The 72,089-nt window shown below is 38.8% G+C and overlaps 2 protein-coding genes and 3 long non-coding RNA genes across 9 annotated transcripts in view; 2 read left to right on the top strand and 3 right to left on the bottom strand.

Annotated features, from left to right (window-relative positions):
* Window positions 1–10,317: 10,317 nt before the first annotated feature.
* Window positions 10,318–11,747, bottom strand: LOC133728646 (uncharacterized). The gene is made up of 3 exons (XR_009855942.1): window positions 11,109–11,747; window positions 10,811–10,860; window positions 10,318–10,673 (listed from the first exon to the last, which is right to left on the bottom strand). It is a non-coding gene; the product is annotated as an uncharacterized LOC133728646 (long non-coding RNA).
* An 852-nt stretch (window positions 11,748–12,599) lies between these two features.
* LOC133731094 (1-(5-phosphoribosyl)-5-[(5-phosphoribosylamino)methylideneamino] imidazole-4-carboxamide isomerase, chloroplastic-like) lies at window positions 12,600–24,582 on the bottom strand. The gene is made up of 7 exons (XM_062158553.1): window positions 24,528–24,582; window positions 24,336–24,428; window positions 14,154–14,221; window positions 13,851–14,058; window positions 13,334–13,419; window positions 13,125–13,226; window positions 12,600–12,757 (listed from the first exon to the last, which is right to left on the bottom strand). The coding sequence occupies exons 1-7, from the start codon at window positions 24,580–24,582 to the stop codon at window positions 12,620–12,622; spliced, it is 750 nt and encodes a 249-aa protein (XP_062014537.1). The 3' UTR covers window positions 12,600–12,619.
* A 3,743-nt stretch (window positions 24,583–28,325) lies between these two features.
* LOC133728645 (uncharacterized) lies at window positions 28,326–31,982 on the top strand. Its single transcript, XR_009855941.1, has 3 exons — window positions 28,326–29,406; window positions 29,508–29,666; window positions 31,738–31,982. It is a non-coding gene; the product is annotated as an uncharacterized LOC133728645 (long non-coding RNA).
* A 21,234-nt stretch (window positions 31,983–53,216) lies between these two features.
* LOC133728642 (G-type lectin S-receptor-like serine/threonine-protein kinase CES101) lies at window positions 53,217–57,377 on the bottom strand. Of its 2 annotated transcripts, none has more exons than XM_062156065.1 (8): window positions 56,997–57,377; window positions 55,305–56,441; window positions 54,925–55,065; window positions 54,604–54,806; window positions 54,319–54,529; window positions 53,974–54,211; window positions 53,743–53,893; window positions 53,217–53,666 (listed from the first exon to the last, which is right to left on the bottom strand). In XM_062156065.1, the coding sequence occupies exons 2-8, from the start codon at window positions 56,188–56,190 to the stop codon at window positions 53,358–53,360; spliced, it is 2,139 nt and encodes a 712-aa protein (XP_062012049.1). In that variant the 5' UTR covers window positions 56,191–56,441; window positions 56,997–57,377; the 3' UTR covers window positions 53,217–53,357. The 2 variants fall into 2 exon arrangements, with proteins under 2 accessions (XP_062012049.1, XP_062012048.1); XM_062156064.1 differs by having other exon boundaries at window positions 55,305–56,494; window positions 56,997–57,374.
* Window positions 57,378–69,903: 12,526 nt separating this feature from the next.
* LOC133733065 (uncharacterized) overlaps window positions 69,904–72,089 on the top strand; it is a 4,163-nt gene continuing 1,977 nt past the window's right edge. For all 4 annotated transcript variants that reach the window (XR_009857471.1, XR_009857473.1, XR_009857474.1 and 1 more), the window contains exons 1-2: window positions 69,904–70,154; window positions 70,234–70,418. This is a non-coding gene — a long non-coding RNA (uncharacterized LOC133733065). The remainder of the gene's footprint in view (window positions 70,155–70,233; window positions 70,419–72,089) is intronic.

Raw genomic sequence — 72,089 nt, forward strand, 5'->3', positions numbered from 1 at the left:
GATTCGAGTGGTTGATTGGGAGGGGTTGAAGGTGAGGCTTCCAGTTTGGCTCTTAATTGATGTTGATGATTTCGAGTGTTTTTGGGTGTTTTCTTTGTTCTCGAGTGGTGATAATTGTTTGGTCCTATGTCATCTTTTATCAATACTCGCTGTGGACAATATGGTTTACTTCTAGGCCTTGTTTGGTTGTCGGAAAGGAAACTGGTTCCTTGGTCTTTCCCATGAGCATGAGAAAGTAAATTTCTCACTAGTTTCTCTGCCAATGTTTGGAAGCACCGGGAAAGTAATCGCAAAATGTATTTTACTTTCCTTTCCGATGTTTGGTTTGTGCATGAATAGGAAAGTAGGTAACATCAATTTTCCAATAATATCCTTATTATCAAAACATAAACAATTCAAGATTCAAAAATTTCATGGATAAATTGGTGATAACAACCATTAAAATTATATTTAGAGTAGGTAATTAATGGCAATTAATGCAGGGAAAGTATGAGGGAAAATGAATCCCATGGGGTGTGGGAGGATCCATTTTCCCCCCTATTTTCCCTTCATGTAGGAAAGTTGTTCCTTTCCTTGGGTGTGCCAAACACAGTACTTTCCTTTCCCAACCTTTCTATTCCGCGAACCAAACGAGGCCCTAATGTAAATAACTTCAGAGTAAATCATCAATTTCATGATCAAAATAAAAAGTGCTAAATAACCAATATAAACACAGCGGGGAAGAGTAATCTAGCTGCTAGAACTTCTGCTATGGATTGAAATATGGGTTGAAATTTAACGGGATTCAAGCTAGACTTTTTAGTTTCATTGCGATGGTTGTACAGTTTGACTGTGCAGTTATCATGTGGGTGGGTTGGTTAGAGTATGTTTTGAAAGATGATTATTTTCTAATGCAGGTTCTGTTGTGTGTCTTGGACTGTTTGGTTTTGGTCAAAGGAGTTTTGTGATAAGCAAATTGTAATTTGAAAACAGGTGAGAACATTGCTCTATTTGTCATATTTGTAGATCAATTTTTTTTTTGGTTACAATCGGGGCCTTTTTTGGTTACAATCGGGGCCTAAAAGACCCAAACAAAAACAACAAAAAGGCTAAGAATTAGAGCAGGAGCTCCTCCTTGCTCTAGAAACAGCAGAGATGTCGTCAAGATAGGCCTGAGCAGCATGAATGGGGGGGGGGGGGGGGGTACTCAAAGATGATGGTACCAAGCTCATGATTGATGTTGTCCTTAGCCAAGCAGTCAGCAGTCATATTGCACTCTCTGAAGATGTGAGAAAGGTGAGCATTTTCCATAGCATCAATTTTAATCGTTAAGTAATTTTTTATTTCTTTTGATTGACTGATAGTAAAGTTTGTAATAAATTGGTATTTAGCTTTCTGTCAGTTTTTGAGTTCAAGTTAAAAATTTTAACAATATGATATAATGGTTTGAGTTTCATAAATTAATTGTTTCAGTTGTCTTTATTGAATTTTTGCCCTTTGATAATATATTAAGAATGCAGCAACAATCATAGCAGTAATCGAATTGAGATTCAACTCTCAAATGTTCTTATTCTTTGTCTGAATAATTTTCTCTTTTCTTCTTTTATATATTCTTTGAAAAAATAGTTACATGATCTTTTGGAGTAAAACAGAGCCAGCTAAGCCCTTAACACAGTTAATAGAACTTTGTTTTGAAGTTGGAGAAAACTTCAGGAAGCTTGAAGTTAACAGTGATGCAATCAATGTCATCAAAGTAATTGAGAATCATAATTAGGATCTAAGTCAACAAGTCCAATCTTTGATAACATCTAATTAACAGCAACCAAAAAGGCCATACATAGTAAAGATTTAGTATTTTATAAAGAAACTCACGTAGCATAGCAGCCTAGATCCACTTATCAGTAGTTAATTGATTCAGTATTTTATAAAGGCCATACAAAAATATCAAGCTATGGTAGTATTTTAGATTGGAACTGTCCTCCAATTAGTCATTGGTGTGTGCCACATGATTATTATTTTATCACATAATGAGTCAATGAAAGCTATGGCAGCTTGGAGGTGGTATATATGACTATTTAGAAATAATTGAAGGAAGTTTCATTGTGATCTGCTATTGGGTTTCTCAGTAAAACAAGTTGAATAATTCAACACACAGAATGAATTGGAGGTTTCAGGGTTTATGAAAAGAGATTAATAGCCAATCATGAGGTTGCTGTTTATAGCAGAAAAGCATCATTGGTAACCTTTATTTCCTACATGAATTATAGCAGAAAAGCATCATTGGTAACCTTTCTTTCCTACATGAATTATAGCAGAAAAGCATCATTGGTAACCTTTCTTTCCTACATGAATACTTTTTAAACTTTGATTTGTTTTTCGTTGTATGGCATGCAAGGTATGTGGTTTGTTACATAACATCGTGAAGTCTGGAAATAAAGACAGACTGCACCTTCAAACTTCCCAACTCTCTTAACATATAGAATATGAACTGTCACCATTAAGCACATCACACTACAACAATACTGGGGCAACAGCCACTGACCCATTGCCACATAATGAATGAACTGTGGGAATTGGGGTCATACCCACTGCTCTTCAACATGTTGGCATGCCCATATCTCTCATGTACATGCATGAAGTGTGGCTGATGTATTATTTTATACTAGCAACAGCGCCCGCGCTTTACTGCGGGATGTGAATGATAACCATAATGTCTTTTTTTACTCCTAAAACTTAAAGGGTGATCTTATCATAGTAGTGTTCAAAAAATAGACCATCTAAGTTTGAAGTTTACTTATCCCTTGACCCTTGCTTCAACGTTTTGCTGTATACATAATAGCATTCATCTTCGGCAGCTGCAAACTTCTTTTTCCATGATAAAAGAAAGTTGTTTATCAATGAAATTAACTTGTCAGGAATTTGATGAGTTGATGAACATTATCATGGAACAAATTGCAACAAATTGAAACAAAGGAAATAAACAGATACATGTCAATAAACAATTGCCAGCTAGGAAGAGCTAGATACATATATGCGTTAGCCGTTGAAACCCAACACACTGATGAAAAAAACTAACAGCTATGCAGAAGATTGGATAACTGCACAAACTGTAAAGTGGAATCCCTGCTCTTAATCAAGTTTTCTGAACATTTGCCATCATTACTGCACAAACTTCTTTGGTTGTTTGATGGCTTAAATCTGGTTTGATCGAAAGTCTTTTGATGTAGCGTGTGTTGAGAATCTCCTTTGTTGAAGCTTGATGTATCACCATGTTTTGCTTGACTAATACCATGGTTTTGTACTATTTTAGGCCTATATTCAAGAACAGAAATCATTATGACCAGTAGACTTTCTTCTACTCCAGTGGATGGGTCAACAACCTGTTATTGACAATTTTGATATCAGTACGTAATTTGAAAACACAGGACAATTGTGACTAATAGATTCAAAACAGAAGGGAAAAAGAGGAGCTAAGACTACCACACTATGTCTGCAAGAGGTGTTATAATTTGCGAACTCTTCTGAACTCTTTTGACTGTACCTTCTCAGCATCAACCTATTCACCGTCACTTTCCTTCTTACTAAATCCCTCCAAACCCTCTCTTTCCCTCTGTTTAAACCAACGAAATCCTGAGTCAAAAACTTGAAGACAAAACATATTCAGACCCTCAATGAAGCTCTAAGCTCTAATCTTTCCCTTTCTGTAAAACCCAAATTTCAAACTTTCTCTTACCAAAACACGCAGTTCAGATCCTGAAGTATTCTGACAATGAATCTACTCACACGCAGCAATCAAACCCAAAACAGACCAATTGAATCAAAACTCGGGGAGTTTTGCTCACCTGGGTTTTGGTCAAACCCCGGAAATCTACAGCCTCATGGGGATTTCCACTTTCCCAACTCCTTCCCACTTGAGGAGGCAAAGAATACTACAAACAAAACAAAACAAATTGAAGCTTTAAACAATTAATCTAAAGTGAAAAACGAATCACCTAAAAACAGAGGAAAAAGGCAAAAATTTGCCTCGGTTTCTGTACATGAAGGCATTTACCTCACTACCATTGATAATGAAATACCCACCTTGGTCATAAAGACACTTGTCCGTCAAGTATCTCTGCGACGATAACTCGAATGAAGCATAACTGGAACCTGATACGAATGCATTACAAATCAATAAAGCCCCAACTTTTAGCAAAACCCAGCCAGGGGTATGAGAAGCACGATGATTATCAAGCACCACATACCCAGTTGTAAAATGCAAACAAATACACATCTTCGTACCTCAATCAATTCGTTTCAATACTGCGTTCTTCTTCCTTCAACTCCTGGTTCTAAATGCTATCATGTTACACCGGTAACAGAATATGAAAAATGTGTAAATCAGCAGTAGATGACTATACCATATGAGAATGGTACATTCCAATTCCTTTTTGCATTGATAAGTAAACGTAATATAAAAGTTCAAAGAATGCCAGAGGGGTGGTTTTTCCGTTAAATGATATAGGAAGAACAGTACACATACAAAGAGCTTGCACATAAATTCCAATTCAAACTGCATACCAAGTGATGTTTCTGAACATCGTACTTCAGGACACGAAAACACTCCAGGCGTTCTTCGAGATATGATGCATATAAACGAAGCCAGGTAGAATAAAAGCGTCACAGAATGTATCATCAAGTTCCCTCAGAGCACGGTGTATAACCATCATGGTTTTCAGTGCTACCTAGGCATACATTGTAAGATCTGAGATTGTTTATGTGTATATACTAAACGAATAAGGGTACAGATTATCATAAAGAAGAATCATAAGGGTACAGATTGTATCAAACCATTCTATGACAATCTAATTCAGATTTCCATTTGATCCTAGGCGTACAAAACTTCATGGTTTGTAGGGAAAACTTGATTATGTCCCCAGGGTCGTTGATGGATTATGATCAGTAGTACTGAACTCCATACTGCTACCTTCAACATTAGGTTGAGTATAGTATGTAACCTTTGAATGATTTAAATTTTCACAAAGACATGCTAATATTTCATATAGGACCACAAAGAGTGAATTCTGTTGAAGGAAAATCGACTTAGTGTGCCTTATCAAACTAGGAATAGTTTCATGGTTGTAATAGGAGAGAAGGTTCTAGAATTCCTAGTCCTACTCGGATTAGTTTTCGTTGTAATATTAGAACATGTACTTTGTAATCCCTATATATAGGGCTCCTATTCTCAATAATGAAACACAATTCTCTCTTCAATTTCTCTCAAATTCTCTCATACTTAAACACGTTATCAGCACGAGTTCTAACTACAAACCAAAAACCCGAAAATCTTCTTCATCACCGCAGCTCCTAGCCCACGCTAGCCTCACCTGTGCACCTGCCCCTGCAGCACCTACGCGTCCCTGCGCACGCATCCCTGCTACCCCTGCAGCACCGCTGCACGTCTGCTGCCCCTGCAGCACCAACGCTCACCAACTGCATCCTTCTCCTTTCCTGTGCACGTCCGTCTGCTTGCAAGCCCCGAAACATCTAGTTCAGAACCTCAGATAAAAATCCTTTATTCATCAAAGTTGTTCGTCTCTGTCTCTTCCATCTGACCTCCGAATTTCAGCCTTATCGGAGTTATTTTGAGACATGTACAACAATCGAAGTGAAAGCTGTTCAGAAGAGAATCTGCTCCTAATTTCAACAAGTAAGTTTTTAAATTAAAGTTCCTGCTTTCCGAAATTTAAATTTCTCCTTCTTTTTCTCGGGGACTTGCAACCTCCCTTCTTCTACATCCCACCTTTCTTATAACGTGGGTTCAATTCTTGAAAAGCGGAATCGTGGGGATTCACGCTATTAACGAACTAAGAGCGTTCGTAAGACTTCGGACTAAGAGCGTCCGTAAGCATCGATTTATGATCATATAAACATCATCGTTTCGGTCTAATCTAATTATTCTTGGAAATCGATTTCTTGGTAGCATAGCTCGAAAATCTTATTATTTAGTTTTCGTGGAAGCATTGACTCCGAAACTAACTTGTTCTTGTTTCACCATTCAGGATGTCAAACATGAACAAACTCGATTTTGTTCCTTTGGATTATGCAGGCAAATGATATTTAGACTGGGCCATTGACATTGAGACCCATCTTACTGCCCAAGATTTATTGCATACAATCCAAGAGCTTTGTCCTATAGAAACAGCTCCAGACCCTCAAACTGAGAAAGATAATTCCAAGGCACTTGCCTTCATGAAACGTCACATGGATAGTGACCTACAGTTTGAGTTCATAAATGAGGATAAGCGCCATAAAGCTTTGGCAAGCGCTTCGCGAACGATATGGCAATGTTCGTGGCTCCATCCTTCCGAATTTAGAAGCAGAATGGAATGATCTTCGCTTCTCTGAATTTGACACTGTCATGCAATTTTATTCGGAAGCCCACCGCATCAAAACAACGATGCGTCTCTATGGAAAAACAATCACAGAAGACCAATTGATTGAGAAAACCCTCAATACATTCCCCGTCCATGCTATGAGGTCCTTTAATTTATTCGGACTCATGTAAATGCTAGACGGATCACAAGTTTTCAACAGCTTATTGAAGCTATGGCCACTGCTGAAAGACATGGCAACGAGCTTGTGAAAAGAGAAATTGATAGACTTCAAGATAGCCATCAAGAGCATTGTCCTATGGCTAGAGAAAGTCGCCATCGACGTCATGATTCATACGATCGAAATGCTCAAGAAGGTAATCGTTTAAGGCGACAATCACACGATTGTAGGAGGAGTGATTTTGAGGGACGAAGGGTTGGAAACCATGGAGCCAACGTTGGCCATGGTCATCACTTTCCAACGCCACCAGTCCTAGGGACTATGCATATTGCACCAATGCGCCTCAATCAAGGGAGAATCCTCTTTATGGTGTCTATTTCTGATATGGAACGTCTGATCGATGGACCTGAATTTGCAATGTACCTACGAAGGTAGTCACATCATGGTGATCAAGACATCGAGTTCACAAAGACTTTAAATTTGGCGATGAAGACAAAATGCCGCAGATTTTTATTTAGAATAGTATTTTATTTTTTCCAAGAATTATGTAATGGCAATATGCCTTAATCAATAAATGACAATTGTATTAACTCTATCTCATGTGGCGCACCTAATTAAGTATGATGTCTAGGAAAGTAATTGAGATTAGTGGTATTTAAGAGAGCCTTGCTCCACCGACATCTCTCTCTACTTCGCTGGTCATATTTGATTGGAGTTACCAAAGGATAGAGTGACTACGATTTGTCTACATTTGATTTTTATTTTGGATTAGACAAATGGTCACGAAACTTTGATGTAATCATTGGCTATTATTAATAAAGTATCGATTTATTTTTCAATGTCTTGGACATATTTTAATTTCGAACTTTATTATTTTTTCAGTATGTTTCCCGGAGAGCTAGAATGCCTCGTGGATAGTGCAACTACACATACCATCCTTCGAAATAGGCAACTATTTCTATGGATGACGCCTTCTCGATCTTCCATGACTACGATGGCTGGATCATCTCAATTGATTCATGGTAGAGGACCAGGCCAATTTATGTTGCCAAATGGCACAACTTTAAATGTCACCGAAGCTCTTTGTGCTCCTAGGGCAGAAAGAACCCTATTGAGCTTCAAAGATATAAGAGCCAATGGTTTTCATGTGGAAACACATTGTGAGAATGGACAAGAGTTCCTTTGCATCACCTCTAATGACTACGGACATAAAAGAGTCTTAGAGAAACTTATGTGTCGATCTAGTGGGTTGTATGCAACCACTATTCGCATAATTGAATCCAATCATGTTATGAGAGATGATTTACGGGATTCTGACACATATAGGCTTTGGCATGACCGTTTGGGACACCCAGGTCGTGATATGATGATCCGTATATTAAAGACTTCACACGGACATCCATTTTTCAGAACGAAAAGAAGTAAAAATCGGATTTTGGACACCGAAAGAGCACCTGCGCCTCACGGCGCCGTTCACCCCCAAAACCGGCCATCCTTGGCCGGCGCCGCCATCCCCCTGCGGCCTCAGGGTGGCATTGACGCCACCACTGCTCTTTCTACTCCAAATTTTGCTTCTAAAGTCAATTGTGACTTCATGGCTCAACCAAAATCCTCATTGGTTGTTTCTAAAGCCCATCATTCGTTCTGCAAAGCCTACTCTTTAGCAAAATTAGGATCGAGACCATCCTATGCAAAGGACACTAAAAAAAAATATACCATTCTTACAAAGAATCCAAGGTGATATTTGTGGACCTATTCAACCACCATGCGGACCATTTCAATATTTTATGGTGTTGGTTGATGCATCGACACGCTGGTCACATGTCATGCTATTGTCTACAAGGAACGCTGCATTTGCTAAACTCCTAGCACAAATTATTAAGTTAAGGGCTTACCACCCTGATCATCCTATTAAGTCTATAAGATTAGACAATGCTGGGGAGTTTACATAAAAAACTTTTGATGATTATTGCATGTCCATTGGGATTGATGTTGAACATCCAGTTCCTCATGTTCACACCCAAAATGGTCTCGCAGAAGCCGCCATTAAACGACTACAAATGGTCGCTAGGGCATTGGTAATGCGCTCCAATCTCCCTATATCTGCTTGGGGCTATGCAATATTGCATGCAGCTGTGCTCATTTGTCTGAGGCCTACTGCCACTCAACCATTTTCTGCGTCCCAGATGGTGACGTATGAGCCTAATGTCTCACACTTACGCATATTTGGGTGTGCAGTTTATGTGCCTATTGCGCCGCCACAGCGCACCAAAATGGGTCCTCAAAGACGATTAGGCATTTATGTTGGATATGATTCTCCAACGATTGTCCGCTACTTAGAACTCTTGACAGGCGATCTCTTTACCGCTAGATTTTCAGATTGTCACTTCGATGAGACAGTCTTCCCGTCGTTAGGGGGAGATAAAAACACAAATGTTCAATAGGAATGACAGGAATTGTCGTGGTCTGTCCCCACTCTCTCTCATCTTGATCCCAGAACCGCACAATCCGAAATTGAAGTGCGGAGAATTCTCGATCTTTAGAACGTAGCAGGACCGATGCCTGATGCGTTTTCTGATATCGCTAAAGTGACGAGATCACACATACCTGCTGCAAACGTGCCTGCAAGGATTGATGTCCCTAAAATTAGAGGACATGACGCCATCTCAAGGGCAACTGAGCATGGTGCCAATGTCCCCTCTCACAGTGATGGTGACGTTGTGGCTAGGCCCATGGCTCCTGCTAGGAAGCGCGGGAGGCCCATAGGTTCGATGGATTCTCGTCCAAGATTGAAAGCGAGTTTGGCACAGAATAATCCATTAATCATCGATGTAAATAATCCATCTCATGAGAATATTCCGGATTATGGTTATGTCCAAGAGACATCATTGGGGGACGCTCCAATGTCAGAACCAACTCTAGAGAATGGAGAGATCTCCATGAATTACACTAGTGTACATGAGATGATGGATAGAAATTCTATGGCTATTGATGATGCATTTGCATATCATGTTGCAAAAGGAATTATAGAATATGATGATATCGAACCTCGCTCTGTCGAAGAATGTCAACGAAGAGCGGATTGACCTAAATGGAAATATGCGATTCAGGCTGAATTGGATTCACTAGCGAAGAGACAGGTATTTGGGCCTATAACGCAGACACCCCCAGATGTAAAACCTGTTGGCCATAAATGGGTCCACTACTAGAATTTTGTTCATAGACATCGGTTCTGGACCGATGTTAAACTAATTTTCGACCGATGTCTTAGTGGGTGTAGAGAAAAGTATAGACATCAGTATAAGCGCGTTTTCAACCGATGTCCCAGACAACAACCAACATCGATTCTAAAAAATAAATCGATGTATAATCGTTATAATCATCATATTTTTGTATGTTAGGTATGTCTAATTCTTCATATTTTCACATTTTATGCTTAAAAAAGTATATGTCGAACAATACCTACTTGAACATTTGCATCGATTTCTATTCCAGAAGCGATGTCCAGTACACTTGTAGACATCATTTCCCATGAGTATTGTTTGTTCGTAAAACCGATGTTCACATTTTGACCACACATCGGTTTGCTCCATGCATGGTAGGTGATTTGTATGTTCATAATAGATTACGGTTTGGTGATTAGAAATCGATGTGCAGTAGTTTTGATTACATCGGTTTTGAGTTACAATTCGATATATTGATAATCATAGGACATCGATTTCATTTTTGATACTGATTTCTAATCTCTCAACTGACTTCGTTTTCCTTGGCATTACTGTTTTATTATGTTTTAATATACTTCACTTCATTTTGACAAGCATGATGTGAAAAGTTTGCATTTAGCTATTGCTGGGAAAAAAATTGCATTTCTCATCATCCAAAATTAGGGGCTTTCCATTAATTTTCTTTCCAAATTCATGATTCAACATAATTCAGAAAATAAACCCCTAAACTTACAAAAGCTAGCTTGGAAACATATGAGCAACAATGTACAAAAGTTCCACACCAAGATTTGCTTCAAAGCCAAAACTAGCTAGCCTTACTCAAAAAACATCTTGGCAGTCACAGTCCTACATCAAACTCTGTATATAATCAGCCACTTCAATGCGCACCTCGTCAATTTGATTTTGGCTATATGATTTCCGCGTCTTTACCGCCCACTAGAAATATATAAACATGCAACACACAAGGCACAATGATTGGGTAAACAAGCTAATGAAGATAATTAGTTGCAAGGTGTACGATCTTTTGGATTTGATCACTTACATATCAGACTAAGATAAGAGTACGTACTGACCTCTTCTTTTGTCCAAGGTATTGATTGTTTGATTATACCAGTGATTCATCCTGTATAGCAAAAGACATAATTGATCCAAATATCAAACAAAGGATTTCATCCACCAAGTAAAAATAGAAGGTAATTAATTAGCTATAAGGAGTGTTGGATTGATTTATAATAGAACCTACAACCTCTCTGTGTACTAACTTTAACTTTTCTTGATATCAAACAAGGGATGTCATCCATCAAACAAAACACTACAATGCTCATAAGCTAAAAAGAGGTTCAACCATATCCTAGGTAGGGAAAATAGTACCTGCCACTCTTTAAGGCCTTGAAAGTCTTCTGGGTTCCATTTCTTGAAGGCCTTGAAAATTCTTAGTAGCAGTCTTCAGCTCTCTGTAACTGAAAACTCTTGAGTTGGATGTCTCGGAAATATGGCCCTGAGGCTGTGCCTCTCAAAATGGATTTCGGCCTGCGGTTCTGCTCATGCTTGAGACTTTGTTCCTGCTCTCATTTCTCCACCTTCCTAAACATTGGAACAGCATATCCATAATCATATATGACTTTGATGTTAAGAGGAAAGGAAAGAAAGATGCTCAATTGAAACTGCAAGAATATGGAGTCTTATAATAGTATAATGAAAACTTTTGAGTAAACAAAAGCACATCAATAAAAGCTTATAGCCCGTAACCAAAACGTTTTGGGTTGGATTTCTAGGTGAATGCCAATATAATAGTTTGCCAAGAAACTTCCCTGAATGTGACCTTTGTGAGGACGAAGTAACGTTCAATTAGCCTGACCAACATATTTATTTTCCTTGCCAAAGTCAAGGTCTCCTTCTCATCCCTTGCCGATTCAATAAGTTGGTCACCATTCTTCCAAAGTCTCCATTCCATCCCTCACTCCTTGTTGCACCTTTAATACGTCAAGCAGTCTTCTCAAAGACTCATCTAGTTCCACAAGTTGGTCCGTGTAGTAAAACTTCATGCAATTTCACTTACCATAACCATTCTCTTGGCTGCATGAAAAACAAGAAGATGAAGAAGAAGAAGAAGAAGTTAGAGCAGTTGGAGACTACTGAACTTGAAATCGATCCAATAACTCAAGTGTTAGGAACATGGGCCTATTTCTTATGGATTACAGAAGCAAAAATAATCACATACAGAAACTTAGCTGCTCCAAAGGGTTTACTTGGGGAAGTTCTTAGTTCTTACTATAGAAGAAGAAGAAGAAGAAGCATATACGTACAAAGATATATTAGTTTTTCTCCCTTTCTATATATCTGATTCTTGCTATGCTATGATTAGTCCAAGTCTATGCACTGACTGATCAACAAATAGAAGAAAGGGATCAGAGAAAATGATAATTAGAGCATGTCAGTCTCCGGGAAGCTTTCATGCATGGTAAGGAAATAAAGTAACAAAAAAATAGCACCTACGACATTGAAAAAGGGTTCTTTTGTGAGACAAATTCAAATAATCCAACTATATAGTATGCTTTTGAAGAAGATCAACAAAGAAAGACTTTGATATAGAAATTGGTACCTAGCTAGCTAGCTAATTCATGTTGACTAGCTCTATAATGCCACAGGTGGCAGCTTATTGGAGTTATGTGATTTCCTAGAAAATTAACCAAACTGGTGGCAGGGTTCAAAACAAAACGAACCAAACACAAGCCTTGATAGCCCCCACTTGGAATTAGAAAGCAAGTTTTAAATGAAACAACAAAATAGAATCCCAATTATCATGACCCCTGTGTCTGCATAGTGCTCAGAGTGTAAGAGATCAGATAAGCTAATGAAAACTGTATGGCAATAAAAATGACTTACTTTTTCCCTTCCACATCGACACCATGTACCAGAAACTCGTCTGCATACTTGGCAAGGAAGTCTAATATTTCCTTGTCAAGATACATGTCACTAAACTTTTGCCATCTATCTGTGATAATTGCATATTTACCTTCCTGCACATAAAAGACCAGATACACATTAAGGCCAACGAATAAAAGAGGGCCTTGAATACATTAATGAGATGGCGAATGTGTGACAGTTGCTTATTAGGCTAAAGCACAAAAGCCTATTATATACTAAACATGGTACTTGAAAATGCTTAAAGAAAAAAAAAATACAATAGTTCCAGTAGCTTGCTGCAAAACTCGTCCACTGTGTTCTAGCATTCATAATATGATCTGAGTTTTAATAAACTGATATTTCAAAGGCAATAATTAAAACTGCTCAAGAATACTACGTAGTCTAATAAGACTGCTTAGCCTCGTAAAGAAAGTGAACAAATGAAGGACATAAGAGGTATAATTCTGGATAACTCCATACCCTCTTTCTACAACTAAGGTCTAAAACAAGCCATTCTTTTCCAACAACACAAACAAGATCTTTAAGCCTTTCAAGGTCCATTTGCCCATTATTAAATACATACTGCAAGAAAACCAAGACAAGTTTTAGAAAATGTTTTCCTGATATCAATTGTTCTAACAAATATACATGGTTTTTCAATTTTAGAAGAGGAGAAAAACAGAACTCACAGAAGTGACAATGACGTGGCTAGCCCCTTCTTCTATGTATTGCAAAGAATTATCTGAATTGATCCCACCTCCTACCTGCAAACCACCTAGATTATACCAGTCCTTGCAGCAAGTTCAGCAGAGGAAAATCTGTAAGTTTAAACATATCATCAATCATAGAGAACAAAGTGAAATAGCACACTCACAAGGTTTATACTAATCTCAGCATGTGCAATGAATAATGAGAAATCTGATCCTTTTGCAAAAGTTGGCACCTCTTTGATATCAGTTTCCCTAAACCTCGCAATCCTAACTGATGCAAGTTAGAATCTTTAATCTAATTCAACTATTATATCCAGCCATATTACTACCAACCAAAGACAAAAGTGTATTTTCGTATACAAGAACGACTATCTCTGCTTACTAAAGGAATACTTACTACAAAGACTATTACATCAATGGAATCCGAGAATCAATTTAAAAGTATAAAAGACCAAAAGAATCACAATAACAAGAAGGCACCTAGCAATTAACCCACCAGGATAGGCATGCAGAGCTTCAATGGCCGCAGCTCTACTCAAAGGATCTGCCCCCAACATTATCACATGGCCACCTGTAAGCCCATCTTCCTTATACATCTTTGCATACTCCCCCACCGACTTATCCGACTCGAAATTGGTAACCAGAGCCGGCCCATATTCCTTCCAATCCAAAAGCGTCGACCCAACAATCTGTTTTACTTGCCCCTACAAACAAAAACCCACAAAACAATCACACAAATGTAACAATACACAAACAGAGTTTTAAGTCCCAAAAGATTTGAACTTTGAATCTCCAATACCTTGTGTATATCAATACAGGGTCGGAAACGAACAGCACAGCTTATGGGTACTCGCCTTAACCCGATAACTAAATAACAACAAAAATAGGTTCTATGTTATTACTACATACAAAAAGTTACAGACCAAAAATGGAAGCAGAAACTTACTGAACATTGCAGATGGCCTAGACCCATCAAACTTCTTTTTACCGAGACCGTTCAATCTCAAAAGCATAACAAAATCAATAGTTCAAACTCAAGGTGACCATACAATTTCATAGATCACAATTTCAATTGGAACAAAGATTGGAAGGAAGCAAGAGAAAACATACCCAAGCTAGACTTGACAAATTAGCTAATATTGAAGCCAACCACAAACTCTCGCTTCGTAAACTCTAAAGAAAAACAATCATACTTCAACAATAGCCCACAAATGAAAACAATAGTCCACAGAAACAATTATACGTACAGATTTGGCGTACAGAGAACGACATACCCAAGCTGGACTTCGTCTCCGACCGGCGTCGTAATTGAATCCTTCCTCCCAAACTCCAAGCTTCAATTCGAGAGAGTAAGACGGAACGGTGCCATTTAGAACTGCCTGGATGATGTCCTCGTCGACGAATTTGGTGAGGCGAGTGAGATGAAGGACTGGACGAAGTCGATGCTGAAGAAGCCAAGGAGGTGATGAGTTCGAGGGAGGAGGACAAGGAGGAGGAGCTCGGGTCTGGGTTCAAAATGGAGGTCGAGAGTGGAGACTGAGGTTAGGGTTTCTAGTTCAGTTTTGGTAGAGTCGAGAGCGCTCTTTTTCTCTAAGTGTGAAAGTTTTAAGTTTTAGTACCCGCTTCCTATAATTCACTTAAACACTTAGCGCTTTCAGGAAAATGAGGTTCCCGCAAATTTTCAAACGAAACATTTAACACCGGTCATTTTAGGAACCGATGTTAATGATACACATTTAAATCGGTTTCTTTCGAAAACGATGTTAGCTTGATTTTTTACATCGTGTGCAAGTCTGACCGATTTAAATGATGTGATGTAAATGAACAGATTTCTAGTAGTGGTCTTTGTTAGAAAGAGTAATGAGAAAAATGAGGTGGTTTGATATAAAGCCCGCCTCGTGGCGCAAGGTTTCTCACAACGCCCTGGAATCGACTACGAGGAGACATATTCTCCCGTAATGGACGTTATAACGTTCCGCTACCTTGTCAGTTTGGTAGTTTCCGAAAAACTTGACATGCAGCTTATGGATGTGGTTACAACATATCTCTATGGGGATCTAGATTCAGAGATATATATGAAGGTTCCAGATGGACTTCAATTACCCAAATCAAGTGGCTCTAAACCACGGAGCGTGTTTTCAATAAGATTAAAACGCTCACTATATGGATTAAAACAATCCGGACCGATGTGGTATAACCGTCTAAGTGACTTCTTGATTGGGAAGGGATATATTAATAATGAAATATGCCCATGCGTGTTCATTAAAAGAACAAGTTCCGGATTTGCAATCGTAGCAGTTTATATATGTCGATGACATGAACCTAATTGGAACTCTAGATGAGTTGAAGGAAACTGCTAAATACTTGAAATCCGAATTTGAGATGAAAGATCTTGGGAAAAAACGGTTTTGTCTCGGTTTAGAACTCGAGCACCGTAGTGATGGGATTTTGATCCATCAGTCTGCATATACTCAGAAAATCTTAAGGCGCTTTAATGAAGATAAAGCAAAGCCTGTGAGTACTCTCATGATCGGCCGTAGTCTTGAGCCCGGAAAAGATCCGTTTCGTCCAAAGGATGAGGACGAAGAATCATTAGAGGCCGAAGTGCCCTATTTAAGTGCAATAGGCTCATTATTGTACTTAGCTCAATGCACAAGACCGGACATCTCATTCGCAGTGAACTTGTTAGCTCGACATAGCTCTGCGCCAACACGCCGTCATTGGATTGGTGTAAAGACAATCTTTCGATACCTAAGAGGTACGATTGATATGGGCCTATTTTATCCCTACAGAGAGAAAAGGAATGACGAAAATTTGGGATCGGACCCCAAGTGGCAAAAAGCCACCCTCCAAGAGTTGGTCGCCGGCCATGTTGCTGCCGCCGCCGTCCATGGTGGCCGGCGTCCTCCTACTCCCCTCCATCAAAACGACAATGATATTTTGATGCGTTTTGCTGATGCAGGGTACCTCTCTGACCCTCACAAATGTCGCTCCCAAATGGGTTATGTCTTTACCATGGGAAGCACTGCGATATCTTGGAGGTCTACAAAACAGACCCTTGTTACTACTTCCTCAAATCATGCAGAGATTATTGCTCTACATGAAGCCGTGCGTGAATGTATATGGCTAAGGTCTGTAATCAGACATATTCAAGGAAGTTGTGGTTTGAAGTCTACCACGGATGAACCTACATGCATTTATGAGGATAATGCAGCTTGTATTGAGCAAATGAAGTTAGGTTTCATCAAGGGCGACAACACCAAGCATATATCGCCTAAGTTCTTTTACAATCAGCAACAACAATCACTTCTAAAGATTGAAGTGAATCAAATCCGATCAGAGGATAATGTAGCGGACTTATTCACTAAGTTGTTACCTAAATCCATCTTCGAGAAACATGTGAAGAGCATCGGATTGAGAAAGTTATCCGAACTCCCACGATTGTAGCAATCAAGGGGAGTTATGATGTCTACATGTTCGATCTCAAAGAGTAGAGGACGTGTTGTACTCTTTTTCATCCTCCTCGAGCGTGTTTTTGTCCCACAGTGTTTTTCACTCGAGCAAGGTTTTTAACGAGGCAACAGATGAAGCGTCACCACCAAGTTTGAGCGGCACAAGGGGGAGTGTTGAAGGAAAATCGACTTAGTGTGCCTTATCAAACTAGGAATAGTTTCATGGTTGTAATAGGAGAGAATGTTCTAGAATTCCTAGTCCTACTCGGATTAGTTTTCCTTGTAATATTAGAACATGTACTTGTAATCCCTATATATAGGGCTCCTATTCTCAATAATGAAACACAATTCTCTCTTCAATTTCTCTCAAATTCTCTCATTCTTCAACAAATTCAAGTAAACTACTAAGAAATTATTATTCTGTTGAATTCTAGATTCGCCAATAATTCAACTGGCCCTGTTCATTGAAACAATTAGGTTTCACATGCAGATAGAAAAGGCTTTGGCTTAAAGTTCTACAGATAAGGCTTTGAGCTACTCACAAACCAACTATATACCCGTAAGTATATCTAGCAAAGAATGCATATGTCAATAGCAGAACATAAACTAAAGTACTATATGACAAGACCCACCCCGAATCCCACCCTGGAATCCGAAGTGGCCCTGCGGGACCCACCTTTAAAGGAGATTTACCAAAAATTTCGGCATAACCTCCCTTAAAAATGGATAACCCAAAACCCTGCGGAAAACAAAATTCACTTCTAATAGTCCAACCACAACTCCTGGAGCCGCCTTGCTCCCAAATTCAACAAATCCCATCACAAGCTAACAACGTCAAACATATTATCCAAAATGGGTACAAGTTACTACAATCACCAAAGTTAGGTCATAGACCTCAAATATAATTCATACAAGTTTGGGTCACATATCCCTTAGTAATCAGAGCATTCTAGGAATAAAGTTTAACATAGAGTACCGTAGGCTAAATAAATAACCTACAAAATATGATGACGGAAGCGGATGCGGTCACTATGGCTCACTCCTGAACGCCGAGCAGCAACACTGTAAACTGGGCATTTGAAACCGAAGGGCCCAGGGGAAAAGTATATAAAAATGTTAGCGTGAGTGGACAAAAATAAACAATTTTTAAACAAAATGGATTTTTATACTTTCCCACAATTATTTCATTAAAAACTTTCGATGCATGCAATAATTATGAAAACAAGCCACGAGAAGCTCCTCTCAAGAAATGGGGCTAGTCACAAATAACCACGAAGAAGAATATAAATTCCGATGCTCGAGAAATAGGACCAGCCCCGCTGGTTAAACAGAAATCGGACTAGCCCCGCTAGTCAAGAACAACAATAAAAGGATACGGGGAAGAGAGTTCACCATACGGGAATGGAGCCTCTCAGGCTCTACCTACCCTCGACTGCCACTCACACATAGATTGTGCGAGGAGGAGAACTAATAACCTCGACTGCCACCCACGTGAGGAAGAGAATAAGCTACCTCAACTGCCACTCACAAACACAAAGTAAGTGAGGAGGAGACCTAATCGAATGACCCGAGTATGGTGAGGAAAAACATTCAAAAACCAGTAAATCCATAAGGCTTCCCCATATTCTCACGAGATAAAATGTAATCCAACGACGTGACCCCGCACGCCAAAACTTAAAATATATAAGTGAGAAAATAATAACGAAACGACGGCGTGTCCCACACGCCAAAAATATTCTCTAAAACATAATTGAAGAAGCAATGAATAATATATAATAATTCCCTCGAGAAATCTCAATTCCAATGATATTCCAGAAAAAAAATCTTAAAATCGACGAATAAAATTATACTTTTAAATTCCGGAAATACTTCGGAAGATAATTCGTCGAAAATCGCATGAATCATAAATTCAAATAATGATCATATATCGGATATAAACACCAAAAGCTTAGTATCCACGAAATATATCACAAATCCATTTCTTAAATCATAATTGAGAATAACTCATAATTAATCTTCAAAAATTTAATCGTATTCCCGAAAACAAGTAAATCAAACTCCGAGCATAATAAATTCGTATCCGAAATTTATATGGAAAAACAATCTCAAAATTATAATCCAAGACAAAATATTATGCTCGATAATAAAATGATAAATAAATTATGGGCTAAATACTGTTTAGCACCCTGTGGTTTGGGTCGAACATCAATTCAGTCCCTCGACTTTCAATTTCATCAAAAACACCCCTACACTAACCATTTCTCGTCCAATTGATCATTCCGTCGTGATTCCGTTATATTCAACCGTTAAGTGCCATGTCAGCATTTCCAACTCAGTAAAAGTGGGTCCCACATGGAAGGAAAATTCCAAAAATAACCCTGACTCCATAGTTTTCAAACGGATAAGATGCAAAAACCAATGCTCACATCCCTCACTCCATTCAACCTAACCTTCTTCCTCTGCTCCCCAAAATCTTCATACCTCTTCCCCAAACCCACCGCCAGTGCCGCCTCTGCCGTCACTAACTTCTCCCTCGCCCATTCCTTCCAATCTGAAACCCTTGAAATCCTCGAATGGCCCTCCGTCTGCAACCACCTCTCCGCTCTCGCCTCCACCTCCATGGGCTTCTCCGCCGAGCAGAAGGCCCAAATTCCCTTCGGAAAATCCAAGTCCGAGAGCCAGAAGCTTCTGGATCAAACCGCCGCGGTCTCCGCCATCGCAGCGATCGGTTCTCCGCCGTCTGATTTCCACTCCATCGAGGACGTCTCCGAGATCGTAAACGCCGCCATTTCATTCCAACCCGCCATGATGGAGAATGGGAAGGAACCGCCATAATCAAAGATTGAAAGATCGGGTCCAGTTGATGATGTTCTGCAATTTGGTATTCTTTGTGTATCTGGATCAAGGCTCTTTGATTTTGTTTAGTTTCTTCACTTCCCATGCTAGTTGGTTTGGTTGAATTGCTGTTAGTAGTCTAATGCTCTCCAGCAAGTTGATGATGTCGTAGTTCAGGCGGCGGACGACGCTGAAGAGAAAGGCGGCGGCGTAGAGGCCGATCACGGCGGTGGACGTAGTCGTGATTGCAGAGGCTCAGGGACCTTTGCTTTCGTCTGTAGGAGGCGTCACGGCGAGTAGTGGTCGATGGAAGAAGATCGACGACGATGGCCGAGTAGGCCATGGAAAGGATTGAGGGAAATCGGGTTGGGTTTGAAGTTTGAAATTTTTGGACCGGTTCTGCGCTTGTTGAAGAGGAGAATAGCCGGTTGCCGAACCGGAAAATACAGTTGCGTAGCAGCATCGACTTGTCGTTTCCAAAGTACCAGTTCAAGGTGATGCTCTCAGTGCTGACTCCAATTGAGTCAGCCGGTTAGGTTGGGGACTGGGTGGTGGCGGCGGCGGCGGTGGTAGTGGCAGTGGTGATGGTGGGTGAGAGGGAGGGAGAGAACCGCAAAATTTGGTGTTTTATTAAAAAAAGAATAATAATAATAATAATAATTAAAGTATTAAATTAATAAGTTTTTTATTTTATTTTTATTATAGTCAACCATAAACCATAGTTAATCCCTGTTCAGTCAGGGTTATTTTTGGAATTTTCCTTCCATGTGGGACCCACTTTTACTGAGTTGGAAATGCTGACATGGCACTTAACGGTTGACTATAACGGAATCACGACGGAATGATCAATTGGACGAGAAATGGTTAGTGTAGGGGTGTTTTTGATGAAATTGAAAGTCGAGGGACTGAATTGATGTTCGACCCAAACCACAGGGTGTTAAACAGTATTTAGCCCATAAATTATTATTTCATGAAAATAAATGCATGCATCATTCTTAAAAATAAAAGTCCACTCACAGTATGCGGTCAATCCTGACATCGCTCATGATTTTCCTCGTATGGAGACTCCTCTCGTCCTGTACGAATAGCATTCATAAATATATATATATTTCACAGGACGGAAATTAACTTTACGATACTTAGAAATGGAAATTCAAAACATCCCCCTTCCAAAAATCCAACTCCTCAACTCTCCACAATATCCATCCTTAATACTCCAACATTAATCATTCATCGATGTAAGATCTAAAGTGAATTCGAAAGAAATTCGGCGATCGAATTCACGTAAATCGATAATAAACCATTTATACTCAATTCGTAATTCCTCCGATTTCCACCAAACTTCATGTATCAAATTCTACAATCAACATAGGATTTATGGAACTAAAACCATAATTAAAACGCTGCTCTACGCGCCACCTACAGTGGCGGCACGTGGGGTCCACGCGCCGGCGACCACTACCTCCGATGACTACCAAATTCCGGCAATAGCATCTACACAACAAGCCCAATCAACTTCCCAACTACAACATTAACCAATTTTACCTCGAAGTGGTCGAATCAAGCCGGTGAAGGAAAGCCCCGAAGCTTCAAGAACCCTAGAAATGCAAATCGTTAATTCGACCTCTACAATGCAAATTGGAATGAAATACTTTAGGGGAAATGATCTCCATCAAAAACCGAACCTTCGACGTTAACTTGGTGGCCGGAGGTGGCCGGAATTGCCGGAAATCGGCGAAACCCCAAACTGCAGCCGGAGCGAACTTTGCTTCGATCTGGAATTTCTCGGCCAAATCTCCAAAATCCCAGGTCACTAGGGTCTAGAGAGGGAAGAGGCGCTCCTGTGGTGGCCGGCTGCACGCCGGTTGGTGGCCGGAAAGTGTGGAATCGAAGGGAGGACGAGAAAACCCGAAGGGAAGGGAGAAGAGTCGGGGGAGAGGAGAGAGAAAAAGGGGTGGGTTTCCGGTTTTGGAAACCTACCCGGTAACTTTCCTTATTTGTCTTAATTTTACCATGAATAGTAACTTCCGTATTTCACTCATAACTTTTGCATACGAACTCCGATTTTTACGTACCACATATGCACGCGCTCGGTTTAACGTCCTCTACAACTTTCATGAAGGAAATTTACTCAAATTGTTAACCCATAAAAAGTCAACTTTTAGCCACCCCCCTAAAAGATAAAACTATAACCACGAATGGTAAAACATAAAGTGATTCGTGCAACTCAGTAAAAGGGGTAAATCGGATGTGGGGTGTAACACTATATATTCATTTATTCTCACCTACACAACACTTTGATGAGAAGATCTTGAGCATTTCTTGCGATCCGTACAATTAGAGGCAACATCTCCTTAATGATCTTGGTCATGGTTGCTATGAAGAAATAGTAAGTTTGCAGCTTCTTGCTTTTGGAGTTTTGATAGTAACTTTCTTTTATGTCGACCAAGATGGTAAAACCCAACCAAATATGTGGTGACCTGAAAGGGGGGTCCCACAGCGCCGCGACCCCAAGCCAATGAGAAACCGACATGTCACGAATAACATCCCGATAACTCATAAACCTGAAATCGCAAGGCCTTTTGGGTTTAGATTGTTGGTTTACAAAACACTTTCTTGGACAAATCATTCTAGCAACCGAACAACATACTTTCAAAGCGGAATTTAAAGTGGGCTAAGGATTTGAGCTTACAATAGGATCCCAATTTGGAAAACAAAACACTAACTACAAGTATGGGAGACGCGCCCCAGAGTTACGGGTCTCCCGGAATTTTGGTAAACGAGTAGGAAATAAATAAATAAATAAAAAGTAACCAAACAAGTGATTCCAAAATCCAACAAGGGACCAAAACCTTCTTTTGATAAAGTCAAGAAGAATATGCCAAGCCGAGCCATGTGCCTCCCATATATGCTTCCCAACCACGTGCTCAAACCTGCACACTATTGTAGGGGTGAGCTTTCGTCCTCGCATGCCCAGTAGGGGCCGACCCAACCATGCTAGGTTTAAAATTAATAATAATAATCAAAAATATTTACTACATAATATTGAGCACGTTTATCGGAAATACTTTTAAAAGAGGCAACCACAAACATGAATTTCTTTTATAAAACATAAGCAGTATGCTTCACACAATTTGGAGCTCCGAGATACTTACCTGCCTGCTAAACTCAAATAAATCGGTGACCGACCTGGTTCGTCATCCTTCGAGAACCGGCCAACTACTCTGTAGTACTTCCGACTACAAGTAGCGAAAGTGTCCATTTCCTGGCCCTGAGTCTCCTATGACTGGTTCACTGTCTGTACTCACTCTTCCTTGACAAACATAGGAGCACGGCCCCCTCCGGAGGTTCACGATTATCGACACCGTGGGATCCCTAGGAATCTACGCGTCTAGGTCCCATTCACTTTCAGGTCACAAGTACAAACATACAAAGGGTACAGTATCTCAATATGCAAGTCTAGCCTCGGTTTTCGTAATAAGCAATTATCATTTATGGAAACACGGATATCACGAGGCATCGACTAATGAACAACCAAAAGCATACTTGCAAGCAACATATTATTATACTAGAGCATTCCACATATAGAAAAGCCTCTAACAAGGAAGGAACAGCTCACCCTACCTGGATATGGAGTGCTCGTCCACATTCGGGTTCGTTCCCGACTTTCAATCATTTGTCCAAATCCAAGTGCACACGCTCGAGTCCTTTAACAAAAACTAAATCCGATAAGTACTCAATTCATAACTCATTTGCTTAATTTCTTAATGAGTTACCAAATTAACTTGAATCGATATTTAATGGTAACCATTCCCGAACAATTTACTTAACGTAGTAAGCTCATTCGGGAGATGGTGATCACACTTCTTTCCATGTTAAAATTTCGGTCAACCAATTTGACCTCAATTTATTTAGCTTCTAAATCTTAAGCAATTAAATAATAATTACCATTCCCGAATGATTTCGCCTTTCAAACTCCTTTCGGGATATGGTGATTATACTTATTTTCTTAATGTATTCCAAGTCAACCGGTTTGACCCTTTTTACTCAATCGTTAAATAATAGCAAATAAATAGTAATTACCATTCCCGAATGATCACATTCTTACGATAACTTCGGGATATGGCGACACTAGAATACTCCGATTTTTAACCTTATTTCATGAACATTAATCCAACATCCTAATCTAGTTCAATCAAATACAATCCACCGTTTTCATTTCCGAACCCCAATCAACATTGATGATTACTCAAGCTCCTCATTTTCTTTTACAGCAACCATTTATTTTACAATATGGCAATTCAAACTCCGTCATCGTTTTAACTAACAACACTAATCTTCTCCACACATCTAGCCATTTCATGCTTGTCCACATTATACTTTATTGTAATCGATAACTTTAAGAGGCATTAATCAATCAAGCAATTAACCGGGTTCCCACCATTTAATCAACAACAATTCAAACTCAATGCTTTCAATCTATAAGCCACAATTACAACCATTTGAACATCATCACACCAACAGTACTCGGTAACTAGAGACCCAGACCCTTACCAATTCTTCTTCTCCAAACTAAGGGCTAATTCCAATTGCTGCAATCTACCATCAACAGTCGTGTAACACCTAATAAATACCAGACCATCAGTAACCAACCATTTCGGCATCCAAAAACAGAACATGTACATGGTTCTTACCTTTTCCAGTTTCAACTGAAATTAACCCAGCAGCTTCCTCTCCTCCAACACTCCAAAAACGCAGAATTCCACATCCATTAACCATCTGAATTCCTAGCAGACAATACACGATCAATGAACAACCCTCAACCAATATTCCATCCAAACACAGGTCGAGATTCTTACCTTATTTCGACTTCAGTCGAAACTGACCCAGTAGCTCCTTTCTTCTCCAAAGCTTCAATTTTCCAGATTCCACAAACCTCATATTCCAAATCAGAGAGCAGTGAATTAGGCTTTTCGATTCACAATGACTCATGGCATTATCCAAAGGGAGAGGACGAAATATAGCTTACCAGACGAAAAAGGTAAGCCGGTGGCTCTCACGGCGGTGCTGGGTGGCTCCAGTCGAAATCGGAGGTCTAGGTTATGGGCTATTGGTGGGTAGTGAGGCGCTGATTCCATTTATGGAGGTGGTTTAGCTCGATTTGGACTGGAGGTTGGAGAACGAAGGCATGCAGATTCGATGCCATCGGCGGTGGTGTGTACGGCGATTTTCCGGCGTCGGTTGGGGTAGTTGCCTTTGGGTTTTGATCGAAATTGGGAGCTGGTTCGAAGGATGGTGGCGGTGACGTGAGGTGGTAACCGGAAGTTGGGTTTCCCGGTGATGGCAGAGAGAAGGAGAGCGGAAGAGAGAGGTCGGGTCGATGCACGGCTTCGATTTCTCTTGGGTTTAGGTCGCATTTTGGTGTTGCGTTGATGGGTGGTGGCGGTTTTGCGAGATAGTGGCCGGAGATGGTGTTTTCCGGCGTTGGCAGTGGGAGGACGAGAGAGAGGTCGGGGAGAGACAGAGAAGGGAGGACGCGGCTGCAAAGTAGAGGGAGGAGAAAATGATGCTAGGGTTTTCTCACTTTCCTATTTACACCCATGTCCGTGAAATACCCATTTTGCCCTTGCGACAAATTACGGAACAATCCTTGCTTACTGCTTTCGGTTTTGGGCTCGTAACATTTCGTTAATTCGTTTTCCTTTCAAATTTGCTTCGACGATCTTTTGCTTCAATGAACTTTAGTAGCCTTCTCGGCCCAAAACGAAGGACTCTGGCCGAAACTTAAATTATAAGGCCCAAATCGAAGTCTCGACACCGAATTAATCTCCAAGGTCAATTTCTTCACTTGAATCACCTTGCGGAAAAATCTTATTGGAGAAAATTACCTTTGAAAATTAAACAAAATTTTTGGGGGCTCACAAAATAAGTGTGTGTATTCATATGTAATGTTTTATTTAGGTGCCAGCCGTTCTTTAGCTTTCATGACAAAGTTAATCTCTTTTTCTTTTATGTACAAGATTGCTGTGATATTATACTTGGTCTGACTATTCTTTCTCTTAGTCACTTTTGTTGTTGTTTTCATCCTTTGGTTTTGTGATTCTGCAGCCCTTCTTGTTCCTAAATCTCATACACCTTAATAGTACTTTCAATTAGCTCACCTGGATGTGGATTATTCTGATTGAAAATAGTGGTCGGCATGGTTTGAAATTCAAGAAGCTTAGTCATTTCATCCTATTATTACTTTGATGCGATGTACAATAAGGTACATTAGCGAAGGTGTTTGTTTTCGTTAGGATTTTTCATTTGGAATTAATGTCGATTTGCTGTGATTGGTGTTTGCATTTATACGATTTGAGCTAGATTTATTGGTATTGTACAGCTGAAATGAAAGGGTGTGACCATGATTGCCTTGCCTGCCAAGGCGGTTGCTATGGCACTTGCTCAGCACCCAGTTGTAAATGCCAGATGCAGATATGGAAAAAGCTTTTATTACAACAGTAGCATAAACATCGCCATTGCTGCAGATAAGGTGTGATATTTGTGAATTATAAGAATTAATATTATATAGTATCGTAATAGTTTGTATTATACTTACTGAGTGGTAATTTGCTTTTGTTGGCACAGTTGGATTTGTATTTGTTATCTCAGAAGTGGAAAGAGCTGATGGAGAAGGCTCGCTCAAACCAACTTCAGCCCCATAAGTACCAACTCAAGTCTTCTTCATTGAAACTCTTTGTCCACGTTGTAATATCTCATTGCATTCTGCTGTACAATGTACTCATTAGATTATACTGAATCCCCCAAAATCTCACAATCAAAACAAATCTGCAAATTTCTCCATCACAATCAAAATTTTCAAATCAAACCAAATCTACGAATCACAATCAACAGTATAATTGTCTATACAAGCAATTACTCTCTTGAACAGTCTGCAAATTCAATGATAACTCTGGAATTAAATGCTGGTTTTGGCCTTGGCTTTTTCTCACAATTTCGGGTGCCAAAGAAAGTCGGCTAATTGTTCTGGCTGGGCGTGTCTCAGCTTTGTTTTCTTCTTTTGCCCTCCTCCACTCTCTCAAATTCAGAAGAATCAGAAACGACTCCTACTTTGTTTTCGCAATCCAAAAGAAAGAAAGAAAATCCAATTCCAAACAACTCCGATCGTCTTCTACAGCTTACAAGGTACGCCGATCTGTTTCTCTCTCCTCGAAATTGGTGACCCAAATCAAGAACAGGCTAGCAACTCTTCTTCTTCTTCCTCCCATTTTGAGACCAATCTCCGCACAAGTTTGCTCATCTTCGATTCTCCTCAAAGCGTAAGTATCTATTTCAGTTCTCTCTTTCAATTGGATACAGTTTGGGGAAAATTTTAGGGTTAAATATGTTACATTATATCTTTTTTTGAAGAAGGGCCGGTGTGGCTGCCCTTAAGCCTTGATTAATGAAATCATAGAATACAAGGGGAGGACATAGAGCCTTAACCCCATATTACAATAAGTAATGTATTCTAACTATAAATATGTTACATTATAACTTTGTGAACCTATAAATATGTTTGCTAGAATAAACAATGTTTGACTTTAGCGGTGGTCGTTGTATGCTGGGTCGTGCCAGCGCGGCTGGGAGTTGTCGGCGCGGCGAGTTACGGCGGACAGTCAGGCAGGTGGTGGGAGCTGACGGCGTTGCACAGACACATGGGGAGATAAAGTTTTGGGCCTGCTTTCTGCTGGGCCATGTGGTTTTTGGGCTTCTCCTGTTTGGGCTATATTTGGGCTGTAATGGGCTAGGGCTTTTGCTCTTGGCCCAACTCTATGTTTTTGGCTTTGTCTAATTACAATAATTTCCTTGTATTAGGAACCTAGATCTTTTAGCGCCTCTGGCGTAGTACCAATGGAGGATCTCCGCTACCTCTACGTATTTGATGTCTAATGAGTGGGTCTATTTCTATGTACCATTGTGGGTACTACCGCTATCTTCTTGTCTGCCTATGTCCTTAAATGGCAGCGGAAGGGTATGTAACGGTCTATTCTGGTTTGTGATGAATGATATTATTGCCCCTCGGGCCGATTCAAAAAAAAAAAAAAAAACAATGTTTGACTTTGCTATTATCTTTTTTCTCATTTTCAATATTTATAAATAAAATACGAACAAGACGACTTTTAACCCTTAAAAGTACAAACTGTACAATCACAATTGAAGTGAGATCGAGCATTGTCTAAAAACTGACGGAATTGATGCCAAACAAAGAATTCAACCTACAAGTTTACTGCTATTATTTTGTCAATTGAATTATTTACTCTTCTTCCTTTTAAAACAATATTAATTTTCATGTTGTACAGACTTTCTTTGTTGTATGCTTTCAAATCTGGGTGATAAACTGTAACAACTTCAAGGTAATAGAAATACCTTCTTTGTTTGTTATATCGTTGATAAATCTGCATCTTTTCTTTCAGATAGATATTTTGCTTGATTTACATCAATACAATTGGGCTTTATTGCATTGTTTTGGTAATCAGTATGCAATTTTTAGATATTTTATATTTCTGTATTAATCTGTTCTGATGAACAAGAAATTTTTACTGATTTTGTTTGTTTCTTAAGAGTGGTCGAACTAACCAATTCGTATAATGCAGGCTAGATGTTGCAGATGGCAAAGAAATAAATCTCGAGAAATGCTCGAGGACAGTTCTACAGAGCCAATGCATCAAGTACCTTGGACTGGTTAGTTCCAAACCTTCTCCTAACTCCATTCATATTCACTGCATAATCAAATTTATACATATATCTGATTGTGATATATTTAATGTGTTTGAATATTTCAGAAAGAAAGAAAAGCCTATGAAGTAGTAGTCAAATATCTATGTAGTAGTAGTCAAAGATGGGAAGCTAATATTTAAGTTAATATATACTGATTCATTTCTGAAATTCTGCAATCTATCAAAACAAAAACCTCTGTTCTTTCTTTCTTTTGTTAATTAAACATCATCAGAGTTAAATTCTGCATATTACTTTGGGCTCAGTTTCTCCAGAGTTTGGGAATTAGCACAATTTTTTTGTTTTCTGGAATAGAGGCTGTATTAGTTTTACCTACGTCGTTTGTTTCTTTGTTTTGTGTGTTTTGCTGGTTGTTTGTTAAAAAATTGTTGGGCTATTGGAATGTATGCTAGGGACACTTAACCACAGCTTTGTACAGTTATAAGTTCCTTAATCGAATCAAATGAAAGACAGATGGTGAGGCACTTTAAAGCACAAAAAACAATTGATTCGATTAAGGACAACCTCTATAAGATGTTAAGGCACAGCCTCTATAAAATGAGAGACAGATGGTAAAGTTGTTATAAGTTCCTTAATCAAATCAATTTTTCTGTACTTTGAACACTCATTCCATCGTTGTGGTTTTTGTCTACAAAGTCATTGACTAGAAATTCAAAGGACAAGCCATTTCTAAGGGGAGCTCTGAGAGGAATTTCGACAGCAAGCATGCTCTATACATTATACACAGATCGCAATTCACCAACTTTATATCACTCTACCTTTCATATTCTTAGATTATAATTTTGCTATCAGCGTAATATTGTAATCTATATCTACTGTTGCAAAGCCATTTAGTGTCTTAGTTGTCGCAATCTTTTTGTCATCATACTTCTTTTGAAATTGAAACCTTAAAAATATCTTTTGAATATTATTTCTTTTGTCAGGAAGGTTTCTTATCTACTATTGGGACCTTGAAATGGGTAAACCATATCATTTCTCTTATCTCAGGTACCTCTCTCTCCCTCTCAGTGTTAGAAACATCACCACTGTAAGAAAGGAAATCTTTTTTTACTGTCATTAATAAGGTTAGCAGTTAACTGTTTACAAAGGTGCTGGTGGCATTCAAGCTCTCATGAAAAGCAATCAGAGAAAATTAGCCGAAGAAGATGAGTCAATACCGATGGCCTTGGAAATCCCTTGCACCATCATCAGGGATGGTTTTGTTACAAAACTCTCAACGTGAAATTCAAGGCTTTAACTTTGAAAAGGTTGGTTAATACCAAAGTTTTCTCCTTTTTTTTTTCTCTAATATGTGGATCAATTATGCATAGTTTCTTTATGTCCTTTGTGAAATTGAAATCAGACTGTTCTCTTTACATTGCTGTAATCTAATATACATGGGGAAAAAATATGTACTGTTCACATTTTGTAAAGGAGGCAATCCTAGACGATGTCTGAATAGATCATTATGTAAAGTTCACTCATATGATACAAAAATGCATTGGTCGTAGGAGATTCTAGGTGTATTGCAATAGTCCTTTTTCAAATGAAAGAGAAACAGTCCACAAACAAGTAGCTGCTGAAACATCCTATGCAGAATGCATACTTGGTCATATTCCCAAATTTTGGTTTGGTATTATATGTTTAATAGATTTGCTTATATTTACCATGTGATCATTGGTTTCTTATGAATTACTATGATTTTTTTTCTATTGGTTTAGGCTGATCTTTATTTCAGCAAGAGTTTATATATAACTAAGGGAAAATCGTCCAAACAGTGTCTGAACTTTTCCAGACTATTAATTTTCATACCTATACTTCAAAAAATATCAAAATGGTACCTGAGTGTTTGAGCCCGACCCAATTTTCATACCTAGTAACAGTAAAATCGTTAATGGAGTTAACTTTTAAAGGATATTTTCATCATTTTACTATTCATCATCTCCAACCTCTTCTTCTCCTCCACCCCATCACCGACACCTCTCTTATTGAGTAGCTTTCGACCTCAGTAGAGTATAGTCCATACTCAACTCAAACATGCTAAAGAGGGAGGAGCATGTAGCCAAAAGATCGAAAGGAAAGAGAAGCAACGAAAAGTTGGAATGGATAAAAACAGAGAACAAAAGTTGGAATGGATGCCGTACCAAAATTATGAGCCATGTAATCCCCAAATACATGGAATCACAAACCCCGAAATGAAAGCACCCACATTCAAACTCAAATAAGGTTACCAATTTTTCCTTCAATTAATGATCTTCAAACTCAATCCAACAAAATTCAGATCAATTCCGATGTATCACAAGATCTGCAAAATTGATAGTAACCCACAAACAAGAATATGTAAAAGCTCAAAACTTTACCCTGATTCATTGATTTCATTCACAAACAATACCCAACTCAATAATCAAATCTATAAGCAAAGCTCCTCAAATCATAAAACCGAGACAAGAAACAAAAGATTGAATCTAAGCAGAAGATTAAGAGGGCATAAATTACCTAAAACTTCCCCTATAATCTGACCAACACTTTGAAGGACTTCAAATGATCTTCAGTTTACCCAGCAAATTCCTTCTTTGCTCCTCACAAGTTTTCTCTCACTGCAATTCCGAAACAAGCAATTCAGACCCAAACAAATTCCTCATACCATCTAAATTTCTGAATCAAAACAAAGAATCCCAAAATGCATTAGCAGTCATGTCATGTTCATCATCCAAGTGATTCACTGAGCAGTAATATTTCAAAACGCTAAAATCTTCCAACATCACAAGTACACAGCAAATCAATACATAACCCAGAACCATCAAAGACCTTATCTTTATAATCTATTAAACCAAAAAAACCCATCAATATAAACAATTCCTGAGAAAAACCCATATATGAAAAGAAGGGAGCTTGGGCAGTAGCACGTTGTGGGCATGTGAGATGAAGAGGAAGTCTTGGGCAGTAGCACGTTGTGGGCATCGTCCAATATCAAATGACAACTTGAGAGATGGAAAGATTACACAGGTTTCATGCCCTCCAATTGATAAACCCTCAACTGGGTACCCTTCAATGGGTTTCGGTGGAGGAGAAGAAGAGGATGGAGATGATGAATAGTAAAATGACGAAAATATCCTTCAAAAGTTAACCCAGTTAACGATTTTACTATTACTAGGTACTGAAATTGGGTCGGGCTCAGACACTCAGGTACCATTTTGATATTTTTTGAAGTACAGGTATGAAAATTAATAGTCTGGAAAAGTTCAGACACTGTTTGGACGATTTTTCCTATAACTAATCACTCTCTTCACATGCTAGGCATGAATTTGAAATATTTAAATCATGGTGGTTCTGTGGCAGGTTGAAACTGAATTTGAACAACAATGGGCAGATGGTAAGGCAGAAGAATGGAAAAATGCGATTCACAATGGTGAACATGTTCGGAATTAGCAGACTATTGTTCATCTTCATCACTATTTTAGCATAGTAGAAGATAAAAAGTTAAAAGAGTTAATCGTGATATTAGAAACTTAAATATAAGTGAATAACTACTTTTAAAAGCTCAAAATCAGTAACAGGTTTGAAAGTGATGAGATAATTGATTCCCTTGAACCAGATATAGCTTATTCTTCGACAATATATTGGTCTAAATTTGCTGATGGGATTCAAAAGTCTACAGTTTCTAACCAAATGTTTTAATTTTTACAGGTTACTCTTTTCGATGGTAATCGTGATATTAGAAACTTAAATATAAGTGAATAACTACTTTTAAAAGCTCAAAATCAGTAACAGGTTTGATAGTGATGAGATAATTGATTCCCTTGAACCAGATATAGCTCATTCTTTGCCAATATATTGGTCTAAATTTCCTGATGGGATTCAAAAGTCTACAGTTTCTTACCAAATGTTTTAATTTTTACAGGTTACTCTTTTCGATGCAAATCCAATTGAAGGGAGGGGAGTAGAAGGTTATATCGTACATTCATCTTCAAACAAATTTTCTTGGGTATGATCCAAATACATGTCATTGTTGTATGGTTTGGTATGTATCTTTCTTTTCATATATAAGTGAAAGTTTACTATTATTCTTTCTGCATTGCCTTCAAACCACCCTTAACACGCACGCATAAACTACACTGCATAATTTGCATATTTGCAGACCCCATATCATGAAGTGTATGAAACACCCTTAATAATACATTCTCTGTCATCTGCTTTCAGATTGGAGAAGCTTCTCTGGATCCTAAATCATTTTCATCATTCTAAACTGGAAGTGATATTCTACAACATCATCAATGGAGATTATCAGCAAGGAGAAAACCGACTGAAGTTCCAAACCACTTTTTCTAAAAACAAAACTGGAGGCAGCGACTTTTCGCACATCCTCCATGACTAGCTATCGATAGGATACATCATCGATCAACTATTCTTTGCAAACCATTGCAGCAGCAATTCTAACTAAGTTAGCCTTAAACTATGACAACCTATTTTTTCAACATCGTACCAATAGAACATGATCTATTTCATCTGTAGTTATAAAACAGACTTAAATCTTTTGTTAATTTAGTCCTTAAATAATGTTGTATTAGCTCCAAACTGCGGCAAAGTGCGGGCACAATTTTTAGCATCTTTCATAACTCACTTATGATTCTTGTCTGTATCCGAGAAAAAGTAATTTCTTGTCAAAGATAACATGCTATACTTTTCAGACTACCATTAATAGTAGATTTTTATATTGATTGAGTGGAAGTTGGCCACGTACCATGCATTAGCCATGAAATATCTAATAATTTATAGTCGGACACAGGATAAAATCTTTGTATGGTATCCAATTTCCCAGACTATCACAATATACACTAGGGCTAGGCTAGGGTCGGGTCGGGCCGGGCCTGAAAATTAGTGAGACCGAGACCGAATCCAAAACTGTCGGTTCGGGCTTTTTGTAAACTGAAAACCGACAGAGACCGAACCCATTCGGGCCGGTTCGGTTTTCGGGCTTTTCGGGCCCAAAATGCCAGTTCTGCCTGTTTTGCCAGTTTTGGTACCTGGAAGACTGGAATGCATATCAAATTATAATGCTGTGAAATAAACTCATTAACATAACTGTAATCAATTTGCAATAATCAAGTTTAGCCACAGTTTACAGTTTACAACACAAGCTCAAGAGTCCAGAATACATTGTCCAACAGAAAACAATCCAAATTGTACAACAGAAACATAAACACAATTTGCAGTTTTGCACAAATAATCAAACTGTCCAACTAAGAAATAAATGAAGCTGCACTGCTCTAGGCCTTTAGGCTATAGTTGCTCGGCCTGCTGCCTTGCTCCACAAGTCCAGACCTCCATGACAACTCGACAATTGCACAAATCTGCAAGTCTGCAACTCTGTGCATTCACATTTCAAACTTGATCAGTTTACAAATACAATTATACAAAGTTAAAAAGTAAAGCAATAACATGTATAATGATCTAAAATATGCAGAACTTTGGGATGAATTGGAATCGGAACTGTGGGATCGATGAATTCTGAGGAGAAGCCATGAAATTTGGGATGAACTGTAGGATCAGATTTTGAATGCAATTTGGCTACCTCTGACAACTTTAAATTCAATTGACAATGGACTGCACAAATAGTAAACAATTAGGATTGATAAGCATGCTACTGCCAATTTAATAATTCAATCATAGAAGTAACTATCACTTAAAGTTATTCACCTAAAAGCTCAGGTTTAGCCTCTGCATAAAAATGGAGATGCTTCTTTTAAACAAAAACCTATATACTCCAGAGCTTCACAGTTCACATGATTCAGCATAATATAATATGTCACTAAATGTTGACAGTTAGTCCCTTTGAAATTTAAGAGGTTTCTTTAACGTGTTTGATTAATGAAAGACAGCTTCAGAAATTAATTAAACAGCCAATAATGAGAACATGAAGTAACATGGCCTCTTGACCTTTATCCATCTAAGAGAGATCCACAATACTAATATTCAATTTCAAAATCCCAAAAATTAAAAGACGCAACACAAAAGTTAAAGTAAAAATGTAAAAAAAAGAAGAAAATAAAAAGAAAACAAAAAAATTCATGCTTTCAACTTCTAGAGTTCTGGGCACCATCTGTTTAACTCCAAATCATAAAATTTAGCCCAAAAGTGAAGGTCCTATTCCTCTGAGATGCAATTGAGGACTTGGGATTGCTCAACTTACAAGCAAAGCAAAAACCCAACAATAAATCTTCCACCTTTTCAGCAATAAAATAAAGAAAACTCCATAACTCGATTAAATTTTCGGATTTTTCTTCGCAACTAAACAAATTATGAAGAATGAAAACGAACACAAGCCAAAAAAAGAGCATCGCACCAAATATATAAAAAAGCTTCGAGGATTGAAAATTGAAAATGTCAAATTGAAAACCCCAGAATCTAGATTACTTACTGAAATGAGTTGCGAGGAGCGAAGTGTAGACCGCAGACCATCAAGGCTCAGGGAGAATCAACGGCGACGGCGAACCTTCGCCTCCAATGGCGGAAGAGCCGAGGAGGATTTCGATTTTCGGAGACAGAGACTGGAGCAGGAGCCGGTAATGGACGGAGAGAGAGAGATAGACAACTCAGAGAGGGGTGAGGGAGGGACTGAGAGGGAGATTTCAGCTGCAAATCTGGGTTTTCAGATTTTGATAATTTGGGGCTGAGATCGTCGATACCATCGAGAGAGGGACTGAGGGAGGCTAGGTCGATTTAGACGACTGGAGTGGTGTGACTCGTGTGAGTATTTTAGACTTTTAGGGTTGTTTATTTTTTATTTTTTAATATTTAACATATTATTATAACACCCAATTATGGAGCGACATGTGGCATATGCTAAATATTCGGGTCGGTTCGGGCTTTCGGGCCCTGAAAATATGAAGACCGAGATCGAACCGAAAATATGCATTCGGGTCGGGCTTCGGACCGAACCGAAAATTTCTATACTAAAACCGAACCGAATCGGGCTTTTTTCCTCGGTTCGGGTCGGGTCCTCGATCTTTCGGGTCCGGACGCCCAGCCCTAATATACACATTTGATATCTATAAATTTTCAGGGGGTTTGGTCAATAGCGGAATTATGATTTTGTAATGGGGTGGGTTAAAAAAAAAAAATTAATTAAATAAACAACTAGTCTATTATGAGTTGAACTCACGACCTCCCACTTATAAAAGGGAAACTTATGTCACTAGATCAAATGGTATTGGGCAAAAAAAAAAAATTTAATAAAAGTTTTGTTTTAGGAAAACTGAAATTGGAAGAGAATGAGTTGTGTTTTTCATTGATAATAGGGTCCTCTTTATATAGTACAACCAGAGAATATGAGTTTTACATGGAAACTGAATCATGCATTGAATAAGATATCTTCGAGAATATCTACAAGACTAACCCTATCACAATTAGACAAGTAATCAGAGTTTGGGCCAGATACACAAATTATGTATCCTTAAACACTCCTCCTTGTGTCGGTAGTGTCACCCAAACGTGGTGCTCATCTCGTTGTCTCGTCAAAAACCTTGCCGAGTAACAAAACCCCAGTGGGACAAAAATAACCTTAGTTGAAGGAGAAATAATACAACACACCCTTCACGTTTCGAGATCAAACATGTAGACATCTCCCCCTGATGTCTACTATCATAGGAGTTAGAACAATTTCCGCAAACGATGCTACCAACATGTTTCTTGAAAGTGGAATTAGGCAATGACTTAGGCCCCGTTTGGGATTGCTTCGCTTTTAAAAAAATCAGCTTTTGTTCAAAATTTTAGATTTTATTGTGTTTGGTAAATAAATAAAAAGCAGTTTTAATTGAAAGTTATAGGTCACTGGCAGCAGATTTTAGAAGCAGCCTAGAGGTTGCTTTTAGAAGCTGCTGTGGATCAAAACACACTCTGCAGTTGTTTTATGTACTGACAGCACTTTTAAAAATATTATTTACCAAATACGAAACTATTTTAATTCACAGCTGATTATTCTCACAACACAGCAACAACAGTTTTTTTTTTTTTTTAAAGTCACAGCAATCCCAAACTAGCCCTTAATGAACAAGTCTGCCATTGTATTGTCCTCATATCAAACCTAGTTCACTTTGATCTTGAGGAGAGTCTGTTGTTGCTGATTATGCCTGATGTTGTTGCCTTTGATGTAGCCTTGCTTTATTCGTTCAAAGCAAGCAGCATTATCCTCATAAATGCTCGTAAGCTCATCTGTGGTAGACTTCAAACCACAATTGCTTCAAACATGCGTAATTATGGATCCAATCCATATACATTCACGAACTACTTCGTGAAGAGCAATAATCTCTGCATGGTTCGAAGATAAAACGACTAGGGTATGCTTTATAGACCATCAAGATATCGCGGTCTTACCCATGGTGAACATATAACCAGTTTGGGAACGACCTTTGTGTAGGTCAGAGAGGTACCCAACATCAGCAAAATCTTCCAAAACACAAATGTCGTTTTGAGATGGGGATAGAGGACACATGCCATTGTTGGTCGCGTTCCTGGTGTGTGATGGGTCTGAATCCATCATCTCTTTGTAGGGATAGAATAAACTCATATCAATCGTACATCTCAAGTATCGAAAGATATCTTTAACACTAGTCTAATAGCGTCGCGTTGGCGCAGAGCTATATCTAGCTAAAAAGTTCACTGCAAATGAGATGTCCGATCTTGTGCATTGAGCTAAGTACAATAATGCGCCTATTGTACTCAAGTAGGGCACTTCTGCCTCTAGCACATCTTCGTCATCATCCTTTGGATGAAGATGATCCGTTTTAGGATCAAGACTACGAACGATCATGGGTGTGCTTGAAGGCTTGACCTTGTCAAAACACCTAAGCATCCATCAACACGATGTTCAAGTTCCAAACCGAGACATAATCGTGTTCTCCCAAGATCCTTCATTTCAAATTCGGATTTCAAGTATTCAGCGGTTTCCCTTAACTCTTTAAGGGCTTCCAATGAAGATCATGTCACCAACATGAACCGCGATAGAATCCGGAACTTGTCATAGAAACACGCGGACATTTACATATCCCTTCCCAATCAAGTAGTCACTTAGTGAGCGTTTCAACCTCATTGCAAACGCGCTTCGTGGTCTAGAGCCACTTAACTTGGGTAAATGAAGTTTGCCAGGATCCTTCATGTATATTCCGTATATAGATCCCCATAAAAATATGTAGTGACCACATTCGTAAGCTGCATATTCAATTATTCAGAAACTACCAAACTGACAAGGCAGTGGAGTGCAATGACATCCATTACGGAAGAATATGTCTCACCGTAGTCGATTCTAGGGCGTTTTATGAGAAGCCTTGCGCCATAAGGTGAGATTACCATATATTTTTCTCATCATGCTTTCTAACGAAGACCTGTTAGTCAATAGGTTTTATGTTAGGAGGTGTTGGCATCACTAGCTCGAAAAATCTTCCTCTTCATTAGAGAATCCAACTTAACCTGGATCGCATTTTTCCATTAAGACCAAATTTCTCTACGTTGGCATTCATTCATCAATGGAGTGTGGTTCGATATCATCAGACTCAACAAACTCATGCGCTATGAAATGCGCAACATCATCAATGGTGGAGTTTTTTTTATCCTACATCTCATGTACACTAGTGTAATTTTTAAAGAGCTCTATATTCTCAAGAATAGATTCTGACGTTGAGGCGTCCCCCAACGATAACCATAATCCGGAATATTCTCATGAGACAGATTTTGAGTGTCGATGATCAAAGAATTGAGTTGTGCCAAAGTGTCCTTCGAACCCACGGGCCTTCCACGCATCCTAGCTGGGGCCCTGACCTGTGACGCCAGAGTGCCACTCTCTATGACGTTGGTGCCATGCCTACCTCCGTGTATGGTGACACTCGTCCTCTCATAGGGACATCCATCCTTGCAGTCATGTTTGTAGCAGATACGTGTAATCTCGTCACTTTAGCGGGGATCGAGATGAGACATAATGGGGATAGACCACGACAATTTCTGTCGTTCCTGTTGAACATCTGTGTTCTTATCTCCCTCTAACGACGGGAAAACTATCTCATCAAAGTGACAATCCGTAAATCTTGCGGTAAAGAGATCACCTAGCAAGGGTATTAAGTGGCGGACGATTGTCAGAGTCTCATATTTAACGTATTTGCCCATTCGTCTGTGAGGACCCATCATGGTGCGCTGTGGTGGCTCAATTGGCACATAAATGGCTCACTCAAATATGCGTAAGTACAAGATACTGGTACCCAGTCACTAGTTGTAACGCAGAGATAGATTGAGTGGCGGTGGGTCGTAGACAATTTAGCATAGCTGCATGCGATATTGCATCACCCCAAGCGGATATAGGGAGATTGGTGCACATTACCAATGTCTGGACTACCATCGTAGTTGTTTCCTCAAGACCATTTGGGTGTGTGCATGGGGATATGATGTCCAACATCAGTCCTAATGATAATCAATAATCATCGAAAGTCTTCGATGAAAACTCTTTAGCATTGTCAAGTCGAATTGACTGAATGGGATGATCCAGAGAGTGAGCCTATCACCATATAATCTGTGCTAGGAGTGTAGTATAAGCAACATTACAAGTGAACAATGGCACAACATGTGACCAGCGTGTTTGCATGTCAACCAACATCATGAAATATTTAAACGTCCGCAAGTTGGTTGAATGGGTCCACAGAATCCCCTCGGATTCTATGTAAGAACAAAATGAGTATTTTCGTATCCTTTTCATAGGACGGTCTCAGTCATAATTTCCCTAAGGAACAAGCTTTGTAGAACGAGTGAGGGACCTTAGAAGCAACCAATAAGGATTTTGGTTGGGCCAGAGCATCTAAAACGCTATTGGAAGCAAAGTTTGGTGATTGCAGCATCACCTAGGGCGCCATCACCATGATGGACGCCAACCATGGCGTTATGGATATGGATGTGCTAGCCTTAGGATGGCGGTGGACGGCGGCGACGCCAGAGGCAGCGGTGACGATCACACTTAGTCCCGGAATCAACCTTTGATTCTCTCTTCGTTTCGCTCGAAAGAATGGATGCTCGTGTGAAGTCTTTAGTAGACGGATCATCATATCATGACTATGATGACCTATCGTGCCGTGACAAAGTCAATATGTGTCTAAATCCAAGACATCTTCTCTCATAACTTTATTTGATTTAATGGCTTGAATAGTGGTGACATAAAATCCACTAGAAAGACACATAAGTTTCTCTAAGATGCGCCTTTGTTCGCAATCATTAGAGATAATGCAAAGGAACTCCTTTCCGTTCTCTATATGCATTTTCGCATGGAATCCGTTGCTTTAGGAGCATAGAGAGTTTCTGTGACAGTAATCAAGGTGCCATTTGGCAAGCGGAATTTGGGCCATTCCATGTCCACGAACTAATCCTGATGGCCCAGCCATCGTAATCACAAAGGAATATGTTTAGAATTAATATGGAGTCATAATGAACATAACTTGAAATTTTATTCATAAGCCAACAGTGTACATTATTGTTTCTGTGACCAAAAGAAAATCTAATCCAAGTACGAGCTAATGCAAAACAATGGTAGTCGTTTGGTTTCTTTCGGTAACCCCAAAATAAATGTGACCAGGTGAGTATAGAGATGTCGATGGAGCAAGGCTCGCTTAAGTACCACTAATCTCAAAACCTTCCTAGATATCACACTTACTTTGGATGAGCCTAGTTGAAGAAAAACTAAACCATTGGCATTTACTACAAAAATTATATGGCAAGTGCCTATTACATCTCTTGGAAAAATAAAAGACTTAAACAAAATTGCCAGTCTCTTGATCTTAGCCTGATTTGAAGTCTTCAACCTTTAGTTCGAGATCACCTATTGATCTTCTTGTTCCACATAGTAAGCTTCTCTTGCTTCACAATATGCTTTGTAGGAGGTGGCAATACTCTCACGAGCTCTATAAATATGTGCCCAATGACCGGATGCTCCACATCGAGAACATACATCGATCTGTGCTCAGACTCCCATGATTGAGGCGCTTTGAAACCCTTATTAGGATGGCTATTAGTGTTGGTAGCGCCACCAACATGGCTAGAGGCGTTGCCTCCTCTCTCTTTCCACGTTGACCTATTCGGTTCCGTGTCCGCCTATTTTGGCGGTTACTTTCCCAAGTAGAGCGATTAATGGACCAGAACATCCAGAAGTATCCCTAGGATTAGGGTTTCACTCTTGGCGCCCTCCCTTTGAGGCACTACTATAATTGGACTCCGGAATGGTCTCTGTTCCCACGGGTCTCGAACTATAGTTCTTCACTAGGGTGTTGTCATGCTTTTTAGCAACATTCATGGCTCCAATGAGCTCATGAAACCATGTGATCCATCCTGCAGTAACATCGATTCGATAGCTCTTAGCAACCATCAAAGTAGAGACGGGGAAGGTAGAGAGAGTCCTCTAAATTAACATAGCATATGTGATATCTTTTCCACATAATTCCATTAAGGATTTAATGCGAAGAGATTTCGAGTTGTAGTCAAGCACTCACTTGAAATCACAGATGCAGAGATTATGCTATCTCACTTCTAAGTGAGGAAGCAGGGAGTCACGGACGTTGCCAAAGCGTTCTTCGAGTGATACCCACAGCCTTCTGGGGTCTTCTTCATTCAGATACTCGTACTGGAGCGAATCATCCATATGACGAGTCATTAGGATGACGGCTTTCACCGTATTTGCCTCCAAGGCCTCTCTATTTGCTTCTAAAGCTTGAGCTTACTCAATAGTTAACATGTCCTGGCTAGGCTTAAGAATCGTTTCTAGGATTCCTTGGGCCTTGAGATGCTGGCGGACATCACGAACCCATCTGTGATATCTGGAGCCAATTGTCCCCAATGAAGCAAAGTCCAGTTTGTTCAGGTTACTCATCCTGAAAAGGAACAAGAAAAAGGGTTACTTTCGGTGCAAAAAGGCTACCATGAAAACAATAAAAATTTCTGAGCGTAGTCGCTCCTAAGAATTTAGGAATTTCTGAGCATAATTGCTCCCAAGAAATTCGATTCCAAGAGATATTGGCTTAGATCAAAAGAATGATGTGTATGTGGTCGATCATAGATTCTCTACAAACTCTAAGTTTAGAGATCTGAACAAGCTCCAAGCTTGGAGATAGCAAGAACCCCCACAGTTCAGCTTAGGTCTCCCCATGAAATAAGAAAGGGGGTAGAAGAAGAGAGGTTGCAAATCCCCTAGAAAATAAAAGGAATTAAAAGTACTAAAAGCGGGAACTTTTAGTAAAAAATACCTTGAAATTGTGGTCGCCGGAAAAGTGGCTGGAATCTGGCCGGAAAAGTTTGCTTGAGGTCGGTGATGGCCAGCAGGTGGGTAGTTGCTGGCCAGAATTTTCCTGGAGCGAGGCTAACCGGTGCTGATGTCGAGTGCGTGCTTGCGTGCGGGGTTGCTGCATAAGGGCACCTAAGGTGCTAGGTGAGGCTGACAGGCGCGGGGGCGCTGTGCTGTCGAGGCGAAGCGAGGCTAATCTGTGCGTGCATGCGTGGGCAGGGGCCTGCTGGGCAGCGAGCGACAGCGCTGGGGGGGGGGGGGGGGGGCTGAGGTGTGCGAGTACACTGATGGTGTGCAGTGCGAGGCCTTCAGAAGGAGAGTGCTAGTGAGGCTATCTTGCTGGGCGGAGCTTGCACGGCAGGAGGCGAGGTCACAGGTTCTAATGCAAGGCTACCGGAGATGGAGTGAGGCTATCAAAGGCTTTAGGCGAGCCTGACAGAAGCTGGAGCGAGGCTAGCTTGCGGGGTGAGGCTGCGTGGGTGCTGGGGGGAGCGAGGCTAACGGAGTCGGTTCAGTGGCTTTGGAGACCAGTTCGGTGCTTTTCAGGCCGGTTCTTGGAATTATTTGACCGGGTCTGGAATTCTCAGGTCGAGACACTGCGTCTGACAAAGTTTAGTGGCAAGAGGAGGTCTGGAAGGCGGCGAACCGGTGGAGGATTGATTTCTGCTTCCGGGGGCCGGTTTGGTACTTTTCTGGCCAGTTCTTGGGATTTCGCCGCTGGCTTTGGACTCCTGGGGTCAAGGTCTTCAAGGTGTGCGGCGAAGGAAGAAAGGGTTTCAAGGTTTTGTATTCGGATTTAGGTTTTGCCTATTTGTTTCAGGGTTTGGCTATTTGTTTTAGGGTTAGGGCTTCGTGCTGATAACGTGTTTTAGGAAAACTGAAATTGGGAGAGAATGAGCTATGTCTTTCATTGATAATAGGGGCCTCTTTACATAGAGGATTACAACCAGAGAATATGAGTCTTAAATGGAAACTGAATCATACATTGAATAAGATATCTCCGAGAATATCTGTAAGACTAACTCTATTACAACTCAAACAAGTAATTAGAGTTTGGACCAGACACACAAATTAGGTGTCCTTAAACAAGTTTTCTATTTTTTTTTTTTAAAGTTTACAAGTAACCTGTTTTATTCATTTCTTAAACTAAATCGCATCATAAATTAAATACATATCAAATAATCAAATAGCTAACTGATCCAAAAAAATCAACATTATAACATTTGATAGAAATTCAATAACAAAAGTCTAAGACTAGAGAACATACCTACCCAAATTGTACCATGCGCACTTGACTAGAAGCGAAATTCAATAACAAAAGTTTAGTTATTGAATCTGTGTCATAATTCTCAGCCAACTCTTTTTTCCATGTGGAAAATCATTTTATCGGCCAAAAATCATTCTTCATCTTGTTGCGTAATGTTGTTTTGATATGTTTCATGGCTGAAAATGTTATTTCTGTAGTTGCTGTAGAAACTAGCAAAGTCAAAACAAGACGAATTAAACTGATCAATCATTTGATATCTCTATGATCTTTTTGTTTTAAAACATCTTCAATATAGCTCAGAAAAAGTAGCCACATTCTTTAGCACAGCCTGATGAGGTACATCACACTCATAAATGATCAACTCGCTTCCCAAAAGAAAATAACATATATATGACCAAAAAAAAAAACATATGGGCTAAGTTTAGAAATTTGGGCTGGGTTATTTTTTAATATTTAATTTTTAAAACTAAAATTAAGATATACAAATAATTTTATTTTTTTTTCAAAATTTGGGATGGGCAGTAGCCCATCGGGGCCCGTGTGTAGCTACACCCTTGAGTCTAGTAGTACCTGTATTATCCATTGGTTAGCCCTTTTAGTACTTCCATTAAAGCAGGGATCAAATTATGAAAAATGTGTTGTTGTTATAAAGTAGGAAGAAGATGAAAAGAGAATAGTTGGATGGGAAGATAGAAGTGTTATCATTCAGTCTCATTAGCCTCCTTTATATAGAGGTAGGGTTTACATCAAAGTACATAACTAATGAGTATTTACATGGACATCCACATAGATAATAATATTTACAACACTCCCCCTTGGATGTCCACCAATGAATGATGGTATTGGACACGCTTATTGTTGCCTCGTTAAAAAACCTTGCCAGGTAACAAAAACCCAGTGGGACAAAAATAACCCTGGTCGAAGGACAAAAAGAACACAACGCGCATATGTCCTAGGTAGCATGCTTCTGGATGCTCCCCCTGATGAGAATTTCTCCCTGATTGTTGCAAGCCTCATTCATGTATGCGATAAGCTACATGTACCATGTATAGTAGTTTGATGTGTCTATCACTGAAGTGAGACCATGTGTGCTTTGCATGTAGGGGCTCATCACAAATTTTCATACCTGTAAAGTTTAAGAAATACCAACAAAGCTAGACGATTTTCAATAAGGTTACCTCATATGATAAGGTTAGAAACAATCTCATATGCTCAAATTCATACACAAAGTAATAGCTAAACAATATAAAGAAATTGACACATTTAACTTTGTATAGTTTAAAACATTGAAAAATCATCATGGCATACCTAGCCATACACATCAATATCTTTGTGTATTGATATGTCTCATATAAGCTCTTCAAGAGCTCTAAATAATTCATAACTTTGCGAAAGTTAGAATATGTTGCAACATTATATTCATAATTCGAATTCGATTTCGTAGTCTTGTCATATTACTCATTGAGGCAATTTAGGTCACGTTAACTATAACAGAATGAGTACATATGAGCTAACTTAAGACTCATTGATTCCATAAGTGAGCTTCAGGCTCTTTCAACCATTCATGGTCTTGCATTTTGAATCCTTCAAGGATTTGATAAGCAAAACTCTCATAATGACACTTTACTTTTGAGATTTTGCTTTTAGCAATGTGTCTTCAAGATCTTCATAATATATGATGACAAAGTGCCATAAATCTCTCGTCAATATAACAGCTATATGTAACACTGTACTTATAGAAAATTGTCATTCGTATAAGGGAAGATATTCATAATCTCATGTCTCTATAAATAGACATTGTGTCATAGTGATTTATCTTCACTTTAGTAAATATCCTTTTGTAACTTGTAGGGTTAAAGGTCTAAGTATTTGGTCACGTTTCAAATATTCAATTTCATTGGAATTATCTCTTTCCAATTTGGCTAGTAATATACTTTGTCGACATTCATAATGAAATGTGGTATACATCCATACAGCCCTTAAAGATTTTTGGTAGCTACCAAATGTAAATTATCATCGATGATCAACAATCATAGATCCCACACATTCTTATATGTATGCATTAGCTATAATAAGCTTATTGATATTGGGTACCCATGCCACTTCTGGGGCATACATTGTCGCTTCTAGGACAATCATCTCTCATAGATGAGTCATGTAGCGAATGTGGATCTTTTTACTTATAATCTCGTGTATGAGCATTTATAGGGCTTGTATAATCTTTCCTGTTTTGGGAGATTAAAACTTTAGACCTGGTGGATATAATCCACACAAATTTACGCCGTTATTCAAATGACAGTAGTTTTTCCTCCCCCTAACGGCGGGAAGACTGTCTTATTTTGACCATGCTCAAAAGATGCGTTCGAAAATCTATCACTTTCTTTGGAGTGAAGATGTTCATTGGCTGGTGGCGAACCCAAACCAAGTTTTAGGTCAAAAATGTTTTGTCCATTAGCATCAACCATATTGATTTATTATTGTATCACTAAGACATCATTTCATAATGGCGTACTTACACCCTTTGTATGTGTAGCCATATTAGGAGTTGTGATATTGTTTAATGACATTCTCTTCAAGAGAACCATGACAATTGGATACATTTGCATCTCACAAATCAAATGGAGTCTACATTGTTTGTATTAATATGGTCGGTCTCAGGGACTTTAACCCAAGCAGATGGTCTTTGCATTTAGCATATAATTTTGTCACTATCTTTAATCAAATCACTAGCTTAGATATTTCTCAAAACCAAAATGAGATTGTGGATAAATAACTCACACTAATTCATGTTGTTCTTCAGGAACAATCTTTCTCCCCCTCATGGCAAGAGGATTGTCTCATTAAAGTGACAACTCGCAAATATGTGGTAAATAAATAATTTGCTTGGATATAAGGTTAGCAGTCATCAAAACTTGTAAGTGATTCCACCCAACATGGTAGACAAAAGATGACATAATCGATCATGCCAAATAGTGTATTTGGTTCAATGAACTTCTGGTTCATGACATTACATATATGCCTCAATTTACTGTGAAAATTCGATACAGTATATATCCGATGGCATAAAGTCTTCTCCAACCATATAGGAAGCAATTAATGCAACAATATTTCAAATTTAGTAACATGATAGTAGCTCATTTGGAGCCATAAATCAAGATCTACAACTCATGATATGAGTGTTACCTTAGCTTGAGTAAACATCAATTGTGAAATATTGACAATTGGAATGGACCAAATTCATTTTGAAATGCTGGCCAGAATGATATGCTCAAAATTTCGAGTTAAAGACTACAATCCATAAGAACGAGTAACTTTATCATGTAGAGAACCTCAAGTTGTGTGTCACATATAAATGTGTAGTCATAAAGAGGAGGGACTTCAGGCCCTCATATAATTGGAGATCCAAGAAACTTGAGGTTTCAATTTTTTCTTCAATTTATAACAACCTCTTAAGGAGCATCAGGTTCCTAGATAATCGGATTAAGAAACATTTAGTTTCAATGGGAACTCAAGAGGTTACAATAAATCTGAGGAATAACACAATAGTGCTTTCAACTTTGTTTATTGTAAGCAAAAGACGTCAGGCATGTGAGATGAAGCTCAATGTTCTTACTAGTCAATGCAATTTAATCTGACCAGTGCCTTGACAAAAATCCACCATATAGTGTACCGTAGACACACGCCCAATTTTCAATTTCCTCACATACGTGGATGTTAGGACAATATTTATATTGACTCATAATTTCTCTCTTGCCATGATCCACTTCTTGTGGCATTTCATGCTATAACCATGTCAGTCGGTTTTCTAACTATAGAATGAGACCATGAGAGGCCGAGGTTATACATCATAGGTAATAATATTATGTGCTCTTCTGGAGCCATCAATCAGATATGTAAAATATGAGATGATTATTATATTATCTTCATGACCATAACTTATAAATGAGGATTTAGATAGTCATCTAGTGAGTATGATCATTGATGAACTTTAGGTCCTCATGTAATTAGGGATCAAGGAACTACAGGTTCCGATCTCTCTTAATTAAAAAATAAATTATGATTAAATCATGAGTAATTGAGGCTTCAAGCTCGAATTTTTATTATTAGAACTACAGGTTCTAAGATTTTGTATGCTGAACTTCTGGTTCAAATAAATTTAGTGCTCGAAACTTCAGGTTCGAGTAACTGAAGTGAAGTTTCAAGTTCACTTTATAACCAATTTTTATTTTGTACTCAAAGCTTCTGGTTTGAGTTTTTACTGTTAGAACTTCAGGTTCTACTATATGGTATTTTGAACTTCTGGTTCAAACAATGTACACTCGAAATTTGGAGGTTCGAGATATCAGACTGCTGGTCCGTATAAAAAAAAAAGAGAAAATTACTTTAATAAAAGAAAAGAAATTAATAGAATGGGAGCAAATAAATAAAATAATAATGGAAACTTCTGGTTCCATTAATGAAGAGAATACACAGAACTTCTGGTCTGGTTAACTTCAAAAAATATCTCTCTCTCTTAAAATTGCACAAGAACGTAATATTGTCTTCTGGACAAATTCTTTTTAAAAAAAATGTATAGTCAAGAGGCTTCTGGCATTGACTTAGTGTCCATCCTCAAACTACAGCTTCTGGAGGTGGTTTGAACCCCATTATTGAAAAAAAAAAAATTAGAGGAACTTCAGGCCCTCTTATAATTGGGGATTAAGATGAGTTTATATAACGTCGATGATCTTCTGAGCCTTGTTAATTGCATAAGTTGTGGAGTGTGACCGTTGAGGAACTTCAGGCCCCCATATAACTAGGAATCACAACATGTGGGTTCGATCATTGTTTAACTCTGAGGAACTTCTGGCCCTCGTTAATTGTATCGGCTCTAAGAAAATTCATGTCGCAATTTTGAGTATATAACCCTTGAGAAACTCCAGGCCCTCATATAATCGGATCAAGAAACTTCTAGTCTCGATCTATTTGGTCCACAACTAGATTGATGTGATCAGTTTATTATATCTTCTCAAACAAATGAATCGAAATCCAAATAATAGATCAATAAAAATATACCTGGATTTCAAAAGAATTACACGTGGTAATTGAGATACCCAATTTATGCTTGCGATAAACATATATTTGCTACTGTACATATCTCAATTTTTCTTCACCTGTATATGCAAAATATATGTATATATACGAGGCTGATAATGAGCAATCAGGAATGGGTGTAATTAAACAACCCAAAATAGAAGATAATGTTTAATCATAATAATGATGTTCTGAGACTACTAACAGTGCTATAAGGCCAATGATTATACAATGAATGATACAAATCCACTTGCTGTAAATCAAATTCAAGAAACCATCACCCAGTAGCTTTTGTTGTAAACACATAGGCATACCAAAAAATAAGATAATTAGCAAGTCGTGCCGCACAAAAGGGAAAAGAGCAGGTGGTATTAAGTCGAATAAAAAGCCATAATCAGAAATCATAGGTTTAGCAAAATCGTGCAGCATATGAATTCAAAATATAAGATTAAGAAGCAACAGAATAGTCAAAGTAACTTAATAAATGAGACCACCCATTCCGTCACAAGTCCCAAACCAAGACCACCATGAATCTTTAACAAGCCGATCAAGCCCAATTAAAATTGGTAAATTTGAAAAATGCGCCATTGATATGAAAACAGATTCAATAAAGAAACGATGCAAGTGGTATATGTAATAGAAATACGCGATCATGTCAAGAACAAAATTGGGAGATTAACTTCCACATCGCACACTGAATATTAACTTCCACATCGCACAGTGAATGAATATATTAAGCTCATAGATCAAAGTTAAGGTCAAAATCAACAAGGCTGCACCAAAAACTTTAACATCATCATGGAGTCTAAAAAATAGAGCAAACGTGCTGATAACGTGTTATAAAGTAGGAAGAAGATGAAAAGAGAATAGTTGGATGGGAAGATAGAAGTGTTGTCATTCAGTCTCATTAGCCTCCTTTATATAGAGGTAGGGTTTACATCAAAGTACATAACTAATGAGTATTTACATGGACATCCACATAGATAATAATATTTACAACAGTTGTTTTTTTACAAATTTTTTTCTGGTAATTTTTACAAAATTTTTATTAAACTAAATTTAAATAAATTAAACTGGGTTATAAATAGAAAGAGCTAGAATTGAATTTTAGTGAATACTTAGATTTACCTATCGCCTCTATTGATTAATCGTATTAATTATTCGAGAAAAAAATTATCTCATTAGTTGACACAAATTAATATATATTAACATTTTCATAAAAAAATAAAATAAAATAAACAAACAAAAGTACTTAAAAGTTAAAAGAATTGCCCTGAGAATCGCGAGAACATTGAAGAATGAAATTGAGTATTATCTTTATTTTATTGTCGTCAAAATATTTTTAATTACAGATGTCCAATATATCAAATACTATATATCTAAATAAAAAGACTATTTTACCCTTGACATTTTACTTGCATGAGTGTTGCATGGCTCCACGTAGGCATCTGTAACGGAATAATGGACGGAAGTACTAAATGAGCTAACTGAGGGATAGTATAGGTACTACTAGACTTCTTAAAAATTTAGGGGCCGTGACCACTTACCCAATTTCAGCTTAAAAATTGCTCACTTACTCCACTAAGAGTTTTTTAACCCCATTTACCTAATCTAACATCTATTGACAGTTTTGCCCTTATTAATTAAATTAAAACTCATCTCTCTCTCTCTCTCTCTCTCAAATCTGCCTCCTCACCCAAACCACCGTCGTCGATCAGGCAACAGCTTCCTTGGCGACTTCTCAGCCATCACCGCCGGCTACTCCATCGTAGGAGACGACGAGCTGCTCAGATTCAAGTTCTCCCTCAAACCCTCTCACTTCAGACACCTCTCGATCAAATCGACGCCGACTCGAACACATGGATCACACTCGTAACCAACGTCTCTCTCTCCTTCAGGTCCCAATTCAAACCCTAATTCTCCGCAACTCCTGTTTAATTTCATATCAAAACCAAAGAAACTTTCCCGGAGGCCGAAATCTGATCAATTCCGGATTCGTTTTCAGGCGGAGAAAGAATCGCAGGAGAACAAGTCTCAGGAGTTGGCGTTGAAGCTCGCGAGCATGGGGTCGATGGAGCAGCGGTGCTTGGTGCTGGAGTAGAAGATCGCGCCCCAAAGCTTCAAGATCTGGGCGCTCCGGTCCGATATCAAGCGTCTTGACGCGAAATACCAGAGTGATTTAGAGAAATTGACGACCACTGGAATTGCATTTATTCAGTTTGGATAAATCAGAAGATGAAATTGGATTAATCAATCTCACAGCGGTCGTAAAAACGAGCCGGTCTCACACTCCAGTGGGTGCCCAGAGCATTTTCTGGGTGGCCCAATTTTTTTTTTCTTGGAAACTGTGAGCTCCAAGAATGGGGAAGGAAAAAAAAAGTGAACATGTAGAATTGAACATATAAATTGATCAATTGTGTCTGTAGTGTATTCATTTTGGTTTTGGAAGTTTATGCAATTCAATGGATCGAGGGCAATAATATGATTATTGGAGGGTAATAATATGATTATTGGGGGGCAATAATATGAGTATTGGGGAGCAATAATAATATGTTTACTTGGGGGCAATAATATGATTATTGGGTATAATTAGGGGGCAATAAAATCAGACGCCGGAATCTGGTAGCAGGAATCCGGTAGCCGGATTCGGGATTCCTGTGACCGGTTGCCAGAGTCCGCTGTTGGCCACCGGACACCGGAGTCCGGCAAGGTCTCCGATGACTTCTCTCTCTAAGTGACAAAGAAGGAGAGGGCAAAATTGTCCCAAAAATAAATAAAAAGGAATAAAAAAAATACTTAATTGGGTATTAGAGAAAAAAATATATTAAATATTGGGTAAGTGGGCAATCTCTTAGAGTGTTTGGGTAAGTGGGGTTAATTAACCCCAAAATTGGGTAAATGATTATTTTCCCAAAAATTTATAGGTACTAAAAGGCGCATTTCGTTTATTTCAAAAAAAAAAAAAGTGCATTTCGTAATAATTCGGATACCATATAAGGATTTTACCCATTGGATATTTTACAAAACTAACAATGAGAAAATATAGATATAGACATACACTTTATGAGGGTATGAAATAATGATTTGTTCATGTAAGAGGCTAAACATTTTCTTGTGTTGAAAAAATGGATATTGGTCAGAGAACAGAAAACTATTTGACACATGTCACACAACACATGTTCTAAATCCTGCTGAAAAATATCAGAGAAAAATAGAGAAAAAATCAGCTACCGTCCCCAAACTATGCTAGCAAGGCCAATTTGATACTCAAACTCTGAAAAGTATCAATGTGATACCCAAAGACGTATTTTGACATCAACGTGATACTTCTGTCAAAAATCTCTAATGGTTCCGCCTGTTCGCTGCCGTGGCAACCACGTGGGTCCAAAAAAAAAAAGGTAAATGACCAATTTACCCTTTTTTTTGTTAATTAATTTTTTTTTTCAATATTACTTTCGTTATTACTGTCGGGGACGACGAAGCCGATCGATCCAGTTTTCTATTTTCCAGACTTTCAATCTCTCTCCCCATCCCAAGCGAAAGTAGACTGTGGTCATATAAAATCATCATACATTCATGTCCATAACATTTGCTCGGCCTCATTCATATAGGTACCACGCTCCTCCTCTTCTTGTCCACGAATCCTTACCAACTCCAGCTCTGCAGCAGTAGAACATCTCACTAGAACTTGACTACTGTCCGCAACTACAAGTGGCTTCAGAAACTTAATCGGAGACTATAGCGCATGTTCCACGAGTCATTATCTCCATACCTTTCCATTACCCAAAAATCAACAGAACCAGAGGCAGCAAGCCTTCCATAATGCCACAAACACAGACACCCTTCATTGCAAAAAACCGCAACTCTGAAATTCACACTGTCATCTCTTTCAACCTTAGGAAACGGAAGCCGCAGTCTCGAAACTCCTCCATCTCCAAATCAAAGACAACAATAGGATCCTCCTCGTCATCAAACTAGAGATTGTTGTCCTCAATCACCCAATGCAGCTTCTCATTTACAATAACGCCTTGACACCTCAATCACCCAATCCGGCGAGCACCAATCTTAGATTGCAAAAAAAAAAAAAAAAAAAATTAAAAATAACAACAACGACAACACCAACTCCTCAAATCTCCCGTCGGAGCATCAGTGCAGAACAACACCTCTTGCCCACCGTTTGTCAGCATCATTGTCGACAGGGATGCTCAGACTTTATCCGGATTCACTTCTTTCCAGCGACCCAGCATTCTGTTTCTCCCCTTGCTTAATTACCTAGCTTAATTACCTTTCATATCGAACAATACATAATTGTGGTTGTCTCGGCAAATCTATGCTCGAACTTGAACACGTTCTTTTGCCGGTCTTCTTTTTGGGAGAAACGTCGTTCACCAGAATCTAGAGCCCATTGCAGGAGCCCAATAGCAAGATGTCACAGTCGGATCGAGTTAAAGGGGAGGCGAGCTTTACCGCGGAAGTACGATCTCCGAAGGGAAGCCGGTCCAATTCTTGGGATGCGGGCTGGGGGTTTCAGTGTAGATTGAGAGAAGGAGTGAACGAGTTAGGGTTTGGTTCATATGGGGCGATTCGAAGTGGGATTGGGCGAATTTGGAGGATCATCTCGTCGGGGATGAAGTCCGACATTGCAATTGCCTCTCTTTCTCAGGTGATTTGGGGAAAATGAGAGTCGAGAGGAGTGTGTAGTGGCTATGGTGCAGATCCATTTTTTTTTTAATTAGTTAGTAGTGAAAGACCATTCTACCCTTGATATATATATCACATGGGACCATGTGCTTGCCACGTCAGCAAACAGACGGAGCCGTTAGATATTTTTGACGGAAGTATCATGTTGATGTCAAAATACGTCTTTGGGTATCACATTGATACTTTTGAGAGTTCGGGTATCAAATTGGCCTTGGTAGCATAGTTTGGGGAAGGTTGCTGAATGTTTCTCAGAAAAATATCGGTTTCTTACTCTCTTACGAGGCTTTTGACTCTAAATGCATTATTGCATACAACCCCCCAAGAAGGATAACAAAGTCTCACTGCTTTCTCTATGTTCATACTTCATACACACCTGTTTCAATCTTATTCAAAAAGAGATGGGTACTCACATCTCTGTTTCTTAGTCTAACAGTGTATACATAAAGATATACATACATTTGAAAGCACAGAAGATACGTGTCAATGAATTTTGAGTCTGTCTGCATATGTGAAAAACGGTGTTACAAGCATCTTTAACAGGCTGAGTACATATAGGGCGAGAGCTCAAGTGGTGAGCAACAATAAAATGGATACATAATGCATGTATTAGTACCGTTAACGTGCCTCAAATTCAGAATTGGACATACCATTTACTGATATAATTTCTGATCCGTTTCCATCTATACCAGCCCTGACAACTTTTCTTTCTGTATAAAATGCTGGCTTTGTAGGTACAGGTAGATAAATGCTTTCATTTGTCAGCATAGATATGATATCTGATATGGTGGGCCGATCAACTGCATTTTCTTCGACACATAACAGACCGACATGGATGCATCTTAAAAATTGATCCTCAATACAAGAATCGGATAGTGTTGGATCCATTAATTCTAGCCCACGACCATCCTTCCACAACTCCCATGCCTGAAACAAGAGGAAATCGTTCTGGATATCAGAAATATTCAGTGTAATCAAAACTGCAGAGATTTTTTTGACATACATATCCTACTATATTGAGCACTCGATCATCGTTGTGGAAGCTGTTGTTTTTCCTGCCACTTATGATTTCAAGCATCATTACACCAAAACTGTAGACATCAGATTTTATGGAGAAAGTTCCTTGCATGGCATACTCAGGAGACATGTAACCACTGTTCCAAAAGAAAAACAAAAGCATGCATGTTTAGCAACAAATTGTGAAAGAAGTAATATGGACATGTTGTTCACTTACTATGTGCCAACAACCCTGTTAGTATTTGCTTGTGGTTCATTGTGCGAGAAAATCCTTGCCATCCCAAAGTCCGAAATTTTGGGAATCATGTTTTCATCAAGTAGTATGTTACTAGCTTTCAAATCTCTATGAATTACTCTCACTCTTGAGTATTTGTGCAAATAAAGCAATCCTTGAGCGATTCCTTCTATTATACTGAAACGCTTATTCCAATCTAGTAGCATCACTCTGGCTGAATCTGTTCATAGTTTTATTATGATAATCAATAAAGAAAATTTTGATACAAACTTTTCCTACAACGTACAAATGAAGTCAAGTATTAAGATTAAAGTAGGTGATCCTTACCAAACAAAAAGTAGTCCAAGCTTTTGTTTGGCATATACTCATATATCAACATCCTCTCTTCCCCATGAGTGCAAAATCCCAAAAGTTGAACAAGGTTCGTATGTTGGAGTTCAGATATTAGTATCAATTCATTCTTAAACTCCAATGCTCCTTGCCCTGAACATCTGGAAAGTCTTTTCACAGCTATGTCTCTTCCTGTCACTGACTTTCCCTGAAGAGATGTTGCACATTAATATCTCACTATAGTAACTATTAATATTAAAGCATTTGATTATAGTCCCCTACCCTATAAACAGGTCCAAATCCCCCCTCTCCAAGTTTGTTTTCTTCAGAGAAGTTGCTTGTAGCGGCCAAGACAGATGCATAAGTATGAACTCCTAAATCACTATGTCCCACCTTTTCATCATTTGGAAGCCCCTTGACATTAAAAGATTGATCAGATTGCACCAAATCAAGCAATTCCTTCTCAATCTTTTGCTGGCGTTTCCCTACTTAAGTTCATGTAGAAATTAGAACTAAATTTTAATTTGCGAGAACAATGTCAAATATGTGAAATTCTGTCTAATGCAATGTTCAAGGGGATCATGTTATGATTACGGGATTTACCTGAAGGGAGAAATTTTCTTCTTAGGAGAAAACACAAGATGCAAATGACCATTACCAACAGAGCACTAGCTATGGAAGTACCAATCCATATCCATCTATTAGTATCTGATACTTCATTGGCTGTATCTGCACTGTTCGTATCTGCATTTTGTGATAACAACTCGCTTAGCTACTGACATATCCCGGGGAGAAACATGTGATTAACTTGCATACTCTAAACTCGTATCCTACTTAACGTACAACCATTGGCCAATGCCTTAAAACATGTTGACACATGAAAAGTTCGTGTGAATAGAAAGCTTGTCGACACCCTTCAAAAAAAGAAAGCTTGTCAACAAATTTTTACCAAAAAATGTAATTAAATAGTTTATTAAACTTACCATTGCGAGATAACTCAGATAGGATAAAAATTCTTGGATTACTATAACCAAAGAGGTCATGCGAACTAAAGACCCAGTTTCCCACCCAAAATTTGCATCCAGTCTGATTATCGAAGAGAGACAGGAATCCAAGACAGTCACAATCTTGCCAACAAGCTTCCTTGCAATCGCTAAGGGTGAGACTTGTATTTAAATCATCCTCAGTTGCCTGATTGGATGTGAGTGATATGAAGTAACCATTGTTCTCAACAAATGTGTCACCAATATGCCTGCAACTGGGATAGTCCCGACTCTGGCACCCTTTATCAGTGTTAAAGCCATAACACTGATCTGCTGGTGCAATAACATTTCCTTCTAATTCAAGGAGTTGCCCAAATATGTTTAGAACCCATTCTGGTTTATGACTTTGATTGACACTAGCAGTAGTGTAAGTGAAGTAGTCTTCATTCTCATTTGAAACAATGCTAAACTCAAACCTGACCATACCCATATCATCATAAGGTTTCATAAATTCAAATTGCCCATCTCTAAAGATTCCACTCGTCCAATAAACCACCCCTCGTCGCTTGATTTTCAGTTCACGTCCATTAGGGTCCCAAACAAGGGTGAAAGGCCCTGGTGCTGGCCAATACACACTTGACCATGATGAAATCGACCAAATGTGGCCATTTCTGTGGTTAACTCCTACTTTCATGCCGGGCAAAAGGGTGTGTGTAGGATAATCAAAACTTTGCCACAGTACACGCTTCATTGATCCGTCAGGGTTCAGTTCTTGCATGACAAAATTTCCAGAATCCAATAGAGTTGCCACAACACTACTAATACTGTTAATACTGGTAGGTCCAGAAGCAGGGTAAAGCACCACAGGATCCCCACCTTTGTGCATAATTTTCAATGTTTTATTGACGTCCAATGTCAGAACTCCCAAAGGGTCTACTATTGGTGAGTATCTGTTGCCAATCCATGCGTGACTTTTACCTGTCTTCTGCCATGTGTTTAGGTAGTTCTGCCATATGGCTAGGTAGCTGGACTTGGAATTTGGATTAATTACATGGAAACCCAAAGTGAACTTCCCCTTTGCAGAAACTAAGAAACTTGAGGAATTGAGAGTGTCCCCTGGTTTGAGTGTGTCTGTTACTGCCTCATGACAAGTCCACAAGATTGCAAAAATGAGGAAGAGCAAGTTGAGACTGCAGATCACCGATGATTTAATTACGACAGCCATAAGTTGATGATCTACTGATTATTTTCTTAAAAGTGATGAAAACTACTACTGCTGAAAAAACTTGAACAATTAATAAATAATGTATATAGAAACATTCTCATTTTGATATCGATTATTCAGTACCTCCACCTTAGTATGTGTCCCTATAATGTTCAATGCTTGATTATCAACTGATCCACTAATCCTAACCGAAAATCAGATATAGACCCAAAGGCAGTAGAAATTACACAGTTGACAGTACTGGAAATATGAACCCTAAATCAGTCATAACAGAGTAACAGACAATGCAGTCCACTGTATAGTTTAAGCCATATTTCACACACATTACAGGCAGTATTTCTAGAGTATCACATTAAACTCTTCAAATTTATTGCTTACAGAGCCAATATTGTAGAGACAGACTAATCGACAATAAACAAGAGATTAAAAATTGAAACATCCAAGTGAGAATTACAGAGATAACATACCGGTTAGGTAATTGAAACCGCAATGAACTCATTAGCTGTGGTAGGATTTTGAGGGAGCTAGGAGAAAAGAAGGGGTTGGAGTGAAATTAAAAGGCTGAAACTTTCAAGATTTTACTGCTTTCACAACTCACCTAAACCTCTTCTTCCCACTTTCAACATCGACTGATCATCAAAATCAGGTACCCTTAACTTTTACCGAAAAACATGCATGCACAATCCTCTCTTTTGGTCAGGTAACTCCCTCCCTCTTCTTCTATCTGTTCATGGTCTGTCTCACTAATGAAGGTAATTCTCAAATATAATAACAAAATAAATAATAATGAAACATATCTGTATTTGATGGACCACTGCAGCACTGCTCTACATTGCCCACCAGGCCACCAGCATTGAAGTGGAAGGTTGCTGAGTTTGATTGGAGGACCATGCATTATTGATCGGTCATCATTTTGCTTCTAGACTTCTAGTATTGATGGCCCGATTTGGATGGGAATACGAACCCAGCCAAATACTAATTAGTCCAAGCTTTCACCATCGGTCAACCTTGGGAAGTCCCCACCTGCCCACCACAATTTGTGAAGTGTTCAAGTAAATCAAGAATAGAGGAAAAAGATGTGTTGCACTGTTTGTGGAGTTGTAGAGAAGCACGGAGAATCTGGAAGTTCAGTTTTTTAGCTGGGGTGTATAAGCAGTGGCGGGAACCAGATTTCATATCTCTGTTTCATCATGTTGCACTCACCTCTTCGATGGATGAGCTGGCGCTATTTAGCACAGTAGCTTGGTTAGTATGGAAAAATAGAAATGCTTGCAAACATGGTGAAGCTTGGGATGTGGGAGAGCATGTTGTGTTTAAATGTCACGCCCCGAATTTTGAATAACCAATTCAAATCCGAAACATGAATAATAACAATTACAAATAACGTTCTGAATTTTTTTCTCAGAAACAAACACACCTCACACCAGTCAATATTACATAAACCAAATCCTCAAGTTATTTATTACAGCACACTCTCACTAAACCAAATTGTAAGGCTCAAAAGAGCATAACTTACTTGTATTGCTGTAAATCAAATACTAATACTCTAAACCGCACGATCACCGCCCTGGTTCTCCTGACCTGTAGGATTATCCGCTACACCGTTTGAATAGTGTACCGGGATTGCAACAACACAAAACCCGGTAAGCTTTTTGAAAGCCCGTATGAGTAAATTTAAGAATTGCACAATTAAGTTAACAATTTCAACTCAAGTATTTCTTAGCATAAGTAATTGAAGTGCATAACGTCACTTCAAGCATCAATCAATTCACATCTCACAATGATCACTAAGAAACAACAAAACTTTTCTTATCAATTCAAGTTCCACTGAACGACTAAGAAAGAACAACCCCGCACTTTCTTTTACACTAAAAATATACCATGGGTGCAATAATACTATGTATCCCCCAAGAAGTATATTGTACTCAAGGGCGCAATAACACAAAGTCATCCCCCAAGCAGTACGTTGCACCCAAGGGTGCGATAACTCGCAGTTATATATCCCCCAAGAAGTACAATGGCAGACAGACTAGAGCTCTAACTGAATCGTAGCCTGTCACCTCGGCCGAGGTTCAAACCTACGATAATAACTGCCTCAATCATCAATGTGATAAGAGTACTAGACTCTATCATTTAATCAATCCACACGACTCAATTATCACACTTTACTCAATTACTCTTCATCAAAATCAACTCAACAATATACTATAATTTATATTTTTGAAAGAGTAATGCTTGAAACGGTAAATCAATCAAATCAATTCCACACTTCCCAAATGCCACACCATCCAATATATTTTCCACGTAAATATATATATATACGTAGTCACCCTCACAGGAATGACCACTAATACCAACTATAGTTCACAGCAACAAAAATCAAGAAATTCATTTTATAGTTTAAATACATTTTACTTACCTATGGACCGTAGTTGAACAAGTCCATATAATTTAAAACAAATATTTATTTTCTTAAAAACAATTTCCACAAATTCACAATTGAATATAAATCACTGAATTTCGGTTCGTAAATGAACCATGTGCGATTTACTCACCTCTAATCCAGCTGCGTCTTCTTAACAGCTCAAACAACAATTTCACGAATCGTCCGCCAAATCAATCCGTCGATCACCTAATCCAATATGATTTTAACTTAGCCAACAACTCATAAACATACTTAAACGACGATCCAACGGTCGGATCGAAATTAAACGATGATCCAACGATCGGATCTTCACAGATCGCCCTTAGGATCATCCTCCTAAATTATCACGAAGATCCAACAGTCGGATCTTCTTGAATCGCCCTTACAAACATCTCCACAAACTTATACGAAAATCTAACCACATGGTGTGGTGTGTTGGTCGAACTGCCTAGTCTAGAACCCCCAGGTCTAGAGTTCGAATCCCAGCTCCATCCCGTGGCCAGCAGATTTGAGGGACCTGGGTTAGTTAAAACACTTAATGGTTCGTGCGTCTGCGGTGCAGTGATTAGTCTGGCTATGTTGTGATACACTGCATGGGTGTGTGTGTTGGTTCTATTGACGTCTTCCACTCAAACAAAAACTTATACGAAAATCCGACTGTCGGATTCTCACGAATCGCCTTTCGAATTATCTTTTTACAATTATACGAAGATCCAACGGTCGGATCTTCGCCCATGACCACACAAAGTTACTGGGACGGTCATACAATCATCATATTAAAACTATGAGTCCATCGGACGGTCCGATCTTCACAGATCATGAATCGAACGATCGAAATCAATCGAAACGTAAAAATTCATAACTTAATCATACGATATCCAAAAATTTTGTATAATATATCGACAAGATCGTATTGAAATGTAGAATCTAAAAATGTACAGAAACTATATTTTTCACCCCCGGAGGTGGCCGGAAAGTGCCGCCGGAGTTAGGGGCAGAGCCGCCGCCGACCACCGCCAATGGTGTCGGGGCCAGGCTGCTCCTCTTCATCTCAAACAAGCTTAACCACTTTCCTAACTAGCATGAAGTCTGAAAACGAAAGGAATTGGTCGGAAATTACCTAGAACAGTTGGGTTTGGCCGGAAATTTTCCAGAAACCGGCGAAGCTCCGATCAATGTAAAAAATTCAACAACTCTCTTCGATTCCTTCTGGAGATTTGTTCACCAACTCAAGGCAAGATCCCCAGTTCAAGAATCACCAGAAATGATGGTCTGTAGCTCGAGATATCCGGATCGAAGTGTTATTTTTCGATCTAAACGGGTTGAGCTCCGATGGACGTGAAAACGATATACCCAGGTCCGGTACTTCTTGGTACTCGTTCAGAAAGTTGATGCGAGTCTAATGAGTCAAGAATCAAGAGAATTGGTGGCCTGTAGCGTGAGATATCGAGCTTGGAACCAAAACGAAATCAAACCGAGCGGAGCTTCCCGCCGCCGCTGGCGGCCGTGTCGCGGAGTAAGGCTGCCTCTGGCAGCTGCGTCAGGCCGAGACGAAGCTAATGGAGGTGGTCCGACTCCGTTTGGTGGCCGGTGGAGGGAGAGAGAGACCGGAGAGCCTTTGCTCTGTTTTCGGTTTCGGTCGCGCAAGGGAGAGAGAGAGAAGTTTTGTCTGCTAACTTGTTTGAATGGTTCTTCCACTTATGCATAATCATGTAAGATAAAAAGCACAGGTCTTTCTAATTATGTGGTTGATCCACTACCCCTTAAAATACGGAATACACCCAACTTGATCAAAGGTGTCTGCCACCAAATTTGCTTTGATAAAAAAAAAAAAACTAGGTTATTACATTAAAGCTAAAGATTGGCTATGTAATTTTATGGAAGCTAATGCTGTTGTCCAGGAGGTAACTCGACCTCCAGGTGGAGTCCGCCTGATCGACAATGTTTGAAGTTGAGCGTCGATGCAGCATGCAAACCCAACAAGCGTAAAGCAGGGATAGGAGAAGTGGTGCGAAATTCTGAAGGCAGTCTGAAATGTGCTTTGGTGCTCCCTCTTGCAGGGATACCTTCGGTTTTCGCTACAGAGGCTTTAGCAGTCCTTCATGGGCTCAGGTTGTGCAAACAGGAAGGCTTTCAAAGGATTGTGGTTGAAGAGAAATTTTTCCATACTACGGTCACACCACCTCATTTGTGTGACATTCCTATAAAAAACGACACGTGGACCCTTACTGTTCAGTCATGCATCTATATCTTTTTTGCCGTCTTACGGCACGTTTTCTTCTATATCACTCTGTTAATGCAAATCTTGAAGGACTGAAACACCAAGCTCTTCTATTTCCAGCATGGTTCTTCTACTGTTCTTAACTCTATCATTAGTCTTTATTTTAGAAACCTTTTGCTTCTTTTGCTATCCATGAACACCGCATCTCTATCAATTGTTAATCTAAAGGTCCATAAATGGGTCTGCATCGGGGTGTAAATTACTTGTGATTGTAGAAGATGATGGGATCTGCCAACACAAATTTTTAAATCCACCAAAGCAGGGTTTTAATTCCCGGTGGGTGGGGTGGGGTCGGTTGGTCACTATGGCCATGAGTCGAAGTGATCCAATTCATGCTGATGTTGTTCCCCATTTCGTCGCTTATGAGGTTGGAGGTTTCTCCCACCCAGGTTTATATGGAAGAATTAGTTTGATTTTCAAGTAAAAGCTGTGCCGACTGTTTTGGGCTCAAGTATAGTTATGACCTAATGATGGAAAAAACATTCATCCATCATTGAATTAATTAGATAAGAAAATATAACATGTTTGCTGGGCAGAGTTGCAGACTTTGTTAATAGGCATGCAATGGAAGAATAGGAGGAGTGGAGGACAGATGTAGACGACAAAACAAAAAAAAAGAAAGACGGCAAAAGAGAAAACGTTAGATGACTACACTTAGGTTTCCACGTGTCGTTTTATTATAGGGACGTCACACAAATGAGGTGGTGTGACCGTAGTATGGAAAAATTGGGGTACAATGAATCATACATCAGATCACAACCTTGATTTGGCTAGCTTTGTGGCTACATCTGCAGTATGATTAGCTTGACCAAAGATCCATTTTTGAGTGACGTTGCGAAGAGGACATCAGATGAAATGAAACCCAATGAAGAGAGGGTAAATTCTCCAGTTACCTTTCTCACTATGATTTCCCAGTGCATAGACAAACTCTTGGAATCACTTCGTAATATGATATTATCCTAGTTCAGCTAGCTGCAACGCCAACTTCAAACCATAATCCACAATGCCAGTAGCTTCGACTTCAATTGCTGAACTAGTAGAACAAGGTATCGTGGAACCAGCTAGGAAAGAACCGCATGCATATCTCGAATTGCAAATGACAGATTTTTCGTCGATTTATTGCATGATTGGGATTCCGACGACATTTTTTTCATGTCTCTCAGTACTATTCTCTGCCAAATGAAATTGTAACGTACCTATGGTGTGTTTGTGACTAGAAAACTCGCTTGTACAGATGAAAAACATGGTTTCACATTCATATGCAAAAAGATTTGCCAATGAGGAAAAGCTAATGGGCTCTTGACACTAAACTAAGCGATAATATTACGACTTTGAAAATTGACTTTTTTTTTTTATAAACCTATAAGAGGGTGTGCTTGGTCCAAAGGTAGATTAGTTCAACCGAAAAACTGAATTACACTTTTACAGTCTCAACACCGAGCATGTCTTTAGTCAATGCCCAAATCATTCGGATTGTCCAACAGGCCAATGAAGCAACATTATACATAATGTAAAGGTGATGAGAATATCTGTAATACCCCAAAAAATCCAAATTAATTTCCGTGGATTTTTAGAAATGATTTCACGATAGTGGGAGCGAGTACGAGGCTCGGAGAAGTTGTGGAATTAGTTCGAACAATTTTTATTCGAAAACTGAACGTTTTAGGGGAGGTCAAAGGAGTTGACTTTTTATACGTTCATAATTGGAGAAAACTTCCTTCATGAAAGTTGTAGAGCTCGTCGATACGATCTCGTGCATATGTGGAACGCAGAAAACGGAGTTCGTATGAAGGAGTTATGGCCATCAGAAAAAGTTTACATTTTAGTATATATTGATTTTTCCGAAAATTAATTCATAAATTCCAAATTCCATTTTTGGAAACTGTCGGTTCTCTCCTCTCTCTCCCTGCGTTTCGCCCCTGTCGGCTTCTCCTTCCTTTTTCTCCGTCGTCCGACCACGGCGAGCCGCCCCTGAGGACTGCACGGCTTCGCCTCGACTACCTGCAGCTGCTGGACGTGGTAGTTTCCACCGGCACGGGCCGAAAACCGGTGAATCTGAGAGAGTCCGATCCGAACTCAAAACCGAGTCAACGCCGATATCTCTCGATTCCGGCCACTAATCCTCATCAGACTTCTTCCATTGGCTTCGCCTTGACCTTGCGCACCTGTCTGTGGCAACCTTGCACCGCGGCGCGGCCTGTAGCGGCGGAGGGAAGCTCGGCCCGATTTGAGTTCGATTTTGAGTCAACGCCGATATCTCGAGTTCTAGGCGACCAATCTTCAATATTCTTGGACTGGTGAACTCAGATTGAGGATATGAACAAGTTTCATGAAGGGATCGAGCTGAGTGGTGGAACTTTTTACGTCGAATGGAGCACCCGCCGGTTTCTGGAAAATTTCCGGCCAAACCCAACTGTTCTAGGTAATTTCCGACCACTTCCTTTCGTTTTCAGACTTCATGCTAGTTACGAAAATGGTTAGGCTTGATGAGAGGAAGAAGAGCAGCCCGGCCCCGACACCATTGGTGGTGGTCGGCGGCGGATCTGCCACTAACTCCGGCGGCCCTTTCCGGCCACCTCCGGGGATCAAAAATATGGTTTCTGTACATTTTCAGATTCTATATTTCAATACGATTATTTTGATATATTATACGCAATTTTTGGATATCGAATGATGAAGTTATGAATTTTTAAGTTTCGATCGATTTCGATCGTTAGATTTGTGATATGTGAAGTTAGGACCGTCAGATGGACTTGTAGTTTTGATAGGATGATCTTATGACTGTCCCAGTGGCTTTGTGTGGTCATGGGCGAAGATCCGACCGTTGGATCTTCGTATAAATGCAAAACAGTGATTAGGGAGGCGATTCGTGAGAATCCGTCCGTCGGATTTGCGTATAAATTTGTGAAGATGTTAGTAAGGACGATTCAAGAAGATCTGACCGTTGGATCTTCGTGATAATTTTGGAGGATGATCCTAAAGGCGATCCGTGAGGATCCGACCGTTGGATCATCATTTAATTTCGATCCGACCGTTGGATTGTCGTTTGAGTATGTTTTTGAGCTATTGGCTAAGTTAAGGTCATGTTTGATTAGGTGATTGACGGTCTTCCTTGGGTGAGCGGTTTCGGTGTGTATTGTGTTAAATTGAAGACGCAGCGGGAATATCGAGGTGAGTAAACCTTACGTGGTTCATATTACGAACCGAATAAATTTAATTACTTTATTTTGTCGTAATTGTGTGAAAATATTTATGAAATAAATATTTGTTTTAAATCATATGGGCTTGATCAACGACGGTCCATAGGTAAGTAAAATGATTTAATTATACAAAATGAATTTCACGATTTTTATGCTTGAACTATAGTTGGTATTAGTGATTATCCCTGAGCGGATAATTACGTATATATATATTTACGTGGTTATATATGGATTGGTGTGACATGGAGATGTGTGATTTTATAATGATTTAAGTGATGTGAAATCGAAAACGTGATTTACCATATTCATTTATGATGATAGTGATTGGTGAAATTATATTGGAAATTTATGGATGACGTGGTATTGAGTGATGATATGATTGAGTATGGATTGGTGATTTTTGGAGTTGTATTTTGAGTACATATATATACACAATAATAGTACGTATCATGGTATTATTGATCCTATTGTGTGAAAGAATATTATGGTACTCGATTTTGGTTTTAGGGTCAACATAGTGACCAGTATGGGGGAATCAGATGCTCTAATACTAGGTGGATGATGGGCTACGATTGGTTGAGTTTAGGGTCAACATAGTGACCAGTATGGGGGAATCGGATGCTCTAATACTAGGTGGATGATGGGCTACGATTGGTTGAGTTTAGGGTCAACATAGTGACCAGTATGGGGGAATCGGATGCTCTAATACTAGGTGGATGATGGGCTACGATTGGTCGAGTGTAAGAGACGCCCCAACCCTTATTGGGTGATGGGCTAAGTTGAGTATGTGTATCGGATGTTCTAACCTATGTTGATGAACTACGATATTGATAATCATGTCGGATGCCATAACCTAGGCCAGGTGATGGGCTACGATTCAGTTAGAGCTCTAGTCTGTCAGTCACCGTATTTGTATAAATACGCTTTCGGGGTTTTGAGAAGAAAGATGTGAGTTTAGATCCCGTATTAATCTTTGATGATTTAGAGTGGTGATTTTAGTGACTGATTTTGGGGATTGTGGATTGCTTTGTGGTTGTTGTGATTGTTGGTTGTTTTGCTTGAGTTAAAAGAAATATGATTTAATAAATCAACCGTTCATTTCTTGTTTACTCATACGAGCTGTCAAAAGCTTACCGGGTTTGGTGTTGTTGCAATCCCGGTACACTATTCAAATTGTGTAGCGGGTAATCCTGCAGGTCAGGAGAATCAAGGCGGTGATCGTGCGGGTTAGAGTATTTGTTATAGATTTACAGCAATTGTAATAGTGAGGTGAGTTAAGCTCATTTGAGCCTTACAATTTGATTTGGTGAGAGTGTGCTGTAATAAAAAAATTTGAGGATTTGGTTTATTGTGATATTGAGAGGTGTGAAGTGTGGTTGTTTGTGAGAAAAAATTTCAGGACGTTATTTGTAATTTGTTATTATTCATGTTTCGGACTTTGAATTGATTATTCAAAATTCGGGGCGTGACAATATCATTGGATTTTTCAAATGAAAATTAGAAGATATGTTATTTCACGTGACACGTGTGCCTAAAGTTAGAGTTTTTCCATCAATGTTTAAATAAAGCAAAATGTCAAAACCTTTTGAATATTACTTTTTGTCCTCATATGAATAAATTGTGAAACGGTGATAAAAGTAGTTTGTGCCTTACCATTACACTGATATTATCTCAACTTAACCACTTATACCAATTAAGTGTTGGGTTTTATTTCAAAAGAATTCAGTACACATGGATGTAAGCCGGTCCTTATAAGTTTTTTTTTTTTTTGGTTACGTTTCTAATCCTGAATTTTTTTTTGGTCGATGAATATAATCTAGAATATTTCCTCTCTCCGGCACTTATTATTATTTTGGTCAAACAAGTTTGACTTTCAAGTAAAGTACAACGCTCCCAACAGAGTCAGTGAAGTAGAGGTAGAAGTGTACAAGTGATCTCTTTCTGAACATTTGAAAGCTGCGAGTGGCCGGACAGTCTCACACTCTCACCGTCTATGCTTCCCTCACTGGAGTCGCCCGCATCCTATCCCAACCCGACAAGGTATCAGCTTTTGTTCTATTCTGCTCCAGAAATATCAAATGTAATACCCAAGGAGAAACTAAATTAATAAATAAAGTTCCAATCTTTGAACGATTTCAGCCTAAAGCTCTTAACTTTGATGCCCTCTTTCTTCACAACTGATAGTAAATGCTGTGCTACTGTTTGCAGTTTCCTCTATTCTGTATTTGGTTAACTCTGTTTATTAGTTGTTATTGATTTGAATATGAAAACGGGGTTGGTGGTTCGTGGTTGTTTGAAACTTTGAATCAATAGCATTTGTTTCAATTTACTATACTCTTAAAGATAAAAAGAAAACAGAAAAGAAAAAGGAAGTCGTGGGTCTGAAATGTTGTAGCTGTTTGATGTTCTTGCAGAGTCTAATGGGGTCTAGATGGAAAGGGAAGGGCTCAAACAGTATTGCAGCTTCAGGCTCATCTAAGGCGATCGGGTTCTTAAGGATTGCTATGTCTGTGCAGTGTACTTTTCACGGTGGAAGCAGAACAAACTAATGAGATTAATGGGGTGCTTTGACCGAGAGCCATCATTACAATGGAGAAAGATTAGCAGTGTTTTAGTTGAGTATGGAGGAGGCCTTTTATCTATGCTATTCTGTAAAAGGCCTAAACAAAGTTGAAGATAAGTTCCCCAAGAATGATAACCAGCTTGGCATTGCGTGAAATTCTGAAGAGCAGTATTCTTATAAGACTTATTCTCATCTTAGAGTGAAAAATTGGGATGCCATGCCCAGAATTATACATTGCACTACTCAGGTCACTGGACGTGTTGTGAAGTCATTGCTAGTTCTTGATATCAGCAAGTTGGTCATATTGCAGACTCTCCATCATGTATGGAGATATATACTGTTGAAGAGTCATTGCTCACAAGGTGGAATCCGGAATAATCCTGTGAAGATCACACCAATAATCAAAACTGAAAATGGAGCCAAGTCAGAGATGTTATACTTCCTCTCTTTAAACTTTGCTGCTGTCAAGTGAGAGGCAACTTCCTATCAAGCTAGAATGAGTAACTATTGATGTGTTTCAAAAATTTGGCAAATGAACTTCTTTGTGTTTCTACTTTCTACTGTATATAAAAGACTGCTTTATAAATCATGAACTTCCTTGAAACTTCCTCTTTGGAACTGAAGAACTATATAATTTTCATTACATAGAGCCTACAGTAGTATCTATTACAAGAGTAAATAAACACTTAATTAGTATATGGTTTCTGCTATGTGGCTGGGTAGATATCTTTTAATGATCTGTCTTCTTGGGTGGATCCTCCATTGGCATCTCTTGTGGACACAAGAAAGGTTTGGACTTGGAGGCATTTTCAGAACTTCAACTACCCTTGAGTGTTTCTACAACACCTGGGGGGGGGGGGGGGGGGGGGCAGGCAGGTATACACCAGAGAAAAAATCATCATCTTCTTGGATATTTTCTTACAATACTCACCACATCCTTAATTTACACTCAATCATAGTTTCTCCGGATTCCACAAAGGGAAGTATGTATTGGTGAATCCTGCCATTTCTAGAAATCACATTCCAAAACTATAAACATGAGCTTTCTGCAAAATGTCTCCTATGGTTCTAATAGAATGGTTTAGGAGCCACACACACACTATTTTGCCCCGTGCAGCTGTAAGGCAAGCATTATCATAATCACTATGGTAAAAATTTTCAAACCCAAAGTCAGATTTTTGAAGTAAAGTTGGTCTCAGAAAAAGGTTGTGGGGTTGAATAAAAAGATGGAAAGATACAGAATCTGTATGTGATAACCCCGGTATAGATATTCACCTTTCCCAACTGAGTATGATATTTTTCTTTTTCTGAAAAGATATGTCTATTTAGTGATTCATTATTGAATTCATAAACAAGTGATCTTTCTCTGTCGTTGAACCACGTTGACATGATCAAGTGTCATGTTCTTCATATCTGAATATGAGTGCCTTCTTGACATAAAATTTGTAATGATTGATGCATAGAAAGACATCTATCTATATCCTTGGACTGAAACTTTTTATAAACTAATGTGGTTTATGGATTATTAATTGAATCTTTCTTCTTTCAAATATCTGCAAATGTTTAACTTATTTTTTCAGAACTTACAACTATTATTTCAGTCTGGAATTAGGACGACTCTATTTAAATTCAGGTGACGTATATGTTGTAAGATGCAGAATCTTCATGTGTATCATATATAGTTGTAAGCTAATGTTTGACCCTGGTGAGATGCATATGCAGCCCAGCCCCTATTACCCTAAACAGAAAACCAAGTCCCAGAGCCTTGAGAACTCAAGGATCTGGTAATTAAATTACCAGGAAAGAATATATATAAATATATAAACACACACATACGTGTGTGTGTATATATTCATTTATTTATTTATAGACACACACACACTTTTTATTCAGAACACTTCTATCAAGTTTAAGGGATTGCAAATGCAAGCCCAATTTACGATGTAGAAGTAGTTGTATAGCGATACTTGTTGAACTTGGGGGTGAAGCACAAAGTCCACAGGCCCGATACATGAGCCCTGCCTGTACTAAATAATGCTGAACCTGCGTTTCATAATCTTGCCAGAATATTTAGCAAAAGCAGTTGATGAATGTCCCAGGTACCTAGAAAATTTAGCATATAGTATTTGGAGTGTTGTTAGGGTCTTTCATAGAGTTGAGTTGACCCTTGACCTTGAAGTTTAAAAAGTATTACATGGGATCTACAGTCTTCCATGTGCAGGCAGGCAGAAATATCATATATAGCCTACTCAGTCTGTCAAAATATTTAAGTGGCTCAAAAGTCTTCCAAGAATGCACTATTGTCCAGGAAACACTTGTCCCTATTCAATTGTCTGATAGAAAATATGTTATCTTTTCTTCATTAATAAAAATTACAGATGTTCTTTCCCTGAAGATACCTAGGATAGATTCTGACGCAGACGGATTTGATCGGATTGATAAACTAGGTTTACCAGCAATAAACCTAAGCAAAGATTCTGGAGTCCACCAGAGATAAAAGAGAATAATCTCAAATTTATTGATAAAAGATAATAGATAGGTTTGCCGTCGCTTAAGGCGGCTTAAATAAGAGAAAATAAACCCTAGGGCGACTAACAATGAAACCCTAAAGCCCATGGGTAAAAACGAAAACAACCCGAAAATAACTAGGAAAACCTAAAACGGGTAAAAATAGAAAAACGCATTTTTGAGGCCCTAAACGACCCCGAAAGCCCGAAAAAGGTCACACGTTGTGGCATAGCCACTAGTTTGATTTCTGGCCCGATTCCCTTTCCGGAAAGGTATGGTGCGTTCCAATCAGACTCCGAGAAGCTGTTTCGCGTCTACTAGTCACTTTTCGTTTTCCTCCTTTAACACGATCTAACTGCTCTTCAAATTTAGTTGCCATCTGTTCTGCATCAGATTCTTGTGTTTCTACCAGTACAGCACTTGACCTTAGGAGTGATTAGATAGGCATCATGTTTATCAAATTTTCATGGTTGATTACTTGTGATCATCAATCATGTGTACGTGTAGGTTTGATCACCTTTTACTTCTTCCTCATTATCCTTTCAAGCTTGTGAACTTCTCATGCTGCTGCTGCACCTGACAATATTGGGCACACACTGAAAGTAGGCGACACTCTCAATTCCTCTAGTGCCTTAGTTTCTGCCTCTGGTAAGTTCACTTTGCTTTTCTGGGTGAACGCTTCCCACTCCAACTACAGCTATCTAACTATCCTGCGCATCAAAAGCAGCGGACCTGCCATGTATGCAACTCATACATGAATTCTAATGGACCTGCTGGTGTGATGGACTTCAAAATGATGGAAGGGTGGGTCATGGTTTAAGCGTATTTAGTTTTACATCTGTGCTGGAGGCCACATGCAACTTCTCTGAAGAAAACAAGCTTGGAGAAGGGGGATTTGGACCTGTTTATAAGGTATTAATCAAGGGTTTAGTGTGCATTTTATTACTTTCTTTAAATTTAGGGGAATTTGATTCTACACCCAAATTCACACACTCCTTTTAGAATAAACCCATCCATAATAGTGTTTTAATATACACCCAAACCAATTAATTAGGTTTATTCAAAATAAAAAAACCTATTAAATAGGATAAATATTAAAACTCAATGGTTTTAAGAATTACTAAAGCTGCCACTATCAAATTCCCCATTCACCATTAATATTAAAATCCAGTCTTGCTGCCGATGGAATTACTCAACCCTTGATTCCAACAATTGAAAACTCTCCTCTGGGTTGGAGGTTATGTAATCTCCACATTCAAAAGCCTAATCTCTAGCTACATTCAAAGCCGGTATCAATATCTCCACAATCATGAGATTATGTTTTTGATTTCAAATTGTGATTGTGATATAAATGGATCACACAATCAGAGGTTGGTGGGTTGCCTTTGTTCAACTGCATATCCCTTTAATCCAATTGGCATGGTTGATGAGCATTGTGTTTGCTACCTATTCAATAGGTGTGTCTTCTTGACGGAGAGGTATTTGTTTTGTGATTTTTCAGGGTTTATGCGATTGAATAGGTATAATAGACTCTACAAGTTCTTGATTGCATGTTTCTTTTTCCTCTTATTGTTTCTCAATAGATTCTACAAGTTCTTGATGGCTAAAGAATACTCCCACCTACAGTTTAGGTGCTACCTTCTCCACAATCATGCGATTATGTTTTTGATTTCAAATTGTGATTGTGATATAAATGGATCGCACAATCAGAGGTTGGTGGGTTGCCTTTGTTCAACTGCATATCCCTTTAATTCGATTGGCACGGTTGGTGAGCATTGTGTTTGCTACCTATTCAATAGGTGTGTGTCTTCCTGACGAAGAGATATTTGTTTTGTGAGTTTTTAGGGTTTATGTTATTGAATAGGTATAATAGACTACAAGTTCTTGATTGCATGTTTCTTTTTCTTCTTATTGTTTCTCAATAGATTCTACAAGTTCTTGATGGCTAAAGAATACTCCCACCTAGAGTTTAGGTGCTATCTAATAATAGGAATATCTCCACAAAAAAAAGTTTAATCACGTTGAGAAATCTACTAAATCTAATAGGAATATCTACACAAACATATCTACTAAAAATTAGCAAATATATAGATCAAATCTGAAAGGAAGAGATATACAATAATTAAGGCAATCAATCTTTTTAAATAAGGAATATCTACACAAACATATCTCCTAAAATATGGCATCACTTATATATATACTATAATTAAGGCGATTAATCACGTTGAGATATCTAATAATAGGAATATCTACACAAACATATGTACTAAAAAATGGCAAATATATAGATCAAATCAGAAAGGAAGAGATATACAATAATTAAGGCAATTAATCATTTTTAAATAAGGAAAAATAAATTGATTGTATTAAATTCTAATTTGTATTTATAACTGATGCCATATTTAAATTCAAAAAAAAAAAAAAAAAAGCTATATTTGAGGAATATTTTCCTTATTCAATCAGAAGGGTAAAATAGTCAAACTAAAAAAACGCAAAAAAACTTAATTATAGACTTAAAACCTATAAGGAAGGTTTAATTAAGTGAATGGGTGTAAATTAAAAGAAAATATAAGAATGGGTTTT

This window comes from Rosa rugosa, chromosome 2 (assembly GCF_958449725.1).
Source record: "Rosa rugosa chromosome 2, drRosRugo1.1, whole genome shotgun sequence".
NCBI lineage: Eukaryota > Viridiplantae > Streptophyta > Magnoliopsida > Rosales > Rosaceae > Rosa > Rosa rugosa.

Coding starts and splice junctions, on each gene's coding strand:
- LOC133731094 (XM_062158553.1), bottom strand. CDS start 24,582: ATGAGGTTTGTGGAATCTGGAAAATTGAAGCTTTGGAGAAGAAAGGAG. Junction 14,222..24,335: donor TTCAGTTGAAACTGGAAAAG/GTAAGAACCATG, acceptor GTTGTTATTTAG/TTATCGGGTTAAGGCGAGTA. Junction 13,420..13,850: donor AGCTCTGCATGCCTATCCTG/GTGGGTTAATTG, acceptor GGTATAATCTAG/GTGGTTTGCAGGTAGGAGGT.
- LOC133728642 (XM_062156064.1), bottom strand. CDS start 57,028: ATGAGTTCATTGCGGTTTCAATTACCTAACCG. Junction 56,495..56,996: donor CGGTTTCAATTACCTAACCG/GTATGTTATCTC, acceptor GGTGATCTGCAG/TCTCAACTTGCTCTTCCTCA. Junction 54,212..54,318: donor CTTGGACTACTTTTTGTTTG/GTAAGGATCACC, acceptor AACTATGAACAG/ATTCAGCCAGAGTGATGCTA.